This window comes from Chiloscyllium punctatum, chromosome 50 (assembly GCF_047496795.1).
Source record: "Chiloscyllium punctatum isolate Juve2018m chromosome 50, sChiPun1.3, whole genome shotgun sequence".
NCBI classification, from domain to species: Eukaryota; Metazoa; Chordata; class Chondrichthyes; order Orectolobiformes; family Hemiscylliidae; genus Chiloscyllium; species Chiloscyllium punctatum.
In genome coordinates this window covers 160,378-230,331 of record NC_092788.1, presented here as the reverse complement: position 1 = coordinate 230,331, position 69,954 = coordinate 160,378, and the positions used below count along the sequence as shown (strand labels likewise).

The 69,954-nt window shown below is 49.8% G+C and overlaps 2 non-coding genes across 2 annotated transcripts; one reads left to right on the top strand and one right to left on the bottom strand.

The window, feature by feature from the left end:
- The first annotated feature begins 37,387 nt into the window (after positions 1-37,387).
- On the top strand, positions 37,388-37,459 carry trnag-ucc (transfer RNA glycine (anticodon UCC)). Its single transcript has one exon. It is a non-coding gene; the product is annotated as a tRNA-Gly (tRNA).
- Positions 37,460-46,450: 8,991 nt separating this feature from the next.
- Positions 46,451-46,532, bottom strand: trnal-uaa (transfer RNA leucine (anticodon UAA)). Its single transcript has one exon. It is a non-coding gene; the product is annotated as a tRNA-Leu (tRNA).
- Positions 46,533-69,954: the final 23,422 nt, after the last annotated feature.

Here is a 69,954-nt window from a genome sequence, read left to right as displayed (position 1 = left end):
GGATTGGGATTTGGTTCCTGTATACCTGCTGAGCCCTGTGGCTATGTGGTTGGCACTGCTGCCTCATGGTGCTAGGGTCCTGGGTTTAATGCCAGCCTTGGATGGCTGTCTGTATGGAGTCGGCACATTCTCCCCGTGTCTGCGTGGGTTTTCTCCGGGTGCTCCGGTTTCTTCCCACAGTCCAAAGATGTGCATGTCAGGTGAATTGGCCATGCTAACCTGCCCGTAGTGTTTGGTGCATTAGTCAGGGGGATATGGGTCTAGGTGGTTTATTCCTCATAGGATCGGTGTGGACTTGTTGGGCCTGTTTCCACACTGTAGGGAATTGAATTGTCACCTGCTTGTCCCCAGCCTTAATTTAAAGTATCCACTTGTTGAAACTTTTCCTTCTTTTGAAAACCAAGCACCTAGTCTTAATAATCAATATCATGGGGATGAGTGACTTGTACCATCCTAAACTGGGTCCCATCTCAGGGACTACAGTAATGTTAATGAAGGAGCATGGGGCTGGAAAGGAGGGCGGGGCGGAAAGGAGAAGGGGGGTGGAGAGGAGGGGTTTGGAAAGGAGAGGGCTGGAGAGGACGGGGTGGTGGAGAGGAGAAGGGTGTGGAGAGGAGAAGGGGGTGGAGAGGAGAAGGGGGGTGGAGAGGAGAAGGGGGTGGAGAGGAGAAGGGGTGGAGAGGAGAAGGGGTGGAGAGGAGAAGGGGGTGGAGAGGAGAAGGGCGGTGGAGAGGAGAAGGGGGGTGGAGAGGAGAAGGGGGTGGAGAGGAGAAGGGGGGTGGAGAGGAGAAGGGTGGAGAGGAGAAGGGGGTGGAGAGGAGAAGGGGGTGGAGAGGAGAAGGGGGGTGGAGAGGAGAAGGGGGTGTGGAGAGGAGAAGGGGGTGGAGAGGAGAAGGGGGTGGAGAGGAGGGGGGGTGGAGAGGAGAAGGGGGTGGAGAGGAGAAGGGGGTGGAGAGGAGAAGGGGGGTGGAGAGGAGAAGGGGGGTGGAGAGGAGAAGGGGGGTGGAGAGGAGAAGGGAATGGAAAGGAGAAGGGGGTGGAGAGGAGAAGGGGGAGAGGAGAAGGGGGTGGAGAGGAGAAGGGAATGGAAAGGAGAAGGGGGGTGGAGAGGAGAAGGGGGTGGAGAGGAGAAGGGGGTGGAGAGGAGAAGGGGGGTGGAGAGGAGAAGGGGGGTGGAGGGGGGGGGTGGAGAGGAGAAGGGGGTGGAGAGGAGAAGGGGGTGGAGAGGAGAAGGGGGTGGAGAGGAGAAGGGGGTGGAGAGGAGAAGGGGGGGTGGAAAGGAGAAGGGGGTGGAGAGGAGAAGGGGGGTGGAGAGGAGAAGGGGGGTGGAGAGGAGAAGGGGGGTGGAGAGGAGAAGGGGGTGGAGAGGAGAAGGGGGGTGGAGAGGAGAAGGGGGTGGAGAGGAGAAGGGGGTGGAGAGGAGAAGGGGGTGGAGAGGAGAAGGGGGTGGAGAGGAGGGGGGTGGAGAGGAGAAGGGGGTGGAGAGGAGAAGGGGGTGGAGAGGTGAAGGGGGTGGAGAGGACAAGGGGGTGGAGAGGAGAAGGGGGTGGAGAGGAGAAGGGGGTGGAGAGGAGAAGGGGGGTGGAGAGGAGAAGGGGGTGGAGAGGAGGGGGTGGAGGGAGGAGGGGGTGGGAGAGGAGAAGGGGGTGGAGAGGAGAAGGGGGTGGAGAGGAGAGGGGGTGGAGAGGAGGGGGGGATGGAGGAGGGGGTGAGAGGAGAGGGGGTGGAGAGGAGAAGGGGGGTGGAGAGGAGAAGGGGGTGGAGAGGAGAAGGGGGGTGGAGAGGAGAAGGGGGAGGGGTGGAGAGGAGGGGGGTGGAGAGGAGAAGGGGGTGGGAGGAGAAGGGGGTGGAGAGGAGAGGGGGGTGGAGAGGAGAAGGGGGTGGAGAGGAGAAGGGGGTGGAGAGGAGAAGGGGGTGGAGAGGAGAAGGGGGTGGAGAGGAGAAGGGGGTGGAGAGGAGAAGGGGGTGGAGAGGAGAAGGGGGGGGAGAGGAGAAGGGGGTGGAGAGGAGAGGGGGTGGAGAGGAGAAGGGGGTGGAGAGGAGAAGGGGGTGGAGGGAGGGGGGGAGGAGGAGAAGGGGGGTGGAGAGGAGAAGGGGGTGGAGAGGAGAAGGGGGTGGAGAGAGGAGGGGGGTGGAGAGGAGAAGGGGGTGGAGAGGAGAAGGGGGTGGAGGGGGGGGGAAGGAAAGGAGAAGGGGGGGTGGAGAGGAGGGGGATGGAAGGAGGGGGGGATGGAAAGGAGGGGGGAAGGAGCGGGTTGTGTAAAGGAGAATGGGGCAGGAAAGGGGAATGGGGGGTGGAAAGGAGGAGGGGCAGGAAAGGAGGGTGCGTGAAAAGGAGGGTGCGTGGTAAGGAGGAGGGGTGGAAGGGGGAGTGGAAAGGAGGGGGAAGGGGGAAGGAGAGAGTGGGGAAGAATAGAGGGAAAAGGAGGGAGTGGAGACGGAGAGGAGGGAAGGAGGGGAAGGAGAGAGGGAGAAGGAGGGAGGCGGAAGGAGAGGTGAAATGACAGAGGGGAGAAGGAGAGAGGAGAAGAAGAAGAAGAGAGGGGAGGAGAGAGAGGGAAGTTGGGAGGGGACAAGGAGAATGGGGAAGAGATGGGGAAGTAAAGAGAGGGGAAGGAGAGGGGGAAGGAATGGGGAAGGAGAGAGTGTGGAAGGAGGTGGGAACGAGTGAGGAGGGAAGGGGGAAGGAGTGAGTGGAGAAGGAGAGATGGGGAGAGAAGAGAGGGTGAAGGAGAGAGTGGGGAAGGAAGGGGGAAGGAGTGGGGGGAAGGAGAGAGTGGGGAAGGATAGAGGGGGAAGGAGGGAGGTGAGACGGAGAAGGGGAAGGAGGGGGGAAGGAGAGAGGGAGAAGGAGGAAAGGGAAGAAGAGGAGAAATGACAGAGGGAGAAGGAGAGAAGGGAGAAGAGAGGGGAGGAGAGAAAGGGAAGTAGGGAGGGGAGGAGGAGAAAGGGGAAGAAATGGGGAAGGAAAGAGAGGGGAAGGAGAGGGGGAAGGAAGGGGGTAGGAGAGAGGGGAGAAGGAGAGAGGGGGGAAGGAGGGGGATGGAGAGAGGAGAAGGAGAGAGGGGAAGGAAGGGTGAAGGAGAGCAGAGAACGAAGGGGGAAGGGGAGGGGGGAGAAAGAGAGGGGAAGGAAGGGGGTAGGGGAGAGGGAAGGGGCAAGGAGAGAGGGGAGAAGGAGAGAGGGGAGAATGAGAGGGGCAAAGGAGCAGGGGAAGGAGAGATGGGAGAAGAAGAGGGTGGAAGGAGGGGAGAAGGAGAGAGGGACAAGGAGGGAGGGGGAAGGAGAGGAGAAAGGAGAGTGTGGAGAAGGGAGGGAAGGAGGTGGTGACAGAAGGGGAAGGAGAGAGGGGTGAAGGAGAGAGGGGAAAAGGAGAGAGGGGAAGGAGGAGGGAAGGAAGGGGGAGGAGGGAGGGGAGAAGGAGAGAGGGGAAGGAGGGAGGGGAGAAGGATGAAGGGGAGAAGGAGGGAGGGGAGAAGGACGGACGGGAGAAGGAGGGAGGGGAGAAGGAAGGGGGAAAGAGGGAGGGGAAGGAAGAGAGAAGGGGAGAGGGGAGAAAGAGAGCGGGGAAGGTAGTGGGAAGGAGAGAGGGGAGAAGGAGAGAAGGGGAAGGAGTGGGGGAAGGAGAGAGAGGAGGACGAGAGGTAGAAGGAAGGGGGAAGGAGAGGGGGGATGGAGAGAGGGGAGAAACAGAGCGGGGAAGGAAGGGGTAGGAGAGAGGGGAGAAGGAAAGGGGAAGGAGAGGGGGATGAGGGAGGGGAGAAAAAGGGAGGGGAAGGAGAGAGGGGAAAAGGAGAGAGGGGAGAAAGATAGGGGATAAAGAGAGGAGGGAAGGATAGGGGGACGGATAGAGGGGGAAGGAGGGTGGAAGGATAGAGGGGGAAGGAGAGAGTGGGGGAAGGAGAGGGGGGAAGGAGAGAGGGTGGACGGAGAGGGGGGAAGGAGGGGAGAAGGAGAGAGGGAGAAGGAGGGAGGGGAAGAGGTGAAATGACAGAGGGGAGGAGAGAGGGGAGAAGAGTGGGGGGGAGAGAGAGGGAAGTAGGGAGGGGAGAAAGAGAAAGGGGAAGAAACGGGGAAGGAAAGAGAGGGGAAGGAGAGGGGAAGGAGAGGGAGAAGGAAGGGAGTAGGAGAGAGGGGAGAAGGAGAGGGCAAAAGGAGAGGGGGGAAGGAAGGCGGAAGGAGAGAGGGGAGAAGGAGTGAGGGTGGAAGGAGGGGCGAAGGAGAGAGGGGAAAGAGCGAGGGGAAGGAAGGGTGAAGGAGAGAGCAGGGAACGAAGGGGGAAGGGGAGAGGGGGAGAAAGAGAGGGGAAGGAAGGGGGTAGGATAGAGGGAAGGGGCAAGGAGAGATGGGAGAAGGAGAGGGGGATGGAGAGGGGAGGAGGAGAGAGAGGGGAAGGAGGAGGGAAGGAAGGGGGAGGGGGAGAGGAGAAGGAGAGAGGGGAAGGAGAGAGGGGAGAAGGCGCGAGGAGAGAAGGAGGTACGGGAGAAGGAGGGAGGGGAGAAGGAGGGGGGTAGGAGAGAGGGGAAGGAAGGGGGAAGGAGAGAGGGTCAAGAAAGGGGGAAGGAGAGAGGGGAGAAACAGAGCAGGGAAGGTAGGGGGAATGAGAGAGGAGAGAAAGACAGAAGAAGGGGAGGAGGAGTGGGGGAAGGAGAGAGGGGAGGAGGAGGGGTAGGAGGAAGGGGGAAGGAGAGGGGGGAGAAGGAGAGAGGGGAAATGAGAGCAGGGATAAGGAGAAAGTGGAAGGAAGGGGGAAGGAGAGAGTGGAAGGAAGGGGGAAGGAGAGGGGGGAAGGAGAGAGGGGAGAAGGAGAGCGGGGGGAAGAAATGGGGACGGAGAAAGGGGAGAAGGAGAGGGGGGAGGAAGGGGGAAGGAGAGAGGGGGAAGTAGGGAGGGGAGAAGGAGAAAGGGGAAGAAACAGGGAACGAAAGGGGGGAAAGGGGGAAGGAAGGGGGAAGGAGAGAGGGGAGAAGGAGAGAGGGGAAGGAAGGGGGAAGGAGAGAGGGGGACAAGGAGAAAAGGGGGAAGGAAAGGGGGTGAGGAGAGGGCAAGGAATGGGGAAGGAGAGTGGGGTGAAGGAGAGAGGGAAAGGAAGGGGGAAGGAGAGAGATGGGAGAAGGAGAGAGGGGGGAAGGAAGGGGGAAGGAGAGAAGGGAGGAGAGCGGGGGAAGGAGAGGGGGAGAAGGAGAGAGGGGAATGAAGGGGGGTAGGAGAGACTGGGGGGGAACAAGAGAGGGGGAAGGAGGAAGGAGTGAGTGGAGAAGGAGAGATGGGGAAAGGAGAGAGGGGGATGGAGGTGGGAAGGAGAGAGGGACAAGGGGGGGGAGAGTGGGGAAGGAGAGAGTGGAGAAGGATAGAGGGGGAAGGAGGGCGGGGAGACTGTGAGTGGGGAAGGATAGAGGGGGAAGGAGGGAGGGGAGACAGAGTGGGGGAAGGAGGGGGGAAGGAGAGAGGGGGAAGGAGGGAGGGGGAAGAAGAGGCGAAATGACAGAGGGGAGAATAAGAGAGGGGAGAAGAGTGGGGAGGAGAGAAAGGGAAGTTAGGAGGGGAGAAGGAGAAAGGGGAAGAAACAGGGAAGGAAAGAGAGGGGAAGGAGAGGGGGAAGAAGAAGAGAGAGGGGAAGGAGAGAAGGGTGAAGGAGAGAGGGTAAGGAATGTGGAAGAAGAGAGGGGAGAAGGAGACAGGTGGGGAAGGAAAGAGGGGAAGGAAGGGGGAGGAGAAAGGGGAGAAGGAGAGGAGGGAGAAAGAGAGGGGCGGAAGGAGTGAGGCGAAGGAAGCGGGAAGGAAGGGGGAAGGAGAGAGGGGGAAGGAGAGAGGGGAAGGAAGTGGGAAGAAGAGAGGGGAGAAGGAGAGAGGGGATGGAAGGATGAAGGAGAGAGTGGAGAAGGAGAGAGGGTTGAACGAGGGGGGAAGGAGAGGGGGGAAGGAAGGGGGGAAGGAGAGAAGGAAGAAGGAGAGATGGGAAGGAGAGAGGGGACAAGGAGAGGGTGGAAGGAGAGAGGGGAATGAAGGGGGAAGGAGAGAGGGAGAAGGAGAGGGGGAAGGAAGGGGCACGAAGAGAGGGGAGAAGGAGAGAGAGGGGAAGGAAAGGGGAAGGAGAGAGGGGAGGAGAGCTGGGGAAGGAGAGAGGGGAGAAGGAGAAAGTGGAAGGAAGGGGGAAGGAGAGAAGGGAGAAGGAGAGAGGGGAAGGTAGGGGGAAGGAGGGGGGAAGGAGAGAGGGGAGAAGGAGGGAGGGGATGGAAGGATGAAGGAGAGAGTGGAGAAGGAGACGGGTGGGGAAGAAGAGAGGGGAAGGAAGGGGGAAGGAGAGAAGGGAGAAGGAGAGGGGGAAGGAGAGAGGGGGAATGGAGGGAAGGAGTGAGGGGAGAAGGACAGATTGGGAAAGGAGAGGGGGGAAGGAGAGAGTGGGGAAGGAAAGAGGGGGAAGGAGAGAGGGGGGAAGGAGAGAGGGTAAACGGAGAGGGGGGAAGGAGGGGGGATGGAAAGACGGAGAAGGAGGGAGGGGGAAGGAGAGCAGAAAGGAGAGAGGGGAAGGAAGGGGGAAAGAGAGAGGGGTGAAGGAGAGAGGGGAGAAGGAGAGAGGGGATGGAAGGATGAAGGAGAGCGGGGAGAAGGAGACGGGTGGGGAAGAAGAGAGGGGAAGGAAGGGGGAAGGAGAGAGGGGAGAAGGAGAGGGGGAACGAGAGAGGGGGGAAGGAAGGGGGAACGAGAGAGTGGAGAAGGAGAGAGGGGGGAAGGAGAGAGGGGAAGGAAGGGGGAAGGAGATGGGGAGAAGGAGAGAGGGGAAGGAAGGGGAAGGAGAAAGTGTAGAAACAGCAGGGAAGGAACGGTGAAGGAGAGAGGGGAAGGAAGGGGGAAGGAGCGGGGGGAGGAGAGAGAGGGGAGAAGGAGAGAGGGGAGAAGGAGACGGGTGGGGAAGAAGAGAGCGGAAGGAAGGGGGAAGGAGAGAGGGAGAAGGAGAGAGGGGAGAAGGAGAAGGGGAAGGAGAGAGGGGGGAAGGAAGGGGGAACGAGAGAGTGGAGAAGGAGAGGGGGGAAGGGGAGAGGGGAAGGAAGGGGGAAGGAGAGAGGGGAGAAGGAAGGGGGAAGATGAGAGGCGAGAAGGAGATGGGGGAGAAGGAGAGGGGCGAAGGAGTGGGGGAAGGAGAGAGGGGAGAAGGAGAAAGGGGGAGGGGAGAGAGGACAAGGAGAATGGGGAGAAAGAGAGTGGGAAAGGAGACGGGTATGTATAGAGGGGGAAAGGAGAGAGGGGGAAGGAGGGTGGAAGGATAGGGGTGGAAGGAGGGACTGGGGGGGAACAAGAGAGGGGGAAGGAGGAAGGAATGAGGGGAGAAGGAGAGATGGGGAAAGGAGAGAGGGGGATGGAGGTGGGAAGGAGAGAGGACAAGGAGGGAAGGAGAGGGGAAGGAGAGAGTGGAGAAGGAGAGAGGGGAGGAAACAGGGAAGAAAAGAGGGGGTAGGGGGAAGAAAGGGGAGGAGAGAGGGGGAAGGAGAGAGTGGGGAAGGATAGAGGGGGAAGGAGGGAGGGGAGACAGAGTGGGGGAAGGAGAGAGGGAGAAGGACGGAGGGGGAAGAAGAGGCGAAATGACAGAGGGGAGAATGAGAGAGGGGAGAAGAGTGGGGAGGAGAGAAAGGGAAGTTAGGAGGGGAGAAGGAGAAAGGGGAAGAAACTGGGAAGGAAAGAGAGGTGAAGGAGAGGGGGAAGGAAGGGGGTAGGAGAGAGGGGACAAGGAGGGGGGAAGGAGAGAGGTGAGAAGGAAGGGGGAAGGAGAGAGGGGAGAAGGAGAGAGGGGGGAATGAGGGTGGAAGGAGAGAGGGGAAGGAGAGAGCAGGGAACGAAGGGGGAAGGGGAGAGAGGGAGAAAGAGAGGGGAAGGAAGGGATTAGGAGCGAGGGAAGGGGCAAGGAGAGAGGGGAGAAGGAGAGAGGGGAGAAGGAGAAAGTGGAAGGAAGGGGAAGGAGAGAAGGGAGGGGGGTAGGAGTGGGGGAAGGAGAAGGGGAGGAGGAGGGGTTGAAGGAAGGGGGAAGGAGAGAGGGGAGAAGGAGAGGGGGGGAGGTGAGAGGGGGTAGGGGGGAAGAGGAGGGGGGAGAATGAGAGAGAGGAAGGAGAGAGGGAAGAAGGAGGGGGAAGGAGAGAGTGGAAGGAAGACGGAAGGAGAGAGGGGAAAGAAAGGGGGAAGGGTAGAGGGGAGAAGGAGAGAAGGGAGGGGGTTAGGAGTGGGGGAAAGAGAGAGGGGAGGAGGAGGGGTATAAGGAAGGGGAAGGAGAGGGGGAGAAGGAGAGAGGGGAGAAGGAGAGCGGGGATAAGAAGAAAGTGGAAGGAAGGGGGAAGGGGAGAGTGGAAGGAAGGGGGAAGGGGAGAGAGGACAAGAAAGGGGGAAGGGAGAGGGGGAGAATGAGAGAGGGGAAGGAAGGGGGTAGGAGAGGGGGAGAAGGAGGGGGAAGGAACGGGGAAGGAGAGAGGGTGAAGAATAGGGGAGAAGGAGAGAGGGGAAGGAGAGAGCAGGAACGAAGCGGGAAGGGGAGAGGGGAAGAAAGAGAGGGGAAGGAAGGGGTTAGGAGCGAGGGAAGGGGCAAGGAGAGAGGGGAGAAGGAGTGAGGGAGAAGGAGAAAGTGGAAGGAAGGGGAAGGAGAGAAGGGAGGGGGGTAGGAGTGGGGGAAGGAGAGGGGGAGGAGGAGGGGTAGAAGGAAGGGGGAAGGAGAGGGGGGGAAGGAGAGGCGGGGATAAGCAGAAAGTGGAAGGAAGGGGGAAGGAGAGTGAGGAGGGGGGAAAGGAGAGAGGGGAAAAGGAGAGTGGGGGGGAAGGAATGGGGACAGAGAGAGGGGAGAAAGAGAGAGGGGGAGGAAGGAGGATGGAGAGAGGGGGAGGTAGGGAGGGGAGAAGGAGAAAGGGGAAGAAACAGGGAAGGAAAGGGGGAAGGGGGGAAGGAAGGTGGAAGGAGAGAGGGGAGAAGGAGAGAGGGGAAGGAACGGGGGGAAGGAGAGGGGAAGAAGGAGAGGGGGGGAATGAGAGAGGGGAGAAGGAGAGGGGGGAGGAAGGGTGAATGAGAGAGGGGAGAAGGAGGCGAGTGGGGAAGAAGAGCGTGTAAGGAAGGGGGAAGGAGAGAGCAGAGAAGGAGAGGGGGGGGAAGGTGAGAGGGGTAGGGGGGAAGAGGAGGGGGGAGAATGAGAGAGGGGAAGGACGGGGGTAGGAGAGAGGGGAGAAGGAGAGAGGGGAAGGAGAGAGGGAACAAGGAGTGGGGAAGGAGAGAGTGGAAGGAAGGGGGAAGGAGAGAGGGGAAAGAAAGCGGGAAGGGTAGAGGGGGAGAAGGAGAGAAGGGAGGGGATTAGGAGTGGGGGAAAGAGAGGGGAGGAGGAAGAGGGGTAGAAGGAATGGGGGAAAGAGAGGGGGGAGAAGGAGAGAGGGGAGAAGGAGAGAGGGGAGAAGGAGAGCGGGAATAAGAAGAAAATGGAAGGAAGGGGGAAGGGGAGAGTGGAAGGAAGGGGGAAGGAGAGAGGGGACAAAAAAGTGGGAAGGGGAGAGGGGGAGAATGAGAGAGGGGAAGGAAGGGGGTAGGAGAGGGAAGGGGGAAGGAACGGGGAAGGAGAGAGGGAGAAGGATAGGGGAGAAGGAGAGAGGGGAAGGAGAGAGGGAGAAGGAGAGATGGGAAGGAAGAGGGAAGGAGAAAGGGGAGAAACAGAGCGGGGAAGGAGAGAGGGGAGAAGGAGAGAGGGGAGAAGGAGAGAGGGGAGAAGGAGGGGTAGAAGGAAGGGGGAAGGAAAGGGGAGAAGGAGAGAGGGGGAAGGAGAGAAAGGGTGAAGGAGAGAGGGTAAGGAATGTGGAAGAAGAGAGGGGAGAAGGTGAGGGGGAGAAGGAGACAGGTGGGGAAGAAGAAGAGAAGGGAAGGAAGGGGGATGAGAAAGGAGAGAAGGAGAGGGGAAAAGAGAGGGTTGGAAGGAGTGAGGGGAAGGAAGCGGGAACGAGAGTGGAGAAGGAGAGAGGGGTGAACGAGGGGGGAAGGAAGGGGCAAGGAGAGAGTGGGAAGTAGGGTGGGGAGAAGGAGAAAGGGGAAGAAACAGGGAAGGAAAGAGGAGGAATGGGGAAGGAATGGGGAAGGAGAGAGGGGAGAAGGAGAGAGGGGAAGAAAGGAGTAAGGAGAGAGGGGAGAAGAGAGGGGAAGGAAGGGGAAGGAAGAGGGGGAAGGAGAGAGGGGAGAAGGAGAGAGAGGAAGGAAGGGGGTAGGAGAGAGGGGAGAAGGAGAGGGGGAAGGAGAGAGGATGAAAGGAGGGGAGGAGTGAGGGGAAAAGGAGATATTGGGAAAGGAGAGAGGGGGAAGGAGAGAGTGGGGAAGGATCGAGGGGGAAGGAGAGAGGGGAGAAGGGAGAGGGTAGACAAAGACGGGGGAAGGACGGGGGTAAGGAGAGAGGGAGAAGGAGGGAGGGGGAAGGAGAGGGGAAAGGAAAGAGGGGAGAAGGAGAGGGGGAAGGAGAGAGTGAGAAGTAGGGAGGGGAGAGGGAGAAAAGGGACGAAACAGGGAAGGAAAGAGGGGGAAGGGGAAGGAAGGGAGAAGGAGAGAGGGGAGAAGGAGAGAGGGGAATGAGGGGGTAGGAGAGAAGGGGAAGGAGAGGAGGGAAGGAAGGGGAGAGAGAGAATGGAGAAGCAGAGTGGAGGGAAGGAAGGGGGAAGGAGAGAGGGGAGAAGGAGAGAGGGGACACAGAGAGGGAGAAGGAGGGGGGAAGGAAAGAATGAGAAGGAGGGAGGGGGAAGGATAGCGGAAAGGAGAGGGGCAGAAGGAGAGAGAGGAGAAAGACAGCGGGGAAGGTAGGGAGAAGGAGAGAATGAGAGAATGATGGGGGGGTAGGAGTAGGGGAAGAAGGGAGGGGAGGAGGAGGGGTAGAAGGAAGGGGAAAGGAGAGGGGGAGAAGGAGAGCAGGGATAAGGAGAAAGTGGAAGGAACGGGGAAGGAGAGAGAGGGGGGAAGGGGGAAGGACAGGGAGGAGAGGGGGGAAGGAGAGAGGGGAGAAGGAGAGTGGGGGGAAGGAATGGGGACAGAGAGAGGGGAGAAGGAGAGGGGGGTGGAAGCGGGAAGGAGAGAGGGGGATGTCGGGAGGAGAGAAGGAGAAAGGGGATGAAACAGGGGGAAGGGGGGAAGGAAGGGGGAAGGATAGAGGGGAGAAGGAGAGAGGGGAAGGAAGGGGGAAGGAGAGTGGGGGGCAAGGAGAGAGGGGAGAAGGAAAGGAGTGAGGAGGGGGTAAGGAATGGGAGAAGGAAGAGGGGAGAAGGAGAGAGGGGAAGGAAGGGGGAAAGAGAGAGGGGAGAAGGAGAGAGGTGGGAAGGAAGGGGGAAGGAGACAGGGGAGGAGAGCGGGTGGAAGGAGAGAGGGGAGAAGGAGAGAGGGGAATGAAGGGGGGCGGAGAGAGGGGTGAAGGAGAGCGGGGGGAAGGAATGGGGACAGAGAGGGGGAGAAAGAGAGAGGGGGGAGGAATGGGGAAAGATAGAGGGGGAAGTAGGGAGGGGAGAAGGAGAAAGGGGAAGAAACAGGGAAGGAAAGGGGGAAAGGGGGAAGGAGAGAGGTGAGAAGGAGAGAGGGGAAGTAAGGGGGAAGGAAAGGGGGAAAGGGGGAAGGAGAGAGGTGAGATGGAGAGAGGGGAAGTAAGGGGGAAGGAGAGAGGGGGGCAAGGAAAGAGGGGGAAGGAAAGGGTGTGAGGAGAGGGTAAGGAATGGGGAAGGAGAGAGGGGAGAAGGAGAGAGGGGAAGGAAGGGGGAAGGAGAGAGGGAGACTGAGAGAGGGAAAGGAAGGGGCAAGGAGAGGGGGGAAGGAGAGAGGGGGAAGTAGCGACGGGAGAAAGATAGAGGGGAAGGAGGAGGGAAGGAAGGGGGGAGGAGGGAGGGGAGAAAGAGAGATGGGAAGGAGTGAGGGGAGATGGAGAGAGGGGAATGAAGGGGGAAGGAGAGAGGGAGAAGGAGAGAGGGGAAGGAAAGACGGAGAAGGAGGGAGGGGGAAGGAGAGGGGAAAGGTGAGGGGGAGAAGGTGAGGGGGAAGGAGAGGGGGAGAAGGTGAGGGGGAAGGAGAGGGGGAGAAGGAGAGTGAGGATGGAGAGGGGGGAGAAGGAGAGAGGGGAAGGAACGAGGGAAGGAGAGGGGAGAAGGAGAGAGGGGAGAAGGAGAGAGAGGACACAGAGAGGGAGAAGGAGGGGGGAAGGAAAGACAGAGAAGGAGGGAGGGGGAAGGAGAGCGGAAAGGAGAGGGGCAGAAGGAGAGAGGGGAGAAAGAGAGCGGGAAAGGTAGGGAGTAGGACAGAATGAGAGAAGGAAGGGGGGTAGGAGTAGGGGAAGGAGAGAGGGGAGGAGAAGGGGTAGAAGTAAGGGGGAAGGAGAGGAGGGAGAAGGAGAGAGAGGAGAAGGAGAGCGGGGATAAGGAGAAAGTGGAAGGAAGGGGCAAGGAGAGAGTGGGAGGAAGGGGGAAGGATAGGGAGGAGAGGGGGGAAGGAGAGAGGGGAGAAGGAGAGTGGGGGGAAGGAATGGGGACAGAGAGAGGGGAGGAGAGAGGGGGGTGGAAGGGGGAAGGAGAGAGTGGGATGTAGGGAGGGGAGAAGCAGAAAGGGGAAGAAACAAGGGGGAAGGGGGGAAGGAAAGGGGAAGGAGAGAGGGGAGAAGGAGAGAGGCGAAGGAAGGGGAAAGGAGAGAGGGGGGCAAGGAGAGAGGGGAGAAGGAAAGGGGTTGAGGAGAGGGTAAGGAATGGGAGAAGGAGAGAGGGGAGAAGGAGAGAGGGTAAGGAAGGGGGAAAGAGAGAAGGGAGAAGGAGAGAGGGGGCAAGGAAGGGGTAAGGAGAGAGGGGAGGAGAGAGGGGAGGAGAGCGGGGGAAGGAGAGAGGGGAGAAGGAGAAAGTGGAAGGAAGGGGGAAGGAGAGAAGGGGGGTAGGAGTGGGCGAAGGAGGGGGGTGAGGAGGGGTAGAAGGATGGGGGAAGGAGAGGGGGGAGAGTTTGAGAGGGGAAAAGGAGAGCGGGGATAAGGAGAAAGTGGAAGGAAGGGGGAAGGAGAGATTGGAAGGAAGGGGGAAGGAGAGGGAGGAGTGGGGAGAAGGTGAGAGGGGAGAAGGAGAGCGGGGGGAAGGAATGGGGACAGAGAGAGGGGAGAAAGAGAGCGGGGGAGGAATAGGGAAGGATAGAGGGGGAAGTAGGGAGGGGAGAAGGAGAGAGGGGAGAAGGAGAGCGGGGGGAAGGAATGGGGACAGAGAGAGGGGAGAAAGAGAGAGGGGGAGGAATGGGGAAGGATAGAGGGGGAAGTAGGCAGCGGAGAAGGAGAAAGGGGAAGAAACAGGCGGAAGGGGGGAAGGAAGGGGGAAGGAGAGAGGGGGCAAGGAGAGAGGGGAGAAGGAAAGGGGGTGAGGAGAGGTAAGGAATGGGAAAAGGAGAGAGGGGAGAAGGAGAGAGGGGAAGGAAGGGGGAACGAGAGAGGGAGACTGAGAGAGGGAAAGGAAGGGGCAAGGAGAGGGGGGAAGGAGAGAGGGGGGAAGTAGCGACGGGAGAAAGATAGAGGGGAAGGAGGAGGGAAGGAAGAGGGGAGGAGGGAGGGTAGAAGGAGAGTGGGGAAGGAGTGAGTGGAGAAGGAGAGAGGGGAATGAAGGGGGAAGGAGAGAGGAGAAGGAAGGGGCATGGAGAGAGGGGAGAAGGAGAGAGGGGATTCGGAGAGGGGGAAGGAAAGACGGAGAAGGAGGGAGGGGGAAGGAGAGGGGAAAGGAGAGGGGGAGAAGGTGAGGGGGAAGGAGAGGGGGAGAAGGAGACTGAGGATGGAGAGGGGGGAGAAGGAGAGGGGGGAAGGAACGAGGGAAGGAGAGGGGAGAAGGAGAGGAGGGATGGAGAGAGGGGAGAAGGAGAGAGGGGAGAAGGAGAGAGAGGACACAGAGAGGGAGAAGGAGGGGGAAGGAAAGACAGAGAAGGAGGGAGGGGGAAGGAGAGGGGAAAGGTGAGGGGGAGAAGGTGAGGGGGAAGGAGAGGGGGAGAAGGAGAGGGAGGATGGAGAGAGGGGAGAAGGAGAGAGGGGAAGGAGAGAGGGGAGAAGGAGAGAGGGGAAGGAACGGGGGAAGGAGTGGGGAGAAGGAGAGGAGGGAAGGAGAGAGGGGAGAAGGAGAGAGGGGAAGGAACAGGGGAAGTAGAGGGGGAGAAGGTGAGGGGGAAGGAGAGGGGGAGAAGGAGAGGGAGGATGGAGAGAGGGGAGAAGGAGAGAGGGGAAGGAGAGAGGGGAGAAGGAAAGAGGGGAAGGAACGGGGGAAGGAGTGGGGAGAAGGAGAGGAGGGAAGGAGAGAGGGGAGAAGGAGAGAGGGGAAGGAACAGGGGAAGTAGAGGGGGAGAAGGAGAGAGGGGAAGGAAGGGTGAAGGAGAGAGGGGAAAAGGAGACGAGTGGGGAAGAAGAGAGTGGAAGGAAGGGGGAAGGAGAGAGCAGAGAAGGAGAGAGGGGGAACGTGAGAGGGGGTGGGGTGAAGAGATGGGGGAGAATGAGAAAGGGGAAGGAAGGGGGTAGGAGAGAGGGGAGAAGGAGGGGGGAAGGAACGGGGATGGAGAGAGGGGAGAAGGAGGGAGGGGAAGGAGAGAGGGGAGAAGGAGGGAGGAAGGAGAGAGTGGAAGGAAGGGGGAAGGAGAGAGGGGAAAGAAAGCGGGAAGGGTAGAGGGGAGAAGGAGAGATGGGAGGGGGTTAGGAGTGGGGGAAAGGGAGAGCGGAGGAGGAGGGGTAGAAGGAAGGGGGCAAGGAGAGGGGGAGAAGGAGAGAGGGGAGAAGGAGAGCGGGAATAAGAAGAAAATGGAAGGAAGGGGGAAGGAGAGAGGGGACAAGAAAGTGGGAAGGGGAGAGGGGGAGAATGAGAGAGGGGAAGGAAGGGGGTAGGAGAGGGGGAGAAGGATAGGGGAGAAGGAAGGGGGTAGGAGAGGGGGAGAAGGATAGGGGAGAAGGAGAGATGGGAAGGAAGAGGGAAGGAGAGAGGGAAGAAACAGAAAGGGGAAGGAGAGAGGGGAGAAGGAGAGAGGGGAGAAGGAGAGAAGGGGGGGGTGGAGTGGGAGGAGGAGAGGGGGAGAAGGAGAGAGGATAGAAAGAGTGGGGGAAGGAAGGGGAAGAGGAGAGGGGAGAAGGAGAGATGGGAGAAGGAGGGGTAGAAGGAAGGGGGAAGGAGAGGGGGAGAAGGAGAGAGGGGGAAGGAGTGAAGGGTGAAGGAGAGAGGGTAAGGAATGTGGAAGAAGAGAAGGGAGAAGGTGAGGGGGAGAAGGAGACAGGTGGGGAAGAAGAGCAGGGATGGAAGGGGAGGAGAAAGGGGAGAAGGAGAGGGGGGAAAAGAGACGGTGGGAATGAGTGAGGGGAAGGAAGCAGGAAGAAGAGTGGATAAGGAGAGAGGGGGGAACGAGGGGGGAAGGAAGGGGGAAGAAGCGTGGGAGAAGGAGAGAGGGGGTAAGGAGAGAGGGGGAAGGAGAGGGGGCAAGGAGAGAGTGGGAAGTAGGGTGGGGAGAAGGAGAAAGGGGAAGAAACAGGGAAGGAAAGAGGAGGAATGGGGGAAGGAATGGGGAAGGAGAGAGGGGAGAAGGAGAGAGGGGAAGGGAGGATGAAGGAGAGAGGGGAGAAGGAGACGGGTGGGGAAGAAGAGAGGGGAAGGAAGGGAGTAAGAGAGAGGGGAGAAGGAGAGGGGAAAGGAGAGAGGGGGAAAGGAGGGAAGGAGTGAGGGGAAAAGGAGATATTGGGAAAGGAGAGAGGGGGAAGGAGAGAGTGGGGAAGGATCGAGGGGGAAGGAGAGAGGGGAGAAGGGGAGAGGGTAGACAAAGAGGGGGAAGGAGGGGGTAAGGAGAGAGGGAGAAGGAGGGAGGGGGAAGGAGAGGGGAAAGGAGTGAGGGGAGAAGTAGAGAGGGAAGGAGAAAGGGGGAATTGGGGAGTGGAGAGTGAGAAAAGGGACGAAACAGGGAAGGAAAGAGGGGGAAGGGGGAAGGAAAGGGGAAGGATAGAGGGGAGAAGGAGAGAGGGGAATACAGGTGGTTGGAGAGAGGGGAGAAGGAGAGAGAGGGAAGGAGAGGAGGAAAGGATGGGGAGAGAGAGAATGGAGAAGGAGAGTGGAGGGAAGGAAGGGGGAAGAAGGGAGGGGAGAAGGAGAGAGGGGACACAGAGAGGGAGAAGGAGGCGGGAAGCAAAGACAGAGAAGGAGGGAGGGGGAAGGAGAGCGGAAAGGAGAGGGGCAGAAGGAGAGAGGGGAGAAGGAGAGGGGGAACGAGAGAGGGGAGAAGGAGTGGGGGAAGGAGACAGGAGAGAAGGAGAGAGGGGAAGGAAGGGGGAAGGAGATAGGGGAGAAGGAGAGAGGGGAGAAGGAGAGAGGGGGAAGGAGAGAGTGGAAGGAAGGGGGAAGGAGAGGGGGAAGGACAGAGTGGAGAAGGAGAGAGGGCATGGAAGGATGAAGGAGAGAGGGGAGAAGGAGACGGGTGGGGAAGAAGAGAGGGGAAGGAAGGGGGAAGGAGAGAGGGGAGAAGGAGAGAGGGGGGAAGGAGAGGAGGGAAGGAAGGGGAGAGAGAGAATGGAGAAGGAGAGTGGAGGGAAGGAAGGGGGAAGGAGAGAGGGGAGAAGGAGAGAGGGGGCACAGAGAAGGAGAAGGGGGAAGGAAAGACGGAGAAGGAGGGAGGGGGAAGGAGAGTGGAAAGGAGAGGGGCAGAAGGAGAGAGGGGAGGAGAGGGGGAACGTGAGAGGGGAGAAGGAGCGGGTGAAGGAGAGAGGAGAGAAGGACAGAGAGGAAGGATGGGCGAAGGAGATAGGGGAAAAGGAGAGAGGGGAAGGAAGGGGGAAGGAGAGGGGGAAGAAGAGAGGGGAGAAGGAAAGAGGGGAAGGGAGGATGAAGGAGAGAGGGGAGAAGGAGACAGGTGGGGAAGAAGAGAGGGGAAGGAAGGGTGAAGGAGAGAGGGGAGAAGGACAGGGGGAAGGAGAGAGGGGGGAAGGAGAGAAGGGATGGAAGGATGAAGGAGAGAGGGGAGAAGGAGATGGGTGGGGAAGAAGAGAGGGGAAGGAAGGGGGAAGGAGAGAGGGGAGAAGGAGAGGGGAAAAGGAGATATTGGGAAAGGAGGGGGGGGAAGGAAAGAGTGGGGAAGGATCGAGGGGAAGGAGAGAGGGGGTAGGAGAGGGGGAAGGAGAGAGGGGGAAGTAGGGAGGGGAGCGGGAGAAAAGGGACGAAACAGGGAAGGAAAGAGGGGGAAGGGGGAAGGAAGGGAGAAGGAGAGAGGGGTGAAGGAGAGAGGGGGAAGGAGAGGAGGGAAGGAAGGGGAGAGAGAGAGAGAATGGAGAAGCAGAGTGGAGGGAAGGAAGGGAGAAGGAGAGAGGGGAGAAGGAGAGAGCGGACACAGAGAGGGAGAAGGAGGGGGGAAGGAAAGACAGAGAAGGAGGGAGGGGGAAGGAGAGCGGAAAGGAGAGGGGCAGAAGGAGAGAGGGGAGAAGGAGAGGGGGAACGAGAGAGGGGAGAAGGAGTGGGGGATGGAAGGATGAAGGTGAGAGGGGAGAAGGAGACTGGTGGGGAAAAGGAGAGGGGAAGGAATGGGGAAGGAGAGAGGGGAGAAGGAGAGAGGGGGAAGGAGAGAGTGGAAGGAAGGGGGAAGGAGAGGGGGAAGGACAGAAGGGAGAAGTAGAGAGGGGATGGAAGGATGAAGGAGAGAGAGGAGAAGGAGACGGGTTGGGGAAGGAGAGAGGGGAGAAGGAGAGAGGGGGAAGGAGAGGAGAGAAGGAAGGGGAGAGAGAGAATGGAGAAGGAGAGTGGAGGGAAGGAAAGGGGAAGGAGAGAGGGGAGAAGGAGACGGGTGGGGAAGAAGAGAGGGGAAGGAAGGGGGAAGGAGAGAGGGGAGAAGGAGAGGGTGAAGGAGAGAGGAGAGAAGGACAGAGAGGAAGGAAGGGGGAAGGAGATATGGGAAAAGGAGAGAGGGGAAGGAAGGGGGAAGGAGAGAGGGGGAAGGAGAGAGTGGAAGAAAGGGGGAAGGAGAGGGGGAAGGTGAGAGGGGAGTAGGAGAGAGGGGAAGGGAGGATGGAGGCGAGAGGGGAGAAGGAGACGGGTAGGGAAGAAGAGAGGGGAAGGAAGGGTAAGGGAGAGAGGGGAGAAGGAGAGGGGGAAGGAGAGAGGGGAAAAGGAGGGAAGGGGAGAGGGGAAAAGGAGAGATTGGGAAAGGAGAGAGGGGGGAAGGAACGAGTGGGGAAATGATCGAGGGGGAAGGAGAAGTTGGGAAGGAGAGAGGGTAGACAAAGAGGGGGGAAGGAGGTAGTAAAGAGAGAGGGAGAAGGAGGGAGGAGGAAGGAGAGGGGAAAGGAGAGAGGGGAGAAGGAAGAGGGGGAAGGAGAGGAGGGAAGGAAGGGGAGAGCGAGAGAATGGAGAAGGAGAGTGGAGGGAAGGAAGGGGAAGGAGAGAAGGGAGAAGGAGAGAGGGGACACAGAGAGGAAGAAGGTGGGGGGAAGGAAAGACGGAGAAGGAGGGAGGGGGAAGGATAGCGGAAAGGAGAGGGGCAGAAGGAGAGAGGGGAGAAGGAGAGGGGGAACGTGAGAGGGGAGAAGGAGTGGGGAAAGGAGAGAGGAGAGAAGGACAGAGAGGAAGGAAGGGGGAAGGAGATAGGGGAGAAGGAGAGAGGGGGAAGGAGTGAGGGGGAAGGAGAGAGTTGAAGGAAGGGGGAAGGAGAGGGGGAAGGACAGAGGGGAGAAGGAGAGAGGGGATGGAAAGATAAAGGAGAGAGGGGAGAAGGAGACGGTTGGGGAAGAAGAGAGGGGAAGGAAGGGGGAAGGAGAGAGGGGAGAAGGAGAGAGAGGGGGAAGGAGAGGAGGGAAGGAAGGGGAGAGAGAGAATGGAGAAGGGAAGTGGAGGTGAGGAAGGGGGAAGGAGAGAGGGGAGAAGGAGAGAAGGAGGGGGGAGGAGTGGGGGAAGGAAGGGGAAGAGGAGTGGGAAGAAGGAGATAGGGGAGAAGGAGGTGTAGAAGGAAGGGGGAAGGAGGGGGGAGAAGGAGAGAGGGGGAAGGAGAGAAGGGTGAAGGAGAGAGGGTAAGGAATGTGGAAGAAGAGAGGGGAGAAGGTGAGGGGGAGAAGGAGACAGGTGGGGATAAAGAGAATAGAATGAAGGGGGAGGAGAAAGGGGAGAAGGAGGGGGGGAACGAGAGGGTGGGAAGGAGTGAGGGGAAGGAAGCGGGAACGAGAGTGGAGAAGGAGAGATGGGGGAACGAGGGGGGAAAGAAGGGAGAAGGAGAGTGGGAGAAGGAGAGATGGGAAGAAGAGGGGGAGAAGGAGAGAGTGGGAAGTAGGGTGGGGAGTAGGAGAAAGGGGAAGAAACAGGGAAGGAAAGAGGGGGAATGGGGAAGGAGAGGGGAAAGGTGAGAGGGGAGAAGGAGAGAGGGGAAGAAAGGAGTAAGGAGAGAGGGGAAAAGGAGAGAGGGGAAGGAAGGGGGAAGGAGAGGGGGAAGGAGAGAGGGGGGAAGGAGAGAGGGAAGACAAAGAGGGGGGAAGGAGGGGGTAAGGAGAGAAGGAGAAGGAGGGAGGGGGAAGGAAAGGGGAAAGGAGAGAGGGGAGAAGGAGAGGGGGAAGGAGAGAGGGGGAAGTATGGAGAGGAGAGGGAGAAAAGGGACGAAACAGGGAAGGAAAGAGGGGGAGGTGGGAAGGAAGGGGGAAGGAGAGAGCGGAGAAGGAGAGAGGGGAAGGAAGGGGCCAGGAGAGAGGGGAGAAGGAGAGAGGGGGAAGGAGAGAGGGGGAAAGGAGGGAAGGGGAGAGGGGAAAAGGAGAGATTGGGAAAGGAGAGAGGGGGAAGGAGTGAGTGGGGAATGATCGAGACGGAAGGAGAGAGGGGGAGGAGAGTGGGTAGACAAAAAGGGGGGATGGAGGTGGTAAGGAGAGAGGGAGAAGTAGAGAGGGGGAAGGAGAGGGGAAAGGAGAGAGGGGAGAAGGACAGGGGGAAGGAGAGGGGGAGAAGTAGGGTGGGGAGAGGGAGAAAAGGGACGAAACAGGGCAGGAAAGAGGGGGAAGGGGGAAGGAAGGGGGAAGGAGAGGAGGGAAGGAAGGGGAGAGAGAGAGAATGGAGAAGTAGAGTGGAGGGTAGGAAGTGGGCAGGAGAGAGGGGACACAGAGAGGGAGAAGGAGGGGGGAAGGAAAGACAGAGAAGGAGGGAGGGGGAAGGAGAACGGAAAGCAGAGGGGCAGAAGGAGAGAGGGGAGAAGGAGAGTGGGAACGAGAGAGGGGAGAAGGAGTGGGGGAAGGACAGAGGAGAGAAGGACAGAGGGGAAGGAAGGGGGAAGGAGATAGGGGAGAAGGAGAGAGGGGATGGAAGGGGGAAGGAGAGAGGGGAGAAGGAGACGGGTGGGGAAGAAGTGAGCGGAAGGAAGGGGGAAGGAGAGAGGGGAGAAGGAGAGAGGGGGAAGGAGAGGAGGGAAGGAAGGGGAGAGAGAGAATGGAGAAGGAGAGTGGAGGGAAGGAAGGGGGATGGAGAGAGGGGAGAAGGAGACGGGTGGGGAAGAAGAGAGGGGAAGGAAGGGGGAAGGAGAGAGGGGAGAAGGAGAGGGGGGAAGGAGAGGAGGGAAGGACGGGGAGAGAGAGAATGAAGAAGGAGAGTGGAGGGAAGGAAGGGGGAAGGAGAGAGGGGAGAAGGAGAGAGGGGACACAGAGAGGAAGAAGGAGGGGGGAAAGAAAGTCGGAGAAGGAGTGAGGGGGAAGGAGAGCGGAAAGGAGAGGGGCAGAAGGAGAGAGGGGAGAAGGAGAGGGGGAACGTGAGAGGGGAGAAGGAGGGGGAAAGGAGATAGGGGAGAAGGAGAGCGAGGAAGGAAGAGGGAAGGAGAGAGTGGAGAAGGAGAGAGGTGGAAGGAGAGAGTGGAAGGAAGGGGGAAGGAGAGGGGGAAGGATAGAGGGGTGAAGGAGAGAGGGAATGGAAGGATGAAGGAAAGAGGGGAGTACGAGACGGGTGGGGAAGAAGAGAGGGGAAGGAGAGGGGGAAGGAGAGAGGGGGGAAGGAAGGGGGAACGAGAGAGTGGAGAAGGAGAGAGAGGGGAAGGAGAGAGGGGAAGGATGGGGGAAGGAGAGAGGGGAGAAGGAGAGAGGGCAAGGAACGGGGAAGGAGAGAGGGGAGAAGGAAGGGGAAAGAAGAGAGCCGAGAAGGACAGAGAGGAGAAGTTGAGGGACGAAGGAGCGGGGGAAGGAGCGAGGGAAGAAGGAGAAAGGGGAGGTCAGAGAGAGGACAAAGAGAGTGGGGAAGGAGAGAGATAAAAAGAGGGCGAAAGGAGTGAGTGGGAATAAGGGTGGAAGGAGAGAGGGGGGTAGGAGAGAGTGGGGGGAACAAGAGAGGGGGAAGGGAGAAGGAGTGAGGGGAGAAGGAGAGGGGAATGGGGAGTGGGAATTACAGAGGGGAAGAGGAGAGAGAGGAGAAGGAGAGATTGGAGAAGGAGAGGGGGGAAGGAGAGAGGGGGAAGGAGAGACGGGAGAAGGATAGAGGGGAATGAGGAGGGAAGGAAGGGGGGAGGAGGGAGGGGAGAAGGAGAGAGGGGAAGGAGGGCGGGGAGAAGGAAGGAGGCGAGAAGGAGGGACGGGAGAAGGAGGGAGGGGAGAAGGAGTTTGAAGGAGAGAGGGGGCAAGAAAGGGGAGAGGGGGAGAATGTGAGAGGGGAAGGAAGGGGAAAGGAGAGAGGGGAGAAAGAGAGCGGGGAAGGTAGGGGGAAGGAGAGAAGGAGAGAAGGGTGGGGGAGTAGGAGTGGGGGTAGGAGTGAGGGAAGGAGGATGGGTAGAAGGAAGGGGAAGGAGAGGGGGAGAAGGAGAGAGGGGAGAAGGAGAGCGGGGATAAGGAGAAAGTGGAATGAAGGGGGAAGGAGAGAGTGGAAGGAAGGGGGAAGGGGAGAGAGGAGAGGGAGGAAGGAGAGAGGGAGAAGGAGAGCGGGGGGAAGGAATGGGGAAGGAGAGAGGGGAGAAAGAGAGAGGGGAAGGAAGGGTGTAGGAGAGGGGGAGACGGAGAGCGGGGGGAAGGAGAGAGGGGGCATGGAGAGGGGGACGGAGGGGGTGGAAGGAAAGACAGAGAAGGAGAGAGGGGGAAGGAGAGGGGAAAGGAGAGAGTGCGAGGGAGGGTGGAAGGAGAGTGGGGGGAAGGAGAGAGTGGGGAAGGAGGGAAGGAGTGAGGGGAGTAGGAGAGATGGTGAAAGGAGACGTGGAGGAGAGAGGTGGAAGGAGAGAGTGGGGATGGATAGAGGGGGAAGGAGAGAGGGGGGAAGGGGAGAGGGGGTAAGTAGAGAGGAAAGGAAGGGGGAAGGAGAGGGTGGAAGGAAGGGAGAAGGAGAGAGGGGAGAAGGAGAGCGGGGAAAGGAAGGGGGGAGGGGAGAAACAGCGGGGAAGGAAGGGGTAGGAGAGAGGGGAGAACGAAGGGGGAAGGAGAGAGGGGGGAAAGAGAGGGGATAAAGAGAGGGGGGAAGGAAAGGGGGACGGATAGGGGGGAAGGAGAGAGTGGGAAGGTGGGTGGAAGGATAGAGGGGAAAGAGAGAGTGGAGAAGGAGGGGGAAAACAAGAGAGGGGGAAGGAGGGAAGGAGTGAGGGGAGGAGAGATGGGGAATGGAGAGAGGGTAGAAGGAGAGGGAGGAAGGAGGGGGGAAGGAGAGAGGGAGAAGGAGGGAGGGGGAAGGAGAGGGGAAAGGAGAGAGTGGAGAAGGAGAGGGGGAAAGAGAGAGGGGGAAGTAGGGAGGGGAAAAGGAGAATGGGGAAGAAACAGGGAAGGAAAGAGGGAGAAGGGGAAGGAAAGGGGAAGGAGAGAGGGGAGAAGGAGAGAAGGGAAGGAAGGGGGAAGGAGAGAGGGTAGAAGGAGAGAGGGGAAGGAAGGGGGAAGGAGAGAGGGGAGAAGCAGCTGGGAAGGAACGGGGAAGGAGAGCACGGAGAAGGAAGGGGGAAGAAGAGAGGCGAGAAGGAGAGAGGGGAGAAGGAGAGAGGGGAGAAGGAGAGAGGGGAAGGAAGGGGGAAGTAGAGAGGGGGAAGGAAGGGGGAAAGAGAGAGGGGAGAAGGAGAGAGGGGAAGGAAATGGGGAGGAGCGAGGGGAGAAGGAGAGAGGGGAAGGAAGGGGGAAGGAGAGAGGGGAGAAGGAGAGAGGGTAAGGAATGGGGAAGGAGAGAGGGGTGAAGGAGAGAGTGAAAGGAAGGGGGAAGGAGAGAGGGGACACAGAGACGGGGGAAGGAGAGATGGGGGAAGGAGCGAGGGGAAGGAAGGGAGAACGAGAGAGTGGAGAAGGAGAGAGGGGGAAGGAAGGGGGAAGGAGAGAAGGGGAAGGAGAGAAGGGGGAAGGAGAGAGGGGAGAAGGAGAGATGGGAAGGAAGGGGGAAGTAGAGAGGGGGATGGAAGGGGGAAGGAGAGAGGGGAGAAGGAGAGAGGGGGAGGAGACGGGTTGAAGGAGAGATGGTAAGGAATGGGGAAGGAGAGAGGGGAGAAGGAGAGAGTGGAAGGAAGGGGGAAGGAGAGGGGGAGAAGGAGAGGGGGGAAGGAAGGGGGAAGGAGAGAGGGGAGAAGGAGAGAGGGGGAAGAAGAGAGGGGAGAAGAATAGAGGACCTGAATTTTCTCTAAGTGGTTACTGATTTACACTAACCCAGCATTTTCTCAGAGTCAAGGTTGTACCGACCTGAAAATTTTCCAACTGTCAGTGGTTACTGATTTGTGCTCACATGACATTTTTCCAACTGTCAGTGGTTAGTGATTTATACTGACCCCAAATTATTCCAAGTGTCGGTGGTTACTGATTTGCACTGCCCTGAGGTTTGTCAATGTGTCAGTATTCCCTGATTTGCACCGACCAGAATTATTTTTCCATGTATCAGTGGTTACTGATTTGTACTGATCACAAATTAGTTTCAGTTTTGGTGGTCGCGGACTTCTACTGACCTGGACCTTTTCTAAGTGTGGATGGTGACTGATTTGCACTGACCCAAATTCTTTTAAAATGTCAGTGCTCACTGATTTGTACTGGCCCGTAATTTCTCTAAATGTTGGTGGTTACTGATTTGTACTCACCCAATATTTTTCGAAGTGTCAGTGCTCACTGATTTGAACTGACCCTAAATTTTTTCCAACTGTCTGTGGTTACTGATTTGTAACTGACCCTCAGTTTTTCGAAGTGTGGATGGTGACTGATTTGTACTGACCCGATTTTTTTAAAATCTCAGAGCTTATCGATTTGTACTGACCCACAATTTTTTCAACCGTCTGTGGTTACTGATTCGTACTGATCCTAAATTTTTCCAACTGTCAGTGGTTATTGATTTCTACTGACCTGAAATTATTCTAAGTGTCAGTGATTACTGATTTGCACTGCCCTGAAGTTTGTCGAAGTGTCAGTGTTTCCTAATTTGCACCGACCAGAATTTTTTCCGTATCAGTAGTTACTGATTTGTACTGACCCCAATTTAGTCTCAGTTTTGGTGGTTATTGATTTCTACTGACCCGAACCTTTTCTAAATGTGGATGGTTACTGATTTGCACTGACCCAAATTCTTTTGAAATGTCAGTGCTCACCACTTTTGGGTGATTACTGAATTGTACTCACCCAATATTTTTCGAAGTGTCAGTGTTTACTGATTTGAACTGACCCAAAATTTTTTGAAGTGTTAGTGCTTACTGATTTGTAACTGACCTCAGTTTTTCAAATTGTGGATGGTGACTGATTTGTACTGAACTGATTTTTTTTTTAAACCTCAGCGCTTACCGATTTGTACTGACCTGCAATCTTTCCAACTGTCTGTGGTTACTGATTTTCACTGACCCTAAATTTTAGCAACTGTCAGTGGTTATTGATTTCTAATGACTAGAAATTATTCTCTGTGTCGGTGATTACTGATTTGCACTGCCCTGAGGTTTGTCAAAGTGTCAGTGTTTCCTGATTTGCACTGACCAGAATTTTCTTTCCATGTATCAGTGTTTACTGATTTGCACTGACCCCAAATTATTCTGTTTTGGTGGTTACTGATTTGTACTGACCCAAACTTTTTCTAAATGTGGATGGTTACTGATTTGTACTGACCCATAATTTCTCTAAATGTTGGTGGTTACTGATTTGTACTCACCTAATATTTTTTGAAGTGTCAGTGCTTACTGATTTGAACTGACCATAAATTTTTCCACCTGTCGGTGGTCACTGATTTTCACTGACTAGAAATGTTTTGAAGTGTTAGTGCTTACTGATTTGAACTGAACCAAATTTTGCCAACTGTCGATGGTTATTGATTTCTACTGACCTGAAATTATTTGAAGTGTCAGTGGTTACTGACTTGCACTGCCCTGAAGTTTGTCGAAGTGTCAGTGTTTACGGATTTGCACCGACCAGAATTTTCTTCCACGTATCAGTGTTTACTGATTTGTACTGACCCCAAATTATTGTCAGTTTTGGTGGTTACTGATTTCTACTGACCCCAACCTTTTCTAAGTGTGGATGGTTACTAATTTGCACTGACCCAAAGTCTTTTGAAATGTCAGTGCTCACCACTTTTTGGTGGTTACTGATTTGTACTCACCCAATATTTTTCGAAGTGTTAGTGCTTACTGATTTGAACTGACCCTAAATTTTTCCAAATGTCAGTGGTTACTGATTTCTACTGACAAGAAATTATTCCAAGTGTCGGTGGTTACTGAGTTGAACTGCCCTGAAGTGTGTCGAAGTGTCATTGTTTCCTGATTTGCACCGACCAGAATGTTTTCCACGTATCAGTGTTTACTGATTTGTACTGACCCCAAATTATTCTCAGTTTTGGTGTGGATGGTGATTGATTTGCACTGACCCAAATTCCTTTTAAGTGTCAGTGCTCATCAATTTGTACTGACCCGAAATTATTCTAAGTGTCGGTGGTTACTGATTTGCACTGTCCTAAAGTGTGTCGAAGTGTCAGAGTTTCCTGATTTGCACCGAGCAGAATTTTATTTTCATGTATCAGTAGTTACTGATTTGTACTGACTTGAAATATTTCAAACTGTCAGTGGTTACTGATTTGCATGGCCCCAAAGTTTGTCAAAGTGTCGGTGTTTCCTGATTTGTATCAACCAGAATTTTTTTTCCATGTATCGGTGCTTACTGATTTGAATAGGCCATAAACTTTTCAAACTGTCAGTAGTTACTGATTTTCACTGACTAGAAATTTTTGGAAGTGTTCGTGCTTGTTGATTTGAAATGACCCTACATTTTTCTAACTGTCAGTGGGTACTGATTTGTAACTTACCCTCAGTTTTTCTAAGTGTGGATAGTGACTGATTTTTATTGACCAGAATTTTTTTGAAATCTCAGTGCTTTCCGATTTGTACTAACCCACAATTTTTCCAACCGTCTGTGATTACTGAGTTGCACTGACCCAAATTCTTTTGAAGTGCCAGTGCTCACCGATTTGTACTGACCAAAATGTTTCTTACTGTCACTGGTTCCTGATTCGTACTGACTTGAAATTTTTCAAATAGTCGGTGATTACTGATTTGCACTGCCCTGAAGTTTGTCGAATTGTCAGTGTTTCCAGATTTGCAGCGACCAGAATTTTTTTCCATGTACCAGTGGTTACTGATTTGTACTGACCCCAAATTATTCTCTGTGTCGGTGGTTACTGATTTTCACTGACCCTAAATTTTTCCAACTGTCAGTCGTTACTGATTTTCACTGACCAGAAATTGTTTGAACTGTTGGTCATTACTGATTTTCACTGACCAGAAATTGTTTGAACTGTTGGTCATTACTGATTTTCACTGACCAGAAATTGTTTGAACTGTTGGTCATTACTGATTTTCACTGACCAGAAATTGTTTGAACTGTTGGTCATTACTGATTTTCACTGACCAACTAGAATTTTTTTCCATGTATCATTACTTACTAATTTGAACTGAGCCTAAATTTTTCCAACGGTCAGTGTTTGCTGATTTGCACCGACCAGAATTTTTATTCTATGTATCAGTGGTTACTGATTTGCACTGTCCTAAAGTGTGTCGAAGTGTCAGAGTTTCCTGATTTGCACCGACCAGGATTTTTATTCCATGCATCAGTGGTTACTGATTTGTACTGACCACAAATTAATCTCTGTGTCAGTGGTTATTGATTTCTACTGATCCGAACATTTTCTAAGTGTAGATGGTGACTGATTTGCATTGTCCCAAATTCTTTTAAAATGTCAGTGCTCACCGATTTGTACTGACCCCTAAATTCTCTAAATGTTGGTGATTACTGATTTGTACACACCCAAAATTTTTCAAACTGCCAGTGCTTACTGATTTGAACTGACCCTAAATTATTCCAACTGTCGGTGGTTACTGATCTGTAACTGACCCTCAGTTTTTCTAAGTATGGATAGTGACTGATTTGTACTGACCTGAATTATTTTGAAATCTCAGTGCTTATCGATTTGTACTGACTCACAATTTTTCCAACCATCTGTGGTTACTGATTTGCACTGACCTAAATTTTTCCAACTGTCGGTGATTATTGATTTCTACTGACCTGAAATTATTCTCTGTGTCAGTGATTACTGATTTGCACTGCCCTGAAGTGTGTCGAAGTGTCATTGTTTCTTGATTTACACCGACCAGAATGTTTTCCACGTATCAGTGTTTACTGATTTGTACTGACCCCAAATTATTCTCAGTTTTGGTGGTTACTGATTTCTACTGACCCAAACCTTTTTCTAAGTGTGGATGGTTACTGATTTGCACTGACCCAATGCTCACTGATTTGTACTGACCTGAAATGTTTCTTACTGTCACTGGTCCCTGATTCGTACTGACTTGAAATTTTTCAAACTGTCAGTGGTTACTGATTTGTACTGCCCCAAAGTTTGTCTAAGTGTCAGTGTTTCCTGATTTGCACCAACCAGAATTTTTTTCCATGTATCAGTGCTTACTGATTTGAGCTGACCCTAAATTTTTCCAACTGTCAGTGGTTACTGATTTGCACCGACCAGAATTTTTATTCCACATATCACTGGTTACTGATTTGTACTGACCCCAAATTATTCTCAGTTTTGGTGGTTATTGATTTCTACTGACCCGAACCTTTTCTAAGTGTGGATGGTGACTGATCTGCACTGCCCCAAATTCTTTTGAAATGTCAGTGCTCACTGATTTGTACTGACTGTAATTTCTCTAACTGTTGGTGATTACTGATTTGTGCTTACCCAATATTTTTCAAAGTGTCAGTGCTTACTGATTTGAACTGACCCTAAGTCTTTCTACCTTCAGTGGTTACTGATTTTTACTGACTTGAAATTTGTCTAACTGTCAATGGTTATTGATTTGAAATGAACCAAATTTTTCCAACTGTCGGTGGTTATTGATTTCTACTGACCTGAAATTATTCCATGTGTCGGTGGTTACTGATTTGCACTGCCCTGAAGTTTGTCGAAGTGTCAGTGTTTACGGATTTGCACCGACCAGAATTTGCTTTCCATGTATCAGTGGTTACTGATTTCTACTGACCCGAAACATTTTTTGAGTGTGGATGGTCACTGATTTGCACTGTCCCAAGTTCTTTTGAAATGTCAGTGCTCACCAATTTGAACTGACCCATAATTATTCCAAATGTCAGTGGTTACTGATTTGTAATGACCCAAAATGTTTCTTACTTTCACTGGTTCCTGGTTTGTACTGACTTGAAATTTTTCAAACTGCCAGTGGTTACTGATTTGCACTGCCCCAAAGTTTGTCGAAGGGTCAGTGTTTCGACCAGAATGTTTTTCCATGTACCAGTGTTTACTGCTTTGCACTGACCTGAACATTTTCTCAGTGTCGGTAGTGACTGATTTTTCCTGAGCACAAATGTTCCTAAGCGTGGATGGTGACTGATTTGCACTGTCACAAAGATTTTCCAAGAGTCAATGTTTTGACCAGAATTTTTTTCCATGAATCACTAGTTACTGATTTTTACTGACCACAAATTTTTCTAATGGTTACTAATTTAAACTGTCCCAAAATGTTTTGAAATGTCAGTGCTCACCGATTTGTACAGACTCGAAATTCATCCAAATGTCGGTGGTTACTGATTTAGAGTCGTAGAGTCATATAGGTGTACAGGATGGAAACAGACCCTTCGGTCCAACCCGTCCATGCTGACCAGATATCCCAACCCAATCTAGTCCCACCTGCCAGTACCTGGCCCATATCCCCCCAAACCCTTCCTATTCATATACCCATCCAATTGCCTCTTAAATGTTGCAATTGTACCAGCCTCCACCACATCCTCTGGCAGCTCATTCCATACACTACCAAGTGTGTGAAAACTTTGTCCCTTAGGTCTCTTTTATATCTTTCCCCTCTCAACCTAAACCTTTGCCCTCTAGTTCTGGACTCCCCGACCGCAGGGAAAATACTTTGTCTATTTATCCTATCCATGCCCCTCATAATTTTGTAAACCTCTATAAGGTCACCCCTCAGCCTCTGACACTCCAGGGAAAACAGCCCCAGCCTGTTCAGCCTCTCCCTATAGCTCAAAACTTCTAAGCCTGGCAACATCCTTGTGAATCTTTTCTGAACCCTATCAAATTTCACAACATCGTTGCGATAGGAAGGAGACCAGAAATGCACGCAATATTCCAACAGTGGCCTAACCAATGTCCTGTACAGCCAAAACATGACCTCCCAACTCTGTACCCAATACTCTGACCAATAAAGGAAAGCAGACCAAACGCCTTCTTCACTATCCTATCTACCTGCGGCTCTACTTTCAAGGAGGTATGAACCTGCACTCCAAGGTCTCTTTGTTCAGCAACACTCCCCAGGACCTTACCATTAGGTGGATAGGTCCTGCTAAGATTTGCTTTCCCAAAATTCAGCACCTCGCATTTATCTGAGTTAAACGCCATCTGCCACTTCTCAGCCCATTGGCCCTTCTGGTCCAGATCCTGTTGTAATCTGAGGTAACCCGCTACACCTCCAATTTTGGTGTCATCCGAAAACGTACTAACTGTACCTGTTATGCTCGCATCCAAATCATTTATGTAAATTTAAAAAAGTAGAGGACCCAACTCTGATCCTTGTGGCACTCCACCGGTCACAGGCCTCCAGTCTGAAAAACAACCCTCCACCACCTCCCTCTGTCTTCTATCTTTGAGCCAGTTCTGTATCCAAATGGCTAGTTCTCCCTGTATTCCATGAGATCTAACCTTACTCACCAGTATCCCATGGGGAACCTTGTCGAAGGCCTTACTGAAGTTGATTTAGATCACATTTACTACTCTGCCCTCATCAATCCTCTTTTTTACTTCTTCAAAAAACTCAATCAAGTTTGTGAGACATGATTTCCCACGCACAAAGCCATGTTCACTATCCCGCATCAGTCCTTGCCTTTCCAAATACATGTACATCCTGTCCCTCAGGATTCCCTCCAACAACTTGCCCACCACCGAGGTCAGGCTCACCGCTCTATAGTTCATTGGCTTGTCCTTCCCACCCTTCTTAAACAGTGGCACCACGTTTGCCAACCTCCAGTCTTCCAGCACCTCACCTGTGACTATCGATGATACAAATATCTCAGCAAAATGCCCAGCAATCACTTCTCTAGCAGAGTTCTCAGGTACACCTGATCAGGTCCTGGGGATTTATCCACCTTTATGCGTTTCAAGACATCCAGCACTTCCTCCTCTGTAATATGGACATTTTTCAAGATGTCACCATCTATTTCCCTACAGTCTATATCTTCCATATCCTTTTCCACAGTAAATACTGATGCAAAATACACGTGTAGTATCTCCCCCATTTTCTGTGGCTCCACAAAAAGGCCGCCTTGCTGATGTTAGAGGGGCCCTATTATCTCCCTAGTTACCCTTTGTCCTTAATGTATTTGTAAAAACCTTTTGGATTCTCCTTAATTCTATTTGCCAAAGCTGTCTCATGTCCCCTTTTTGCCCTCCTGATTTCCCCCTTAAGTTATACTCCTACTGCCTTTATAGTCTTCTAAGGATTCACTTGATCTATCCTTTTGATACCTGACATATGCTTCCTCCTTTTTCTTAACCAAACCTTCAATCTCTTTAGTCATCCAGCATTCCCTACATCTACCAGCCTTCCCTTTCACTCTGACAGGAATATACTTTCTCTGGATTCTTATTATCTCATTTCTGAAGGCTTCCCATTTTCCACCCATCCCTTTACCTGCGAACATCTGCCTCCAATCAGCTTTCGAAAGTTCCTGCCTAATACCGTCAAAATTGGCCTTTTTCCAATTTAGAACTTCAACTTTTAGATCTGCTCTACTCTTTTCCATCACTATTTTAAATCTAATAGAATTATGGTCGCAGGCCCCAAAGTGCTCCCCCACTGACACCTCAGTCACCTGCCCTGCCTATTTCCCAAGAGTAGGTCAAGTTTTGCACATTCTCTGGGAAGTACATCCACATACTGAATCAGAAAATTTTCTTGTACACACTTAAATTCCTCTCCATCTAAACTCTTAACACTATAGCAGTCCCAGTCGATGTTTGGAAAGTTAAAATCCCTGACCATAACCACCCTATTATTCTTACAGATAACTGAGATCCCCTAATAAATTTGTTTCTCAATTTCCCTCTGACTATTAGGGGGTCTATAATATAATCCCAATCAGGTGATCATCCCTTTCTTATTTCTCAATCCCACCCAACTAATGTCCCTGGATGTATTTCCAGGAATATCCTCCCTCAGCACAGCTGTAATGCTATCCCTTATCAGAAACATCACTCCCCCTCCTCTATTGCCTCCCTTTGTATCCTTCCTGTAGCACTTGTATCCTGGAACATTCAGCTGCCAGTCCTGCCCATCTCTGAGCCATGTTTCCATAATTTCTATGATATCTCACAAATGTGAGGTGATGCATTTAGGCAAGACTAATTCAAGAGCAAATTATACAATGAACAGAGGACCCTTGGGAACAGTTGATGGGCAATGAGATCTGGGAGTGCAGGTCCATTGTACCCTGAAGGTTGCTGCACAGGTGGATAGAGTGGTCAAGAAGGCATATAGTCTGCTTGGCTTCATTGGACGGGGTATTGAGTGTAAGAGCTGGCAGGTCATGCTAAAATTGTACAAGACATTGGTTCGGCCGTATTTAGAATACTGTTACAGTTCTGGTCGCCACATTACTAAAAGGATGTGGATGCTTGGAGAGGGTGCAGAGAAGGTTTATGAGGATGTTGCCTGGTATGGAAGATGGTAGTTATGAAGAGAGGTTGAGTAGTTTAGGTTTATTTTCATTAGAAAAAGGGAGATTGAGGGGGGCCGTGATTGAGGTTTATAAAATCATGAAGGGTGTAGACAGGGTGGATAGAGATAAGCTTTTTCCCAGGGTGAAGGATTCAATAACGAGAGGTCACGCTTTGAAGGTGAGAGGTGGAAAGTTTAAGGGGGATACACACGGCAAGTACATCACACAGAGTGTGGTGGGTGTTTGGAACGTGTTGCCAGCAGAGGTGGGAGGGGCAGGCACGGTAGGGACATTTAAGATGTGTCTGGACAGATGCATGAGCAGGTGGGGAACAGAGGGATACAGATACTCAGGAATTGGGCGACAGGTTTAGACAGACATTTGGATCAGCTCAGGCTTGGAGGGCAGAAGGACCTGTTCTTTAACTGTACATTGTCGTTCTTTAACGCAGTCCCATGTTCCTAACAGTGCCCTGAGGTCATCTGCCTTCCATGTTAGGTCCCTTGCATTGAAATAAATGTAGTTTTATTTATTAGTCCTACCTTGTCCCTGCCTGCCCTGACTGTTTGACTCACTTCTGTACGTAACATTCCCAGTCTCAGAATGATATCTTTCCTCACTATCTCCCTGGGTCCCACCCCCCCACCTTACGAGTTTAAATCCTCCCGAGCGGCTCGAGCAAATCTCCCCGCCAGTACATTAGACCCCTTCCAATTTAGGTGCAATCCATCCTTCTTGTACAGGTCACTTCTACCCCGAAACAGATCCCAATGATCCAAAACAGTGAATACTTCTCCCATACACCAGTCCCACAACAGGAGAGGGGAGGAAAGGAGGGTGAGGAGAAGGGGGGGGGGGAAGGAGGGGACAGGAGGGAGATGTGGAAGGGAAGGGAGGGGAGGGAGAGGAGTGGAAGGAGAAGGTGTAGGAGGGGGGAAGGAGGGGTGGAGGAGTGGGGGAAGGAGACATGGGGGAGGGAAGGGCGAAGGAGAAGGCAGAGGGGGGAGGGAGGGGGGAAGGAGAGGGGGTGGAGTAGGGTGAATGAGCGGGGGAATGAGGGGGAGATGAGGAGGAGGAGAGGAAAGGGGAGAGGAAAGGGAGGAAAGGAGAGGGGGAAAAGAGAGGGGGGAAAGAGAGGGGGGAAAGAGAGGGGGGAAAGAGAGGGGGAAGAGAGGGGGGAAAGAGAGGGGGGAAAGAGAGGGGGGAAAGAGAGGGGGGAAAGAGAGGGGGAAAGAGAGGGGGGAAAGAGAGGGGGGAAAGAGACGGGGGAAAGAGACGGGGGAAAGAGAGGGGGGAAAGAGAGGGGGGAAAGAGAGGGGGGAAAGAGACGGGGGAAAGAGACGGGGGAAAGAGAGGGGGGAAAGAGAGGGGGGAAAGAGAGGGGGGAAAGAGAGGGGGGAAAGAGAGGGGGGGAAAGAGTCGGGGGAAAGAGAGGGGGGAAAGAGAGGGGGGAAAGAGAGGGGGGAAAGAGAGGGGGGAAAGAGAGGGGGGAAAGAGAGGGGAAAGAGAGGGGGGAAAGAGAGGGGGGAAAGAGAGGGGGGAAAGAGAGGGGGGAAAGAGAGGGGGAAAGAGAGGGGGGAAAGAGAGGGGGAAAGAGAGGGGGGAAAGAGAGGGGGGAAAGAGAGGGGGGAAAGAGAGGGGGGAAAGAGAGGGGGAAAGAGAGGGGGGAAAGAGAGGGGGGAAAGAGAGGGGGGAAAGAGAGGGGGAAAGAGAGGGGGAAAGAGAGGGGGGAAGGTGAGGTGGGGAAGGGGAGGAACGGGAAGGAGATGTGGGAAGGTAGGGGAGGGGAAGGAGAGGAGTGGAAAGAGAAGGTGGTAGAAGGGGGGAAGGAGGGAGGAGTAGGGGTGGAGGAGAGGGGGAAATGAGGGAGTGGAGGAAGGAGAGGAGGAGGGTATGCGGGGGGGAAGGAGAGTTGGGGGAAGGAGAGAGGAAAGGAGAGGGGGAATGTTGAGGGGAAAGGAGAGGGGCAATGTAGAGGGGGAAAGGGAAGAAGAGGGTGAAGGGGAAGGCGAAGTGGGGGAGAGAGAGTTGGGGAGGAAAGGATGGGTGGAAGGAGACGTGTAAAGGGGAAATGTTGAGGGGAAAGGAGAGGGGCAATGCAGAGGGGGAAAGGGAAGAAGAGGGTGAAGGGGAAGGCGAAGTGGGGGAAAGAGAGTTGGGGAGGAAAGGATGGGTGGAAGGAGACGTGCAAAGGGGGAATGAGAGGGGGAGGGGGAAGGGGAAGGGGTGAAGGAGAGGTGGGTAAGGAGAGGGGACAAGGAGCGGGGAGGAGAGTGGTGGCAAGAGGGTAATAGGGTTGGAAAGAGAGTGGGGGGGGAAGGAAGGGAGAAGGAGAAGGGGTTGAAGGAAAGGGGGTGGAGAGAGGGAGGAAGGAGAGGGGGTGAAGGGAGGATGGGGAGGAGGGGAAGCAGTGCGGGAAGAGGGGGGAAGAATTGGGGTGGAAGGAGAAAGGGGGTGAAGAAGAGGGGGTTTGAGAGGGTGGGAGGAGAGGGTGAGAGGAGAGGGCAGAGTTGGGGGGGAAAGCGATTGGCAGGGAAGGAGAGGGGGAAAGTAAGGGGGATGGAGGGGAGAAGAAGAGAGAGAGAGAAGAGTGGGGGATGGAGGGTGGGGAGGAGAGGAGAGGGATGTAAGGGGGTGACAGAGGGTCCCATCAGCTGATTCCCAGCTTTTACAGATGGAATGTCCAGGAGAAAGTGTCACAGTCACGGGATGGCCCTCAGACCATTGTCAGGGAAGAGGGGAATCTGGTTACAATCTCATGGTCATTTGGACAATTAACAGATCCGTGTAATCACTGGGTGTCCGTCTGGGAAATGGATTGATGATGATGGAGAGGAGTTGTGTTCTCCAGAATTAGGTGGAATAAACTTGCAGTGCAGCTTGTTCAGCACCACAGCTACAAACATCCCCTGTCTCCACCACCGACACTCAGTAACAGCACTGTGTACCATAGACAAGATGGACTGGAGAAATTCCCCAAGGTTCCTTCCAGAGCAGCTTCCAGACCCACGGCACTATCATGTGGAATGCTGAACGCAGCAGATACACGGGAACACCACCAGGTGACAATTCCACATCAAGACACTCCCCACCCTGGCTTGGAAAAACATCTCAGTCCCACAAGTGCCATTGGTTGGAAATCCTGGAACTCCCTCCCTTACATCATTGTGGGTTTATCTGCCCCAAATAAATGGCAGCAGTTCAAGGCAATAACTCACCGTCACCTTCACCAGAGCAATTATATCTGAGCAATCCGTGGGGACCCAGCGGCAATGACCCAAACACATTAATGAATCACAAAATAAAGCTCAGTATTTGGGACCCGTGTGCTCCAGGGCTGAGCTTCTGAATAAATTGGGTCGATATTGTCGAAAATTGAAAGGCGATTTCATTTGAATATCTCAGATTGTGAAGATGCTTGAGAGGGGAGATGCTGAGAAATTATTCCTGTGGGTCTGGGAATCTGAAACACAATAACACAGTCTCAGGAGTTGCTGGAAAAGCTCAGCAGGTCAAGCAGCATCTGTGCAGAGAAATCAGCGTTAATGTTACAGCATCCGCAGTTCATTCGGGTTTGATTACCACCCTCTCAGGGTAAGGGGCCGGTTATTTGGGACTGAGATGAGGAGACAGCGCTTCACTCTAAGGCCTCTGAGTCTTTAACATTCTCTCTCCCTGAGGAATGTGGATGGTCCCTCACTGAGTACATTTCAGATTGGAATAGACAGATTGCCGGGGTCTCAGGGTGGCGCGGGATATGGGGAGTGGATAGGAAACCGGATTTGAAATCTCAAACCAGCTCTGATTGGATTGACTGCCAGAACAGACTGAACAGTTTAAACAGGCTGTATAGTCTCCTCCTGCTCACATTTCCTGAGCTCTTAGATGTTTACTGAACCAACCCCCAATCCCTTTGGATTTGGTTCCATGAAACCGTTTATCATTAAATCTCTTCAGCCCCCACCCTATTACAAACCATCTCATTCTTTCTTCAGCGTTACCCCCCATTCCAATTCCTCAGAAATCATTACTTTTCTAACTTCCTTCTGCTCTGCTGAATCCCCCCACCCTCATAACACACGGGGTAACCATTCCCTTCTCCCATTAGATGCTGCCTGACCTTATCAGATTTCTCAGCATGGCCTGTGTTCATTTCAGAGGGAATGACATCTCCCTGATCCTGTTTCTGTGAGAGGATATATTCTCCAATGCGACTCCTTGATAATCCGTGTGTTCACAGAGAAAAGAGGGATCGCTCTGTCCAAATTTATAACATGCACAAAAGGGCATCGAGATATTGTGATGATATTAAAAATAAAACATCTTAAACCAAATGAAATCCATGAGGAAATGGCATGTTGGAATGGGATCTGTAAGGAGCAGGAATTCAATCCGCCTTCCCCCCCTGTTGTTATTGGGTATGATGCTCCTGACCCACCGATACACAGATCTGACTAAATGCACAAACAACCTCTCTCCATCCATTTCATTCAGAATAAGGTCAATAACAGGACGGATTAAAGCAAAATACAAACTGTGATGAATGCTGCATGTAGGGAGGCATGTTTCTGTAGAGTTTATACAGCACTGAGATCAGGCTGTTCGGCCCATCATTCACATTCCAGTCTAACCGTCTGGACTCCCTCTCTAAAACTCTCCAATTACCCAGATCCCTGTCTGAATGAAGACTGTCTGTGTGGGGTTTGCACATTTTCCCAGGGTCTGCGTGGGATCCTTCTGGGTGCGTGGGTTTCCTCCCACAGTCCAATGATGTGCAGGTTATAGTGGGTTGGCCATGCTAAATTGTCCAGAGTATCCAGGGATGTGTAGGTGTGGTGGATTACCCATGGAAAATGCAGGGTTACAAGGATAGGGTAGCGGGGGTGAGTCTTGGTGGGTTACATGATGGTCCGAATGGCCGGTTTCCACACTGGAGGGATTCTATGATTCTATGCTCCTTCCCATCTGCCTCTATGGATGAGGGAGACTATCACCTGACCCAATATCCCCTTCGGTGGCTCAACGTTTGCTTTGTTTCCAACGAAGGACTGCAGATGCTGCAGATCTGAGAGACAGCACAGAAATTGCTGGAGAAACTCAGCAGGTCTGGCAGCATCTGTGGGGAGGGAACCTTTCGGATCCAGGGATTATTCTTCAGAACTGAAGGCATCTGATTCTGGTGTTGTCAGACCTGCTGAGCTTCTCCAGCAATTTCTTGTTTGGATTTCAGCCCCAATCCAGTTGGTGATGATCACGGCCTTGTTAAGTGTGTTTGGGAATGGGGAGGGAGCTGCTTGTAGGGTGATGGTGGTGTAGTGGGGAGCACAGCTGCCTTCCAAGCAGTTGACCTGGGTTTGATTCCCGGCCATCGCAGTGCTGCGGTCTGTAAGTAGCTTTTAAAAGTAAACGCGCTAGAATGAACCGAGAAAATCGAATTTTTCCTGCTGTGGTAAACCGGATCTGTCAGAGTGCTCCTGCTTTTCCTGGCGATGGTTCCTGTGAATTGCAGTGTGGAACCGGGCAGCATTGCTCGGCATCTCGGAAGCTTTCCCCTCTGCTCCTTCCCATTTCTTATTGAAATATTGGGTACAGCACAAGAATGGGTTTGTTTTGTTTGAAAAGTGAGAGACTGCTCCCGTCAGGAACCTGAAATAATTACAGAAGCCGCTGGAAACACTGAACAGTTCCAACAGCTTCTGTAGTGGTGGGGAGGGAGGATTAATGTGTCAAATCTACACAAAGATAAAATAAACTCCAGCCACAAAACAGAGTTCCTAAGTTTTACAAACATCCGCATAACATATTTCTGAGCCATCAATTCCCCTTAAACCCTTCCAATGCAGAATAGCATCTTTCTGATTCTCACTTTGAGAGATGTCCCTCAGTGAGCTCCTCCATCATTCTTTCCATTTCACTGGGGACCCACTATCCACAGTCTCCAATCAAATGACCTGAACTCAGACACACAGAGATCTTAAAGAGTGACACAATGCAGATAGGAAGTTGATTTCATTTCTGTTTCTGAGTCCAATCTTCACTCAGTGAGACAGAGTCAGGTATTCAAGGCTCCAACAAGAGCTGGATTCTGCTTCTGGTGATTGTCTTCATTCAGTGAGAAGGAGGGCCGTGGGCCTGAAGGAGCTCATCATTGTGCTTCGGGTTGTCTGCTCAGTCTGCAGCATTGCAGGCCGTGGGAGCAGGGCAGTGGGAAAGGTACCTCGTGTGGACTGCAATAGGACTTTCAACACATTGTTCCAGACCAGTAACAGAGCTCCAGGAATTCTGAATGAGGATCGGAAAAATGTATTGATTGAAGGAGGAGGATCAGGAAAACAGGATAAAGCTGATGAGATCAGCAGGATATCTCAGTCTAACTCTGTGCCATACTTTATTTTCTGCTTCATAAATCTACAATCCGGAGTTCAACCCACTCAGAGCAATATAAGCTCAGAAACAAATCATTCAGTCCAACACATCCATGCTGAACTGGTATCCGATGTAAATCTCATCCTATTTGTCAGAATTTGGCCCAAGTTCCTCTGAACCCTTTTTAATTCCTGCACCCACCCAGATACCTTTTAAATGTTGTAATTGTACCAGCCTCCACTACTTCCTCTGGCAGCTCATGCACACAGTTCCCTCTGCGTGAAAAATGTTCCCCTTAGGTCCCTTTTATGTTTCCCCTCTCAACTTTAACATATGCCATCTGCTTCTGGACTCCCCCACCACAGGGAAATCACTTTGCCTTTTTACCCTATTGAGGCCCTTCATGATTTTGTGAACCTCTATAAGGTTACTCCACAGCCACTGACGCTCTCGGGATAATAACATCACCCTATACAGTCTTAACCTCCAGCACAAACCCTCCAACCTTGGCAACATCCTTGTAAATCTTTTCTGAACCCTTTAAAGTTTCACAACACCCTTCTTATCGGAGGGAGTCCAGAATTGCACTATATACCAAAAGTGGCCGAACCAATACTGCAACATGACCTCCCAACTCATTAACACAATTAACTGAGCAATAAAGACAAAAATGACAAACGCTTTCTTCACTATCCTATCGAAATGTTAGACCACTTTCAACGATCTATGAAGCTGTACTCCAGGTCTATTTGTTTACCAACATCCCTAGTACCTTGTCCATTCAGTGTAAATGTCCTGCTCTCTTTTGCCTTAACAAAATGCAGCACCTCACATTTATCTAAATTAATCTCAATCTGCCATCCCTCGGTCCATTGGCCCATCTGATCAAGATCCCGTTGTCCTCTGAGGTAACCATCTTCACTGTCCTCCACACCTCCAATTTTACTGTCACCTGCAAACTTACTAACCATTCGTCCTATGGTCACATCCAAATCATTTATATAAATGACAAAACAACAGTGGACCCAGCACCGATCCTTGGGGCACACCGCTGGTCACAGGCCTCCAGTATGAAAAGCAAGCCTCCCCCACCACCCTCTGTCTTCTACCTTCGAGCCAGTTCTCTACCCAAATTGTAATTCTACTGCCCCAACATACAAGTTTGACAATATGACACCAGTCTCAAAAGTACAACAAGATTCTATTCCTGATGACAGGCGGGTCTGTTCACCCCGGTGCTGTTTACACTTGGAATATACCTGGAGCAGAGCAACACAAACCCAACTGGAGAGGGTGTCTCTGTATAAGGAGAGTCAGTGTGAAGTTAACATTCAACAAATGTGATGAAATAAAATCAAAGATGAATGAAGGTAAGGCCCTCCAATCTGTTTCACAATTTATTACAGAAGAGGGCTGGATAAAAACTGAAGCTATTGTAATAAATGGCTCAAGCTCACCATGGAGAATTAATGTGCTCAGACTGAAAAATGCAGAGTCATCATAAATTACTGCAACTTGCAAACAGCAAAATTAAAATCCAATTTGCTTTTTCACTGCAAGGATGAATATTTTAATCATATTGTTCTCTATATATGAACGATACAGACGGTCATTTATTATCGAGAAATAAAAGACAATCAATATTTTCTTTGACATCGAACTTGGATTTGGAGAAGATACTGTGGATGATACCAGCCAACAGGATTGTTTGTACAGATAGGCGCATAATAATGTCACCAGGAAATAGCAGAAGGTTTTGGAGGGAAATGAACAGACTGAAGCCCGCGTGATTGGAGTTTGGTATAAAAGGCTAAAGAGAGACAAACCCGACCAAACTACAGAGTGTGAAATGTGAACATGGATAGAGTTACCTTGGTGTTCATGTGCACAGGTCTTTTACTGTGACAAGATCTGCTGAAGGGGGAAATAGAAAACATGTGGGATCTTAAGCATCACAAATGACCCATTGAGTAAGGAGAAAGAAAATACATCAAGGGAAATCCCTGCTGTTCCTGGGGATCTGAAATCTAACCTCAGCAGGTCAGGCAGCATCTGTGAGAAGGGAACCAGAACCCATTTCTCCCACAGCAGTCTGCAAGGCACCAAGGGAGCTCCCTGATCTGATTGGCTCTGTGCTAATTAACACTGCACACAGATATTAATCCAGTGGGTCAGCTTCTTAGTTAAACAGTGAGTTCCTGAGAGTGACGAGGCAGACCCTTGTATGTTGTTCACACCGACATGGTCAGTGAAATGGTATCCTGTCCGTCCCATTGCAAACCCAGCTTCAGCTCTGACCATATTTCCTGAAACCCAGCATGGGGAGGAAACACTGCCTCCTGGTCTTAGGTTCTTCGCTGTAGGAAAAGGGGTCACTTCCTGTGATCTCCCTCTGACAACTCCATTGCTTTTAGTTTCTCTCACTTGATTAGCTTTCTATTCCTTCTGGTTTCGTGGTCTAGTCACACTTACCAAAGCTGAGGCTCCTGCTAAATGGTAGAATCGGGCTAGGGCATCAGTCAGTGGAAGAATTAGTACAGGGGTATGAGTAAATGGGGGAATTAGTACAGGGGTATGAGTAAATGGGAGAATTAGTACAGGGGTATGAGGAAATGGGAGAATTAGTACAGGGGTATGAGTAAATGGGAGAATTAGTACAGGGGTATGAGGAAATGGGAGAATTAGTACAGGGGTATGAGTAAATGGGAGATTTAGTACAGGGGTATGAGTAACTGGGAGATTTGGTGGGAATCAATAAATGGGAGATTCAGTGCAGAGCGCCATTACATTGGAAAACTGCTGTGAGTGTCAATATATGAGAGAATTGAAGCAGAGCATGTCTAAATTGGGGAATGTGGCAGAAAACCAATAAGAAGAATTGTTGTTGCAAGCATCAGTTAACTGGACATTCAGTTCAGTGCACCATCAAATGAAAAAAATGCAGGTTGCCAATAATTGGAGAATTCATTCAGGTGCCATTAAATCCGAAGTGGGAGAACGGGGGCCGGATAACACTCAATGGGAGATTTGGTGCACTTCCAGGATTTGTGCAGGATAGGGAAACGGGGGAAATAGCCATAAATAGAGTCATACAATCATAGAGATTTACAACACAGAAAAAGATCTTTCGGTCTAACTTGTCCATGCCACAATTTAAGAATTCTGGCAGCACTCCACTATGTTGAACCATTGCAAGGAACAACGTAACGGGAGAATTGGGCAAGGTCTTATCAAAATGTAATTGTACCAGCCTCCACTACTTCCTCTGGCAGCTAATGCACACAGTGCCCTCTGCATGAAAAATGTTCCTCTTAGGTCCCTTTTATGTTTCCCCTCTCAACGTTAACATGTACCATCTGCTTCAGGACTCCCCCACCACAGGGAAATCACCTTGCCTTTTTACCCTATTGAGGACCTTCATGGAAGAATTGGTGCAGTGTAACACTAAATGGGAGAATTCGGGCAGGACAATACTTGATGGGAGATTTAGAGTAGGGCACCCAAAAAGCATTCGACGTTCTCAGTCAATATAATGATTGTGCAAGGCAGCACTGTGAGGAGAACTGGTTCAGGACTTCAGTAATTGGGGAAAGTGGTGCTCAGCAACAAGGAATTGGAGAATTGGTGTGGGGTATCAGTAAATGAGAGACCTGGTGCAGGGTGCTGATAACTTCGAGAATTGGAGCAAATGGGAGACCACGGGCAGTGAATCAGTAAATAGGACAAATGTTGCAAAGGATTAATGGTCTAGAATCAATGCAGTGCACCACGAAATGGGGGAGTTGGTGCTGTTCACCACTAAAGGGAAGATATGTGTAGGATCAGTAATTAGGAGATTTGATGCAGGGATCGCCAAGATTAGAGAATTCTGGCAGCTGGTTACTAAATGAGAGAATTGTTGCAGAGAAATACTGAATGGGAGACTTGGTGCACAGTGGAGCTAAATTAGAGAGTGGGTGCATGGCACCAGTAAATGGGAGAATTAGAGTTGCGCACCCTTAAATGGTAGAATCGGGCTCGGGCATCAGTAAAAGGAAGAATTAGTACAGGGATATGAGTAAATGGGAGATTTGGGGGAAACAATAAATGGGAGATTGGTGCACAGTGCCATTACATTGGAAAAGTGGTGTGAATGTCAATATATTAGAAAATTCAAGCAAAGCATTTTGAAATTGCAGAATAGGGTCCAGGGAATCAATAAAAAGAACAAATGTTGCAAGCATCGGTAAATTGGAGATTCAGTTCAGTGCATCACGAAATGATAAAAAAAAATCAGCAGGTCACCCGTACGTGGAAGGTGTGTATCAGGGAACAGGTAAATGGAAGGAATTGATGTAGGACAACAATAACTGGAGAATTCATGCAGGTGCCATTAAATTCTAAGTGGGAGGACTGGGGCAGGATAACCTCAATGGGTGAATTGGTGTAATTCCCGAATTAGTACAGGATTGGTAAATGGGAGAATTGGTGCAGGGAAGCGGAGCAGTAATTACAGCCTCAGAGATGTACAGCACGGAAACAGACCCTTCGATCCAACTTGTCCACACCTAATTCTAAGAATCCTGGCAGCTCTCCACGAAATTGGAGAATCATTGGAAGGAACTACAAATGGAAACAATTGGGAAAGTACTTATCGAAATGTGAGAATTTGCAACGGGGCATCAGACACTGGGTGAATTAGTGCAGTTCAGCACTAAATGGGTGCGTTATGCTGTGTTGCACTAAATGGGAGAATTGGGGCAGGAAAATATCTTTTGGGAGACTTAGTGTACGGAACCCCTAAATTGGGCGAGGGCATCAGTCAGTATGGGGATTGGAGTGAGGCAACACTGAGTGGGCTTCAGTAATTGAGGGGAATGGTGCTAACCAACACTGAATTGGAGAATTGGTGCGGGCCATCTGTAAATGAGAGACCTGGAGCACAGTGGAGCTAAATTAGAGAATTGGTGCATGGCAACAGTAAATGGGAGAATTAGAGTAGCGCACCCTTAAATGGTAGAATCGGGCTCGGGCATCAGTTGCTGTGGTGAAACGGTGGGCAATCACGGTGTGAAACGTTGTTCTAGCTCTCTGGTTTCCTTCATTCCTGTCCTGGTCAGGGAGGCTGGGGATTGGTCCTCTCCATCAGATGGAGGGACCAGCGCATTGTTGACCCAATTTAATCAAGAATGGAATTGGTCATCTTCACTTCTCATGGTTCATTTTTGTTCTGTTTTGTTGTATGTTACTTGAGCACTTTCTGGGACTTGACAATGCATTAAAGCTCCAGTATGTTTAGAAGCACGGTTTGGAATTGTCTTGCTGCAGTACATGACAGAGACGAATCACACTCCCTCAAAGTCAGCATGTCAGTGTGTCTGGCAATGGTTCCACCTTTTCTGTTTTGCTTCTGTTCCACGCTAAGAGCTGTCAGTTTTTGGATTCGCTGGAGTGCTGAGGGGGTAACACAATTTGTGTGATATTTTTCTTCAGGCCAAACTCCACCCGCCAGGAAAAATAGCCAAACGCTCTAATTGAGTAACAAACAGCACGCGTTTTTAGCAAATGGTCTGTTCAAGCTGGTGTCAGCTTCTGGAGCATCTCAGAGTTGCCAAGCACGGAAACAGACCCTGCTATCTAACTTCCCACTGCTAAACAGATAACCGAAATTAATCTAACCAATATTTGCCAAAATTTGTCCCTTATCTCTCCGAACCCTTTCAGATGCCTTTGAAATGTTGTGAGCGCATCAGTCTCTGACACTAAATATGGCAATTCATTCTGGACACACGGAAATGTCTGTGTTCAAAACAAGTGTCCCTCACATCCCCTTTAAATATTACTGTTCTCACAATAAACCAATGTTATCTCGCTTTGAACTCATGTGCCTTGTGAAAAATTACTCCCTGACTCTTTTCTCTGTCCGTCTGCCTCATGTCTTTATAAAATTTTGTAAGGCCATTCCTCAGCCCTGAAGCTCCAGGGAAAACTGCCGAAGCCAATTCAGCTTCGTGCTATTGTCCAAACAGTGCAAACCTTGCAAACCCTTTCAAATATTTTCGAAATTGCACCACGTTCGTTCCTGAACGCGCGATCTGTTCGTGCCTGAAGTGAAGCGACGTTGAAACACGAGTAATGAGAATTTTGATAATCACGTCCTGTAAGACAGCGTGGCCGTGTGATCTACGGCTTTGGATTTGCGTTTCAATCTCTATCGAGTCGCGGGTTCGAATCCCACCCCTACCAGGGTCACCGCTGTTCTGTTGTAGGCACATGAACGTTGAAGGCCCTGTACCTTTTAGTTGTTGTGTTTGCAGCTGCCCAGGCCTCTGATCCAGACTGACTCTGAAAACAGTGTGAATCCTTGCAGTCGGACCCTCCTCAACTCCTCTGCTTTCGGATATCTGCATGGCCAGTTTCTGTGTCTCAAATAGTCAGTACATTTGTCTGAAAGTTCGGTGGTTCGAGCCCTCCCTTCGCACTGAGCCTCAATTATTTCAGTTCAAGCATTGAGACCAACCATGTCCCGAGACTGCAACCACGAGAACCCACCCGAGTCTGCAGCTGGATGTGGCCCCAATCTCTCCAAGGCCCCGCTGCCAACAGAAAGCGGCTACTGCAGCTTCAATCAGCGGCTTCCTGCTCAGCCCTGGGACACAGCACATGGAAAATCCTTCCCCAGGAACGGCTCTTCCCGTGTGAAAGGGACAACCATTCCACTTTAAATTGGACACGGCTTCAGAGGATTGTTCCTGTTCTTGGAACGTTTCATAAACAAAACTCCTGTCTCGCAAATAAGAAGTGGGAAAAGTTGTTGGCAGGAAGAATAGAGAGAGTGTTGACTGTGAGGACTCTGTCTCGTCAGCAGATGGGATTCCATCTTATGGGCAAGTGGAGACAGCTTTCACTCAGGAACAGAGGTGTGATCAAACACAGTCGGATCGACGTGTCCAAACCAACCCCTACACTGGGTTGCAATACTGCAAGTGGGGCAGAGAGATGGATTTCTTTAAAGGAGGGAAAGGGCCCATCGTGAGGCTTGAACCTACGGCCCTGAGATTAAGCATCTCATGATCTACCGACTAAAGTAGCTGGGCCTGGCTCACGATTGATGAGTGTGTCATTTCATACTGAGCATATTTCACCCGGCATTGCAATTTACAAGGATCCAGTTCATTCCTCCCAATCACAAATGTCATCATTCACACTTTCCATTTCTCAGCTATTATTCCTTCAGAACATTATTATCTATTTAGCACTTGTCTCTGGATTTAAGACTCAATATAAAGATTTTCATATTTTTATCCTCATCTCTATGTCGCTTGGGAAATCAATCAATTGGTTTCCCAATCAATATCCCAATCAATTGGGAAATTACCTAAGGAAACCCAATCATTCCTGTTTCGAGTGTAAGGAATCCCATCTGCTGACGAGACAGAGTCCTCACAGTCAACACTTTCTCTATTCTTCCTGCCAACAACTTTTCCCACTTCTTATTTGCGAGACAGGAGTTTTGTTTATGAAACGTTCCAAGAACAGGAACAATCCTCTGAAGCCGTGTCTAATTTAAAGTGGAATGGTTGTCCCTTTCACACGGGAAGAGCCGTTCCTGGGGAAGGATTTTCCATGTGCTGTGTCCCAGGGCTGAGCAGGAAGCCGCTGATTGAAGCTGCAGTAGCCGCTTTCTGTTGGCAGCGGGGCCTTGGAGAGATTGGGGCCACATCCAGCTGCAGACTCGGGTGGGTTCTCGTGGTTGCAGTCTCGGGACATGGTTGGTCTCAATGCTTGAACTGAAATAATTGAGGTTCATTGCTAAGGGCTTGCTTGAACCACCAAGCTTCCAGCCAAATGCAGTGACTATTTGAGACACAGAAACAGGCCATAAGAGGGCCCGACAGCAGGGCTCACACTGTTTTCAGACTCAGACGGAATGAGTTCACCTGAGCAGCGACAAATACAACAACGAAAACGCAGAGTTACGGTTCTGTTCAACTGGCTGCAGCAGAACAACCGACATTTTGGTAGCGGTGGGATTCGAACCCACGACTCGATAGAGACTGGAGCTTAAATCCAGCGCCTTAGACCACTCGGCCACGCTACCACAGCGGAGGGCAGCGCCAAAATTTCATTACTAGCGTTTCAGCATCGCTTCACTTCAGGCACTGACAGATCGCGCATTCAGTAACGAACGTGGAACAATTTCGAATTTATTTGAAAGGGTTTGCAAGGTTTGCACTGTTTGGACAATAGCACGAAGCTGAATTGGCTTCGACAGTTTTCCCTGGAGCTTCAGGGCTGAGGAATGGCCTTACAGAATTTTATAAAGTCATGAGGTAGACGGACAGAGAAAAGAGTCAGGGAGTAATTTTTCACAAGGCACATGAGTTCAAAGCGAGGTAACATTGGTTTAATGTGAGAACAGTAACATTTAAAGGGGATGTGAGGGACACTTGTTTTGCACACAGAGATTTCCGTGTGTACAGAATGAATTGCCATATTTAGGGGCAGAGACTGGTGCGCTCACAACATTTCAAAGGCAGCTGAAAGGGTTCGGAGAGATAAGGGACAAATTTTGGCAAATATTGGTTAGATTAATTTCGGTTATCTGTTTAGCAGTGGGAAGTTAGATAGCAGGGTCTGTTTCCGTGTTTGGCAACTCTGAGACGCTCCAGAAACTGACACCAGCTTGAATAGGCCATTTGATAAAAAAAACGAATGCTGTTTGTTATTCAGTGCATTTGGCGATTTTTCCTGGAGGGTGGAGTTTGGCCTGAAGAAAAATACCACACAAATTGTGTTACCCCCTCAGCACTCGAGCGAATCCAAAAACTGACAGCTCTTCGCGTGGAACAGAAAAGGCGGAACCATTGCCAGACACACTGGCATGCTGACTTTGAGGGAGTGCGATTCGTCTATGTCATGTACTGCTCACACAAATGCTAGCGAGACAATTCCAAACCGTGCTTCCAAACATACTGGAGCTTTAATGCATTGTCAAGTCCCAGAAAGTGCTCAAGTAACATACAACAAAGCAGAACAACAATGAACCATGAGAAGTGAAGATGACCAATTCCATTCTTGATTAAATTGGGTCAACAATGCGCTGGTCCCTCCATCTGATGGAGAGGACCAATCCCCAGCCTCCCTGACCAGGACAGTAATGAAGGAAACCAGAGAGCTAGAACAACGTTTCACACCGTGATTGCCCACCGTTTCACCACAGCAACAAAAACCGGCGAGCAGATTCAGTGTAGGATCTGGTTTCACATCAGCAATGAAATATCAATCCCCACTCACTTTCAGGGAAAACGGTGCCCACCGTAAATTGTCTGGAATATGAACCCCCAGCGCAGTCTGTTTGGTCCCCGGGTTATACTGCTGTACAGACTTTCATATGGACAAAGTCCTTTTCAAAGGGAGTGTTTGTGGCTGTCCATACGACAATGGCAGCTGTTGCCCTCGCTCTCACTGCCGTTCCTGGCCGTGTACGGGTTGCCATCCTCACCTTGTTCCCGGGGGGTTCAGGTTACAATACTCTGCTGCAGAAAACCGGAGCGTTTTGGAGCAGAAAGATGTGGAGCCCGTGTGCCTCCTGGAATTGTCGTGCCCCAGTGATTAAGGAGATGGGTTAGTAATCCATTAATGTGTCCCCATGCAGGGTCGAAACCTGCCGACTACATCTTGAACGACCCCCTGCAGGGCACATTCTCGCTCAAACTTCTGCAAGACAGGCCAATCATTTGATTAGACGTTGGCTGCTCGAGTTCTCAAACAGAAATATACCAAACTTCAACCGTTATTTCTGTTTCTCTTTTCACAGATACTGCTCGACCCATCGAGCTCCTGCAGTATTCTGTGAATGTACTGCGCAGAAGTGCTGCTTTTTATTCGATTCCTTTAATCCCAGTCCCTCTGTTCACTGCCTCTGGTCAGGGGTAACACTTGGTCCTGCCCGTCAAAGTGCCCAGGCCCACGGTTCCCACTCCCATCATTATAAACAGCCGCAGGAAATTGCCGGTTAACCATCTTTACTCCAAAGAGAAACTCACCAGCCTCGGGAATCTCTCCACAAAACGGAACTTCTCATCCCTGGACACGGTGTAAGACAGAGGATTGTGAAGAGATTTTGGGAAAATATTGTCAGTTGGCAGGTGCACAAATGTTAAAGGGGCAACCCGTATAACACAGTTTCCAGCTTTGTGAATCTTCGGGAACTCTTTGGGAAATGGAATCAGAGGAGAATGAAGAAGGGTGAACTGTCGGGCTGAGCAGAAACAGTCAAGAGACCTTCCCCTTCTTTAAGAGGACGCCACATGAACTGATCGGAGACATTGAGAGAATTCTCGTTCCTGTACATGAGGAATACAAATCTCATCTGGACTCTAGATCAATGAAATAACTCGGGACCACACAAGACACTGGGAGGCTCAAAGGGAGATGGTCCCGGTTGGAGGAGAGCTGGTTCCCAGTGACATGGGTGTGTCTGTAGTGGGTGGGATCAGACTGTTCCCATGTCACCATAATGAATGTCTCAGTCTATATTCTGGCAAAGTAAAACTGATAGAGGACAGTTGGCGTTCTGGGAAGGACAGACTGAAGTGGGAAGTCAGTCACAGCCTGCTTTAGAGGATCGTGCAAGGTGTGAGGTTAGAAGTTTCAGCGCATTCGACTGTTCAATGAAAGGTTCCTGGTTCAAGAGCCCCCAGGTCGACAGCGATGGTTGTTCTTGCTGCATCTGTTTTGGATGCTGCACAGTTTCGTGTGTCGAGTGGGGTCAGGAAAATGTTCTCCAAACGGAACCCTTTCGTGTGAGGATCCACAAAGAAGTTTCTGCATTGCTTTAATGGTTCATGTAAAGAACTGTGGATTCTTGGAATCTGAAACAAAAACAGAAGCTGCTGTCGAATCTAACGGGTTTGGCAGGACCTGTGGGAGATTACCGAGTTCTGATGAAGTTTGAAATGTTGTCTCTGGTTTTCTCTGAATAGATGCTGTAAGATCTGCTGAGTTTCTCTTGCAATTCCTGTTCTTGGTTATAAATGAATGTCCGTTCCATCTATCAGGATGATACAATCAGACCCACCATGCACCAAAATGTAACGCTTTTACAAACTGTGAAGTGATTGGATTCAAACCAACCCGATAATGATTCACTCTTCCTCAGCTCCACAATGAGAGACACCTGGAAAATGAAGAGGACAGTGTGGTTCTGGAATCGTCGATGCGTGTTTAAGGCAATGGACTTGAAATTCATTTGGCTTTACCCTCACAGCCTGGAATCCTACCGGTTACGATTCAGTAATGTCAAGAAATAAAAAGGGAGATTACCCCCTGTCTTCATTTTTCACAAACAAAACACAGGAGAAGGGAAAAAAGACATTTCAGACAGGTTGGGAATGGTGGCAATGTGTAACCCTCTGCCTTTCAGGGTACAACACACAGAAATCCCCAGAGGAAGTTGAGACACAATGAGTTGAACAATTCCATCCCAACTTTGTTGGAGCTCCGAGCCCACCGTTGGAAAACGAGATGAAAACAGTCAGGGGTCAGTCTTCGACTGGTGCAGACTTGATGGGCCGAAGGACATTTTCTGTGCTGCAGACCTCGTTGACCAGCTGCGGTGAGCTGGTCGGAGAAACAGGCGGATGTGATGCATTTGGGCGGCACGGTGGCACAGTGGTTAGCACTGCTGCCTTACAGTGCTGTAGACCCTGCTTCAATTCCCGCCTCAGGCGACAGACTGTGTGGAGTTTGCACGTTCTCCCCGTGTCTGCGTGGGTTTCCTCCGGGTGCTCCGGTTTCCTCCCACAATCCAAAGATGTGCAGGTCAGGTGAATTGGCCATGCGAAATTCCCCGTAGTGTAAGGTAAGAGGTAAATGTAGGGGTATGGGTGGGTTGCGCTTCTGTGGGTCGGTGTGGACTTGTTGGGCCGAAGGGCCTGTTTCCGCACTGTAATGTAACCTAATCTAATATGGAACGGGACTAATCCTGAGCCCTCTGTTTGTTTCCATCTGTGGGTAAATATGAGGTTGAGTTCCTTGGCGGTGTTACAACATAATGTGACCATGTCCAACTTCAGTCCCATTGTTGGGTCATTTAAGAACACAGGGAGAATCCCATTTAGATTCACCCTGGTAACATCAGAAACGCAGGTTTATGGGAACTGGGACTAGAACAGATGGAAGTCCAATGACCCGGACTGCAGATGGGCCGAAAGGTCTTTTTCACGCTGTAAAATCGGAAGAAAGGGAGAAACTAATCTGCAGCTAAAATGATCACAGATGGAAAGACAAAAGCGGTTTCACGATGAAAACACACAGTGCCTTTTCTTTTTGCTTTCCCTGTTCGCCTCCTGGTGAGGATTCAGTTTTCTCACTGTTGCAGCAAGTGGAGTTTTCCTCGTCCCATTAATCGTGGGGACAGCCTTCCCGAAGTAGGGAATGAAGTATGGAGCTGACAATTGATCAAGTGTTATCCCATACTTAATGCAGAGGACCTTCAAACAAAGCACTGCGAATGCTGGAAACCTGAATCAGAAACGGAAATTGACAGAGAAACTCGGCAGACTTGGCAGCATCTGTGGAGAGAAACAGGTTTAATGTTTCAGATCGACAGAACCAGACCAGTTATGCATTTTATTGTTTTAATGTCAGAGTAATTGTCAGTTTTATTTAGCAAATCAACATATTAATCAGAATATTATATTAGCCGAGAAATGTCAACTTTCTGAATGTCAACCGACCTTTCCGGGTGTAATGCTGATTCTGTTGCCTTGAGCTGGTGAAACGCTGTCCTTCAATTGTTCTTTTTTATTCCACTTTCTGTCAGTGAGCACCCATTTTAAATGGAGAGTTTCTATTTTCAGGATCTCCCTCAATATGCTTCTCTACTCGTCTATCATTTCCTCTGTGTATCCGCCTCACTCTCTTCCACATTCTCCCACTCTCTGCCTATCCATATCCCTTATTTTCCTTTTCTGCTCTTTGAAAAGTCTGACATTCGGAGATAGTTTGAGAGTAGACCTTCTAAGCACAATTGCCGAAAGTGTTTGGTGCATTAGGCAGAAGCAAATGGGTCTGTGTGGGTTACTCTATGGAGGGACAGCATTGGGCCGAAGGGCCTGTTTCCACACGACAGTGAATATAACCACCATGTTCAAAACTCATTCGTGGCCTAGGACGCCACTCACTGGGATAGGAATCACTGTCCATCCCTATTTACTCCAGAGATTGAGATGTTGAGTTACTTTACAGAACCCTGGAAGAACTCAAGGTACAGCCATGATACTGTTAGGGAGGGAATTCCAGGATCCAGACCCAAAAGCACTGTAGGAGCAGCGAGATATTTCCAACTCAGAAAGGCGAGGTCCGAGATGGGTGATTTGTGGTTACAGTTCTCTCGTGTATCTGTTGCTCTTGTCCTTCTAGACAGATGCAAACAATCACTGGGTTGGTCTGGGTCTGTGTTCTGTGAGGAAGCTGGAGTTAGCTTTCAATAAGATAACTCACAAGAAGAGAAATAAATCTTCATTTCCTGAGTGGGAATTGTATCCCGGTCTGGGTATTACAAACTCAGACTCCGAACCAGTGACCCTACTGAAGCTGACAGTAACACTTGTGACCTGATCTGTCCAGACTCTGTGCATGATCTTCACGTTATCATCATCTTCAGCAGCAATGTTTCTCTCTCTAAGTTTCCAAACAATTCATATTGCCGCCTTGGTTTCAATGTCAAGAAAGCGGAGCTGTGCTAACCTGATTTACTGCAGGAAGGTACAGAACAGTTTGATACTAACAGCGGCTCGTTTTGAGGCGTTGATCTGCGGTGATGGGGCGGCCCCAATAAAGCCTTCGTTCAAATCGTCTGATTCCAAATTCCATTTTGGAAATGACCAGAGGTTTCTCGCTGAATTTGTTCAGGGTCTTGACTGGAAGTGACACTAAATCCAAGTATGAAGTACATTTCATTGTCGTGCATCATAAGATAGCGCAGTGACTGTGAATAAAATGCTGGAGACGTCCAGCAGAAGAACAGGCGACACAGAAGCAGGTACCTGAGGACAAATGTATTTGCTTTGCCATTGAAAGGCCCTGTTACACAAAGTGGATTATCTTTGCTGGTTGATCACCTTATGAATGTTGTTTCCCAGATGTCCATGTTTACATCACATATGGAAAGGTGTCCAGTGTGTGTGTGTGCATCCGGCTAGTGAAGCAATAGATAAAACATCTGACTTTGAATGAGACGATTGTAGGTTTACATCCTACATGTCTCGAGTGTAATGTGTTAGTTCAGCCAATTTCATGTTGTCAGTTGCTATTTCCTTCGGTTCTTTCGAGCTGCAGGGATAGGATCAGTGTGTATTCAAATGGAATGTTGCTTTTGGGTCCATTACAGCTCAATGTCAGACAGGTGTATGGCTGGTCCTGTTTTGTCAGGTTCTGAGGATCTGAATGGTTTGGATCAGTGTGTTGTCGAATTTAAAACTTGCATTTCGGTCTATTGTCCATTTTAAATTCCAGCTCTGCTCCACATCTCTCATTGCCTGTCAAACTGGCGAGTGTTCAACCTAAAGCTGCCTTTGTCAGAGAAGCTGTTGTGTGGAGCAGAGAGAGGAAGTGAAGCACAAGGAGCTGGTATGATCCTGAGACATCTGTTCCTCCCGGGATATGTTTCTGTGTGTCTCCCTCTGTGGGTGAAAATGAGGTTCAGTTCCTCAAGGTGGTTACAACACAGTGTGACCATGTCAAACCTCAGTCCCATTGTCGTGTCGTTTAAATTCACAGTGAGAATCGCGTTGATATTTGCTCTTGAAACATCAGGACACATAACATTTTGATCCAAAACTAGAAACTGGGACTGGAATACATGGATACCTGATGAGCTACAATGCACGATGGGCCGAACGGTCTCTTCCCACTCTGTGAAAGCTCGAAGGCAAGGAGGACCTAATCTGCAGCAAGACTGATCAGAAATGAAAAGGCAAAAGTGTTTTCATTCAGAATAAATACAAGGGCGCCTTCTGCCTTCCCTTGGAGTCTAGTAGCCAGCATTTGGCGCTCTCACCGCCGTGACACTGGTTCTATTCCCGGTCAAGGAATGCGTGCTTTGTTCTGCACACACATCGTGGGAAGAATATTTCTGACCACTTTTCCAAAGCTGGCAGGACATCGGTTTTGTGCCAACCGTTTTAAAGTTGAACAGAAAACCAAGAGATGTAGATGTTGGAAATCTGAACCAAAAACAAGAATTGACGTGTAAACTGAATAGTCCTGACAACATCTGTGGGGAGAAACAGAGACAATGATTCACAACGACAGAACCAGATTAGTTCTTCATTTCTCGACCACAATGCCGGGATAATGGTCAGTTTTATCGCTCGAATGAGGATAGATATCAAAATCTATGTGTTTTTAGCCAGTTAGCAACCATGTCGACCCGAGATCTGATTCCTTCAGGGTCTCCCTCAAGATGAGTCACTAATTTTCTGTCTTTATCTCTATGTATCTCCCTCACCCTTTATCATATTCTTAGACCCTTTATTTGCCAATATCCCTCATTTCCCATTCCTACTCTATGAAAAGGCTGACTTTCAGGGATAGTTTGAGAATGGAGCTGCTGAGAGGTTTTCTGGAACCTGGCAGGAGACTGGAAAACTTGGCTCACATTATACAGATAATACGTCTGCCACTTGGATGTGATACAAGGGACCATTTCTTCCACAAATTATTGTAATTAAACTTGCATTCCTTATCCAATGGAAAAAAAACTGCAACAAAGGAGAATATGGAAACATTACTGATGCTGTAAAATGAATGAATGGTGACAGCAGAGAATGAGGGTGATCCACTCGTGGTTTCTGCGCCATGACCACAACATCCCACGGCCTTTCTGCAGTGTCTCCTGCCTCACCTCGTTATTCCCACCAAACTTGGAATGAAGGAGAGAGAATAAAAGTGGAGGAGAAGAAGGAGTGCTTTTGGAACAGCGACAAGAAACTCCAGGATGGTGTATGGGTTAGGAAGAACGACATGCACTGCTGGAACTAAACCAGGAAAAAGGAGTGGGTTTGCCAAACTATAACAGGCTCGAACACAAACAGGATGCTGAGTCCCTTCATCAGTAACACGACCCTTAATAAAAGGTGAACCTACGGGCCTTCAATACAACAAGCGGGCGCAGCTGGGATTGGACCATATGGTCAAATGCTTACCAAGGAGGGGTTTGAAATAACTAAGGGACGGCCATATGTGCAGTTCCTTAACCACATGACCACAGTAACTCGGAAATACATTTCTGTATCAATATTACTCAGTGTGATTTGCAATCAAAACACGCTTTTGCAAAACCAGACATTTCACGATTGAACATTCTTCAATGCAAAGGCACATAAAAGGGCAATCTTCTCTTACATTGGCTTCAAACAGATATTTGTATCTGTTTAAACTGACAGGACAAAGGGGACATTTTTCATCCTCTTGGGGCGTATTGACGGCTTTAATACACACAGTGGTAATCTCACACAAAGAGGAACAGTGTCATTGCCATGAATTGCCCAGGAATGGTGTGTGAGCCAATGTAAACAGTTTGCAGTAAAGGTTGACCCATGAGCAGCGACTCCCTTCCTGCCTCATGCCTCCCAGTCCTCATTGTCATTCACGTCAATTTCACTTCCCAGCTCCACTTCTCAACTTACTACCGATCTCCTGCAGGTGTCCAATTGGAACCTACCACTGTTAGAAACGTATTCCTGGGATAATGATATCACTCAATGGAATAGGACTCGCTGTCCATCCCTAAATCCCCCAGAGATGGAGGAGATGAGTTACTTTTGTGAACCATTGAACTCCTTCACACGGAGGTACAGCCATTATGCTGCAAGCGCGGGATTTCCTGGATTTACACCCAGAGACACTGAAGGAACACCAACATATTCCCAACTCAGGAAGGTGAGATGATTGGAGGGAGATTTGAAGGGGTCACTATCGTATCTGTCCGCTGCCATTGTCCTTCTACATGGTTCAAGCAATCACTGGGCTGATTGAAAGACATTGCTTCACGGAGTGGGACATCCGATGTGAAACAGTGACGATAATTATTTTTACTGATTGTTCACCTTGTGAATACTGTTTCCCCCGATGTCCATGTTTCCATTTCATATCGACTCCCTGTCGGACCTCCAGCTGCAGTTGGGCCACTGACATTATGGATAATGGCTCTGAGTTTTGGTGGTTCGAATCCTTCCTGATTTGTGTGCAATGTACTGCAGGGATTGGATCAGTGGGTCCCGAATTTGGGAGTATTGCACCTCAATGTGCGACAGATTTTGAGGAGCTGCAGACTTCGGATCAATGTGTTTTCAAATTTGAAAGTTGCATGTGATGCAATTGTCCATTTTAAATTCCAGCTCATCGCAACGTCTCTCATTGTCTGTAAAACTGGCTTTAGTTGCACCTAAAGCTGCCTTTTGTTGGAGAAACGTGTGGGTGTGTGTTGGGTGGGGGACTGGTGGGGGTGGTCATAAATTGGTGGAGAGCGGTACAGAAGCGCAAGTAGTTGGTATAATCCCAAAACCTCTGCTCTCCCACCCACCACCCCCCCCTCCCCCCAACCTCTGGGCATGTGTATCTGTGACTCACTCTATGCGTGAAAATGTGAATGGGTTGCTCGAGGGGATTTCACTTCAGTCTGACGGTGTATAACTCACTCCCCATTGTTGGCTCGTTTCAGGTCACAGGGATAATCTTTACTGAATTTTGCGTTGAAAACATCAGAACACACAAGGTATCGTGCCAAAGCTGGACACTGGATCGAAAATAGGTGATTACCTTATGAGCCACACTGTACGATGGGCCGAATGGTATTTTCCTATTGTGTTAAAAGAAACCTCGACTACAACGAGAAACTAATGTGCAGCGAAAATGAACCAAAATGCTGTCGCCTTCCCTTTTAATCTCACGGTTAGGAGTTGGTGCACTCTCTGAGGAGGAAAGGGTGATTCCTGGTCAGGGAATGGGCGATGTGTTCTGCAAAGATATCTTGCTAACAGTATTTCTGACCGATTTTCTGAAGCTGTCAGGTCATTGGTTTTGTCCCAAACGTTGTTAAGAATAACATGAAACAAAGAACTGCAGATGTTTGAAATCTGAACCAAAACCAAGATTTGATAGAAAAACTCAGTAGGACAGTGGTGAGAAACAGAGTTAATGGTTCATATCGGCAGAGCGAGGTCACTTCGACATTTCTGTATTATATTTTTGGTAAAATGATCAGTTTTCCCTGTCAGGATATTTACCAAAATCTTTCATTAGCTTACAACCGTCAATGTTGAAAATTCAAAATGACTTTGTGGGCTGTAAGAATCCTTCCGTTACCCGGAGCTGGTGAAAGGCTGTGCTGCATAGTTACCTTTTTATTCCTATTTGTTTCTGTCAGTCAGCAGCCATGTCGATTGGAGAATTGGTTCTTTCAGTATCTCCCTCAATATGCGTCTCCATATTTCTTTCTTTCTCTGTGAATGTACCTGACCCTCTTTCACATTCTCGGACTCTCGGTCTGCCTATATTCCTCATTTCCCATTTCTGCTCTTTGAAAAGCCTGACATTCGGAGACAAATTGAGAGTGGACCGGCTAACAGGCTTTCTGTCCCCTCGGTTGCATGTGTGGGATTGGGCTCACCTTCTCCGAATAATGTGTCTGGCACTTATGCCTGAGGTGAGGAGTCATTCCTTCCTCCAAATATTATGATCCTTTCGAGTTCGAAATAAACTTCATAATCCACAAGAAAAGAAACCGCAATCACAGCGCAAACCACAACGACAGGAGTGTAATGAAGTATTTCCTGTTGGTGTGGAATGAATGAATGTTGACAGCAGAGAATTAGGGTGAACAGCTCTTGGTGTCTGCGCCATTACTGCAACATTCACCGGCGAGTCTGCCATGTCTCCTGACTCACCTCGTTATTCCCAACAAACTGGAAATGAAAGGGATGTAATAAAGGAGGAGTAGAAGCAGAAGTTCTTGTCAAACACAGGAAGGAAACTCCAGATTGAATTAATAGTTCAGAAGAAACAATATCCACTGGAGGGACTAAACCAGGGAGCAGATCAGGATCACCAAGACAGGCTGACACTCAAACAGGACACATGGTTGACTGATGAGCAACACTGACTTGGGAGATGTTGAAACAACCATGCATTTGGTAAAATACACAGGCACCACTACGATGTGAAATCTTGGTGGGCTGTTTATGATGTGGGCAAGTTCACAAACTGAGCCACGGCACCACACCACAAGTAGTTTTCTCATCCCAGTTCCTTCACCAATTGATAACAGAAACTCGGAATTGTGTTTTCTGTATTAATGTTGCTCAGTGAGAATTGCATTCAACCTCCACTTTTGCAAAGACAGTTTATGGCTGAACGTTCTGCACTGAAATTGTACAGAAAAAGACAATCTCCTCTTCCATTGGCTTCAAACTGATATGTTCAACTGTTTAAACTGACAGGATAAAGAGAATGTATTCATCGTCTCGGGGCCCATTAACTCTGTTAATACACACAGGGAACCTCACAAAAAGAGGAACAGGGTCATTGTGCTAGACTGACCTGGACTGCGTGTGAGTTAGTATAAACAATATGGAGTAAAGATTTGGAGGTGCCGGTGTTGGACTGGGGTGGACAAAATTAAATAATCACACAACATCAGGTTATAGTCCAACAGGTTTATTTGATAGTACTAGCTTTTGGAGGGTGGTGCCACTGAAATGACATACTTAAAAATAAAAGTGCACTGTCTGTTCAGTCTGTATACTTTTAGAAATACCATTTTGTTCTTTCATATGTCAACCGTATGCAAAAATATCTAAATTCTCAGGTAAATCTTTGCCAAGAGGTACTACCTCAGCTCAGATTTAACCTTGAAGGTGTGAGGTTGAAATCTGCCTGTGTCCCAATGTTCTGCCGTGGCAGAAGCTGAGGGTACCCGGCCTCATGACTTTAAAAATGCATTTGACATCGGCAGTGAGGTTCACACATCGGGTCCCATTGCCTAATATGATGGGACATCTTGGTGTGTTGGCTTTGTGTACCTTCAGAAGGCAGTAGAAGTCACCTGTATGAGAAGTACATGGTATGAGGTTGATGGAACTCTGAAAGAGTGCATTTCAGAGCTTAGATCAGAGTGGTGCTGGAAAAGCACATCAGGTCAGGCAGCATCCGAGGAGCAGGAAAATCGGCGTTTTGGGCAAAAGTCCTTCATCAGGATTTCGGAGGTACCGAACACAGAAACAGACCTTCCATTCCAGCTCGTCCCTGCTGACCAGATAACCGAAATTAATCTAGCTATATTTGCCAAGATTTGTCCCTTCCCCCTCGAAACCCCTCCCTGTCTATATCCCATCCAGATGCCTTTTAAGTACAGTCTTAGAGATGTACAGCATGGAAAAAGACCCATTTATTGTGTCTACAAAATAAAGGAGCTGGAGCAGCGTCACTGCTTCCTCCTGTATTATAGAAAATAAAGGAGCTGGAGCAGCGTCACTGCTTCCTCCTGTACTATAGAAAATAAAGGAGCTGGAGCAGCGTCACTGCTTCCTCCTGTATTATAGAAAATAAAGGAGCTGGAGCAGCGTCACTGCTTCCTCCTGTATTATAGAAAATAAAGGAGCTGGAGCAGCGTCACTGGCTCCTCCTGAATTATAGAAAATAAAGGAGCTGGAGCAGCGTCACTGCTCCCTCCTGTATTATAGAAAATAAAGGAGCTGGAGCAGCGTCACTGCTTCCTCCTGTATTATAGAAAATAAAGGAGCTGGAGCAGCGTCACTGCTTCCTCCTGTATTATAGAAAATAAAGGAGCTGGAGCAGCGTCACTGCTTCCTCCTGTATTATAGAAAATAAAGGAGCTGGAGCAGCGTCACTGCTTCCTCCTGTATTATAGAAAATAAAGGAGCTGGAGCAGCGTCTCGGCTTCCTCCTGTATTATAGAAAATAAAGGAGCTGGAGCAGCGTCACTGCTTCCTCCTGTATTATAGAAAATAAAGGAGCTGGAGCAGCGTCTCTGTTTCCTCCTGTATTATAGAAAATAAAGGAGCTGGAGCAGCGTCACTGCTTCCTCCTGTATTATAGAAAATAAAGGAGCTGGAGCAGCGTCACTGCTTCCTCCTGTATTATAGAAAATAAAGGAGCTGGAGCAGCGTCTCTGCTTCCTCCTGTATTATAGAAAATAAAGGAGCTGGAGCAGCGTCTCTGCTTCCTCCTGTATTATAGAAAATAAAGGAGCTGGAGCAGCGTCACTGCTTCCTCCTGTATTATAGAAAATAAAGGAGCTGGAGCAGCGTCACTGCTTCCTCCTGTATTATAGAAAATAAAGGAGCTGGAGCAGCGTCACTGATTCCTCCTGTATTATAGAAAATAAAGGAGCTGGAGCAGCGTCACTGCTTCCTCCTGTATTATAGAAAATAAAGGAGCTGGAGCAGCGTCACTGCTTCCTCCTGTATTATAGAAAATAAAGGAACTGGAGCAGCGTCACTGCTTCCTCCTGTATTATAGAAAATTAAGGAGCTGGAGCAGCGTCACTGCTTCCTCCTGTATTATAGAAAATAAAGGAGCTGGAGCAGCGTCTCTGCTTCCTCCTGTATTATAGAAAATAAAGGAGCTGGAGCAGCGTCTCTCCTTCCTCCTGTATTATAGAAAATAAAGGAGCTGGAGCAACGTCACTGCTTCCTCCTGTATTATAGAAAATAAAGGAGCTGGAGCAGCGTCACTGCCTCCTCCAGTATTATGGAAAATAAAGGAGCTGGAGCAGCGTCACTGCTTCCTCCTGTATTATAGAAAATAAAGGAGCTGGAGCAGCGTCTCTGGCTCCTCCTGAATTATAGAAAATAAAGGAGCTGGAGCAGCGTCACTGCTTCCTCCTGAAAAATAGAAAATAAAGGAGCTGGAGCAGCGTCACTGCTTCCTCCTGTATTATAAAAAATAAAGGAGCTGGAGCAGCGTCACTGCTTCCTCCTGAATTATAGAAAATAAAGGAGCTGGAGCAGCGTCACTGCTTCCTCCTGTATTATAAAAAATAAAGGAGCTGGAGCAGCGTCACTGCTTCCTCCTGTATTATAGAAAATAAAGGAGCTGGAGCAGCGTCACTGCTTCCTCCTGTATTATAGAAAAATACAGGAGCTGGAGCAGCGTCTCTGCTTCCTCCTGTATAATAGAAAATAAAGGAACTGTAGCAGCGTCACTGCTTCCTCCTGTATTATAGAAAATAAAGGAGCTGGAGCAGCGTCACTGCTTCCTCCTGTATTATAGAAAATAAAGGAGCTGGAGCAGCGTCACTGCTTCCTCCTGTATTATAGAAAATAATGGAGCTGGAGCAGCGTTACTGCTTCCTCCTGTATTATAGAAAATAAAGGAACTGGAGCAGCGTCACTGATTCCTCCTGTATTATAGAAAATAAAGGAGCTGGAGCAGCGTCACTGCTTGCTCCTGTATTATAGAAAAATACAGGAGCTGGAGCAGCGTCTCTGCTTCCTCCTGTATAATAGAAAATAAAGGAACTGTAGCAGCGTCACTGCTTCCTCCTGTATTATAGAAAATTAAGGAGCTGGAGCAGCGTCACTGCTTCCTCCTGTATTATAGAAAATAAAGGAGCTGGAGCAGCGTCACTGCTTCCTCCTGCATTATAGAAAATAAAGGAGCTGGAGCAGCGTCACTGCTTCCTCCTGTATTATAGAAAATAAAGGAACTGGAGCAGCGTCACTGATTCCTCCTGTATTATAGAAAATAAAGGAGCTGGAGCAGGGTCACTGCTTCCTCCTGTATTATAGAAAATAAAGGAGCTGGAGCAGCGTCACTGCTTCCTCCTGTATTATAGAAAATAAAGGAGCTGGAGCAGCGTCTCTCCTTCCTCCTGTATTATAGAAAATAAAGGAGCTTGTGCAGCGTCACTGCTTCCTCCTGTATTATAGAAAATAAAGGAGCTGGAGCAGCGTCACTGCCTCCACCTGTATTATAGAAAATAAAGGAGCTGGAGCAGCGTCTCTGTTTCCTCCTGAATTATAGAAAATAAAGGAGCTGGAGCAGCGTCACTGCTTCCTCCTGTATTATAGAAAATAAAGGAGCTGGAGCAGAGTCACTGCGTCCTCCTGTATTATAGAAAATAAAGGAGCTGGAGCAGCGTCTCTGTTTCCTCCTGTATTATAGAAAATAAAGGAGCTGGAGCAGCGTCACTGCTTCCTCCTGTATTATAGAAAATAAGGGAGCTGGAGCAGAGTCACTGCTTCCTCCTGTATTATAGAACATAAAGGAGCTGGAGCAGCGTCACTGCTTCCTCCTGTATTATAGAAAATAAAGGAGCTGGAGCAGCGTCTCTGCTTCCTCCTGTATTATAGAAAATAAAGGAGCTGGAGCAGCGTCTCGGCTTCCTCCTGTATTATAGAAAATAAAGGAGCTGGAGCAGCGTCACTGCCTCCACCTGTATTATAGAAAATAAAGGAGCTGGAGCAGCGTCTCTCCTTCCTCCTGTATTATAGAAAATAAAGGAGCTGGAGCAGCGTCTCGGCTTCCTCCTGTATTATAGAAAATAAAGGAGCTGGAGCAGCGTCACTGCTTCCTCCTGTATTATAGAAAATAAAGGAGCTGGAGCAGCGTCTCTGTTTCCTCCTGTATTATAGAAAATAAAGGAGCTGGAGCAGCGTCACTGCTTCCTCCTGTATTATAGAAAATAAGGGAGCTGGAGCAGCGTCACTGCTTCCTCCTGTATTATAGAAAAATACAGGAGCTGGAGCAGCGTCTCTGCTTCCTCCTGTATAATAGAAAATAAAGGAACTGGAGCAGCGTCACTGCTTACTCCTGTATTATAGAAAATAAAGGAGCTGGAGCAGCGTCACTGCTTCCTCCTGTATTATAGAAAATAAGGGAGCTGGAGCAGAGTCACTGCTTCCTCCTGTATTATAGAAAATAAAGGAGCTGGAGCAGCGTCACTGCTTCCTCCTGTATTATAGAAAATAAAGGAGCTGGAGCAGAGTCTCTGCTTCCTCCTGTATTATAGAAAATAAAGGAGCTGGAGCAGCGTCTCTGTTTCCTCCTGTATTATAGAAAATAAAGGAGCTGGAGCAGCGTCACTGCTTCCTCCTGTATTATAGAAAATAAGGGAGCTGGAGCAGAGTCACTGCTTCCTCCTGTATTATAGAAAATAAAGGAGCTGGAGCAGTGTCACTGCTTCCTCCTGTATTATAGAAAATAAAGGAGCTGGAGCAGCGTCTCTGCTTCCTCCTGTATTATAGAAAATAAAGGAGCTGGAGCAGCGTCTCGGCTTCCTCCTGTATTATAGAAAATAAAGGAGCTGGAGCAGCGTCACTGCTTCCTCCTGTATTATAGAAAATAAGGGAGCTGGAGCAGAGTCACTGCTTCCTCCTGTATTATAAAAAATAAAGGAGCTGGAGCAGCGTCACTGCTTCCTCCTGTATTATAGAAAAATACAGGAGCTGGAGCAGCGTCTCTGCTTCCTCCTGTATAATAGAAAATAAAGGAGCTGGAGCAGCGTCTCTGTTTCCTCCTGTATTATAGAAAATAAGGGAGCTGGAGCAGAGTCACTGCTTCCTCCTGTATTATAGAAAATAAAGGAGCTGGAGCAGCGTCACTGCTTCCTCCTGTATTATAGAAAATAAAGGAGCTGGAGCAGAATCACTGCTTCCTCCTGTATTATAGAAAATAAAGGAGCTGGAGCAGCGTCTCTGTTTCCTCCTGTATTATAGAAAATAAAGGAGCTGGAGCAGCGTCACTGCTTCCTCCTGTATTATAGAAAATAAAGGAGCTGGAGCAGAGTCACTGCTTCCTCCTGTATTATAGAAAATAAAGGAGCTGGAGCAGCGTCTCTGTTTCCTCCTGTATTATAGAAAATAAAGTAGCTGGAGCAGCGTCACTGCTTCCTCCTGTATTATAGAAAATAAGGGAGCTGGAGCAGAGTCACTGCTTCCTCCTGTATTATAGAAAATAAAGGAGCTGGAGCAGCGTCACTGCTTCCTCCTGTATTATAGAAAATAAAGGAGCTGGAGCAGAGTCACTGCTTCCTCCTGTATTATAGAAAATAAAGGAGCTGGAGCAGCGTCTCTGTTTCCTCCTGTATTATAGAAAATAAAGGAGCTGGAGCAGCGTCACTGCTTCCTCCAGTATTATAGAAAATAAGGGAGCTGGAGCAGAGTCACTGCTTCCTCCTGTATTATAGAAAATAAAGGAGCTGGAGCAGCGTCACTGCTTCCTCCTGTATTATAGAAAATAAAGGAGCTGGAGCAGCGTCTCTGCTTCCTCCTGTATTATAGAAAATAAAGGAGCTGGAGCAGCGTCACTGCCTCCACCTGTATTATAGAAAATAAAGGAGCTGGAGCAGAGTCACCGCTTCCTCCTGAATTATAGAAAATAAAGGAGCTGGAGCAGCGTCACTGCCTCCACCTGTATTATAGAAAATAAAGGAGCTGGAGCAGCGTCTCTCCTTCCTCCTGTATTATAGAAAATAAAGGAGCTGGAGCAGCGTCTCGGCTTCCTCCTGTATTATAGAAAATAAAGAAGCTGGAGCAGCGTCACTGCTTCCTCCTGTATTATAGAAAATAAAGGAGCTGGAGCAGCGTCTCTGTTTCCTCCTGTATTATAGAAAATAAAGGAGCTGGAGCAGCGTCACTGCTTCCTCCTGTATTATAGAAAATAAGGGAGCTGGAGCAGAGTCACTGCTTCCTCCTGTATTATAAAAAATAAAGGAGCTGGAGCAGCGTCACTGCTTCCACCTGTATTATAGAAAAATACAGGAGCTGGAGCAGCGTCTCTGCTTCCTCCTGTATAATACAAAATAAAGGAACTGGAGCAGCGTCACTGCTTCCTCCTGTATTATAGAAAATTAAGGAGCTGGAGCAGCGTCTCTGCTTCCTCCTGTATTATAGAAAATAAAGGAGCTGGAGCAGCGTCACTGCTTCCTCCTATATTATAGAAAATAAAGGAGCTGGAGCAGCGTCACTGCTTCCTCCTGTATAATAGAAAATAAAGGAACTGGAGCAGCGTCACTGCTTCCTCCTGTATTATAGAAAATTAAGGAGCTGGAGCAGCGTCACTGCTTCCTCCTGTATTATAGAAAATTAAGGAGCTGGAGCAGCGTCACTGCTTCCTCCTGCATTATAGAAAATAAAGGAGCTGGAGCAGCGTCACTGCTTCCTCCTGTATTATAGAAAATAAAGGAACTGGAGCAGCGTCACTGATTCATCCTGTATTATAGAAAATAAAGGAGCTGGAGCAGCGTCACTGCTTCCTCCTGTATTATAGAAAATAAAGGAGCTGGAGCAGCGTCACTGCTTCCTCCTGTATTATAGAAAATAAAGGAACTGGAGCAGCGTCACTGCTTCCTCCTGTATTATAGAAAATTAAGGAGCTGGAGCAGCGTCACTGCTTCCTCCTGTATTATAGAAAATAAAGGAGCTGGAGCAGCGTCACTGCTTCCTCCTGCATTATAGAAAATAAAGGAGCTGGAGCAGCGTCACTGCTTCCTCCTGTATTATAGAAAATAAAGGAACTGGAGCAGCGTCACTGATTCATCCTGTATTATAGAAAATAAAGGAGCTGGAGCAGCGTCACTGCTTCCTCCTGTATTATAGAAAATAAAGGAGCTGGAGCAGCGTCACTGCTTCCTCCTGTATTATAGAAAATAAAGGAGCTGGAGCAGCGTCTCTCCTTCCTCCTGTATTATAGAAAATAAAGGAGCTGGAGCAGCGTCTCTCCTTCCTCCTGTATTATAGAAAATAAAGGAGCTGGAGCAGCGTCTCGGCTTCCTCCTGTATTATAGAAAATAAAGAAGCTGGAGCAGCGTCTCTCCTTCCTCCTGTATTATAGAAAATAAAGGAGCTGGAGCAGCGTCTCTGTTTCCTCCTGTATTATAGAAAATAAAGGAGCTGGAGCAGCGTCACTGCTTCCTCCTGTATTATAGAAAATAAGGGAGCTGGAGCAGAGTCACTGCTTCCTCCTGTATTATAAAAAATAAAGGAGCTGGAGCAGCGTCACTGCTTTCACCTGTATTATAGAAAAATACAGGAGCTGGAGCAGCGTCTCTGCTTCCTCCTGTATAATACAAAATAAAGGAACTGGAGCAGCGTCACTGCTTCCTCCTGTATTATAGAAAATAAAGGAGCTGGAGCAGCGTCTCTGCTTCCTCCTGTATTATAGAAAATAAAGGAGCTGGAGCAGCGTCACTGCTTCCTCCTGTATTATAGAAAATAAAGGAGCTGGAGCAGCGTCACTGCTTCCTCCTGTATTATAGAAAATAAAGGAGCTGGAGCAGCGTCACTGCTTCCTCCTGTATTATAGAAAATAAAGGAGCTGGAGCAGCGTCACTGCTTCCTCCTGTATTATAGAAAATAAAGGAGCTGGAGCAGCGTCACTGCTTCCTCCTGTATTATAGAAAATTAAGGAGCTGGAGCAGCGTCACTGCTTCCTCCTGTATTATAGAAAATAAAGGAGCTGGAGCAGCGTCTCTCCTTCCTCCTGTATTATAGAAAATAAAGGAGCTGGAGCAGCGTCACTGCTTCCTCCTGAATTATAGAAAATAAAGGAGCTGGAGCAGCGTCACTGCCTCCACCTGTATTATAGAAAATAAAGGAGCTGGAGCAGCGTCTCTGTTTCCTCCTGTATTATAGAAAATAAAGGAGCTGGAGCAGCGTCACTGCTTCCTCCTGTATTATAGAAAATAAGGGAGCTGGAGCAGAGTCACTGCTTCCTCCTGTATTATAAAAAATAAAGGAGCTGGAGCAGCGTCACTGCTTTCACCTGTATTATAGAAAAATACAGGAGCTGGAGCAGCGTCTCTGCTTCCTCCTGTATAATACAAAATAAAGGAACTGGAGCAGCGTCACTGCTTCCTCCTGTATTATAGAAAATTAAGGAGCTGGAGCAGCGTCTCTGCTTCCTCCTGTATTATAGAAAATAAAGGAGCTGGAGCAGCGTCACTGCTTCCTCCTGTATTATAGAAAATAAAGGAGCTGGAGCAGCGTCACTGCTTCCTCCTGTATTATAGAAAATAAAGGAGCTGGAGCAGCGTCACTGCTTCCTCCTGTATTATAGAAAATAAAGGAGCTGGAGCAGCGTCACTGCTTCCTCCTGTATTATAGAAAATTAAGGAGCTGGAGCAGCGTCACTGCTTCCTCCTGTATTATAGAAAATAAAGGAGCTGGAGCAGCGTCACTGCTTCCTCCTGCATTATAGAAAATAAAGGAGCTGGAGCAGCGTCACTGCTTCCTCCTGTATTATAGAAAATAAAGGAACTGGAGCAGCGTCACTGATTCCTCCTGTATTATAGAAAATAAAGGAGCTGGAGCAGCGTCACTGCTTCCTCCTGTATTATAGAAAATAAAGGAGCTGGAGCAGCGTCTCTCCTTCCTCCTGTATTATAGAAAATAAAGGAGCTGGAGCAGCGTCACTGCCTCCACCTGTATTATAGAAAATAAAGGAGCTGGAGCAGCGTCTCTGTTTCCTCCTGTATTATAGAAAATAAAGGAGCTGGAGCAGCGTCACTGCTTCCTCCTGTATTATAGAACATAAAGGAGCTGGAGCAGCGTCACTGCTTCCTCCTGTATTATAGAAAATAAAGGAGCTGGAGCAGCGTCACTGCTTCCTCCTGTATTATAGAAAATTAAGGAGCTGGAGCAGCGTCACTGCTTCCTCCTGTATTATAGAAAATAAGGGAGCTGGAGCAGAGTCACTGCTTCCTCCTGTATTATAGAACATAAAGGAGCTGGAGCAGCGTCACTGCTTCCTCCTGTATTATAGAAAATAAAGGAGCTGGAGCAGCGTCTCTGCTTCCTCCTGTATTATAGAAAATAAAGGAGCTGGAGCAGCGTATCGGCTTCCTCCTGTATTATAGAAAATAAAGGAGCTGGAGCAGCGTCACTGCCTCCACCTGTATTATAGAAAATAAAGGAGCTGGAGCAGCGTCTCTCCTTCCTCCTGTATTATAGAAAATAAAGGAGCTGGAGCAGCGTCTCGGCTTCCTCCTGTATTATAGAAAATAAAGGAGCTGGAGCAGCGTCACTGCTTCCTCCTGTATTATAGAAAATAAAGGAGCTGGAGCAGCGTCTCTGTTTCCTCCTGTATTATAGAAAATAAAGGAGCTGGAGCAGCGTCACTGCTTCCTCCTGTATTATAGAAAATAAGGGAGCTGGAGCAGCGTCTCTGCTTCCTCCTGTATAATAGAAAATAAAGGAACTGGAGCAGCGTCACTGCTTACTCCTGTATTATAGAAAATAAAGGAGCTGGAGCAGCGTCACTGCTTCCTCCTGTATTATAGAAAATAAGGGAGCTGGAGCAGAGTCACTGCTTCCTCCTGTATTATAGAAAATAAAGGAGCTGGAGCAGCGTCACTGCTTCCTCCTGTATTATAGAAAATAAAGGAGCTGGAGCAGAGTCACTGCTTCCTCCTGTATTATAGAAAATAAAGGAGCTGGAGCAGCGTCTCTGTTTCCTCCTGTATTATAGAAAATAAAGGAGCTGGAGCAGCGTCACTGCTTCCTCCTGTATTATAGAAAATAAGGGAGCTGGAGCAGAGTCACTGCTTCCTCCTGTATTATAGAAAATAAAGGAGCTGGAGCAGCGTCACTGCTTCATCCTGTATTATAGAAAATAAAGGAGCTGGAGCAGCGTCTCTGCTTCCTCCTGTATTATAGAAAATAAAGGAGCTGGAGCAGCGTCTCGGCTTCCTCCTGTATTATAGAAAATAAAGGAGCTGGAGCAGCGTCTCTGCTTCCTCCTGTATTATAGAAAATAAGGGAGCTGGAGCAGAGTCACTGCTTCCTCCTGTATTATAAAAAATAAAGGAGCTGGAGCAGCGTCACTGCTTCCTCCTGTATTATAGAAAAATACAGGAGCTGGAGCAGCGTCTCTGCTTCCTCCTGTATAATAGAAAATAAAGGAGCTGGAGCAGCGTCTCTGTTTCCTCCTGTATTATAGAAAATAAGGGAGCTGGAGCAGAGTCAATGCTTCCTCCTGTATTATAGAAAATAAAGGAGCTGGAGCAGCGTCACTGCTTCCTCCTGTATTATAGAAAATAAAGGAGCTGGAGCAGAATCACTGCTTCCTCCTGTATTATAGAAAATAAAGGAGCTGGAGCAGCGTCTCTGTTTCCTCCTGTATTATAGAAAATAAAGGAGCTGGAGCAGCGTCACTGCTTCCTCCTGTATTATACAAAAAAAGGAGCTGGAGCAGAGTCACTGCTTCCTCCTGTATTATAGAAAATAAAGGAGCTGGAGCAGCGTCTCTGTTTCCTCCTGTATTATAGAAAATAAAGGAGCTGGAGCAGCGTCACTGCTTCCTCCTGTATTATAGAAAATAAGGGAGCTGGAGCAGAGTCACTGCTTCCTCCTGTATTATAGAAAATAAAGGAGCTGGAGCAGCGTCACTGCTTCCTCCTGTATTATAGAAAATAAAGGAGCTGGAGCAGAGTCACTGCTTCCTCCTGTATTATAGAAAATAAAGGAGCTGGAGCAGCGTCTCTGTTTCCTCCTGTATTATAGAAAATAAAGGAGCTGGAGCAGCGTCACTGCTTCCTCCTGTATTATAGAAAATAAAGGAGCTGGAGCAGCGTCACTGCTTCCTCCTGTATTATAGAAAATAAAGGAGCTGGAGCAGCGTCACTGCTTCCTCCTTTATTATAGAAAATAAAGGAGCTGGAGCAGCGTCACTGCTTCCTCCTGTATAATAGAAAATAAAGGAGCTGGAGCAGCGTCACTGCTTCCTCCTGTATTATAGAAAATAAGGGAGCTGGAGCAGAGTCACTGCTTCCTCCTGTATTATAGAAAATAAAGGAGCTGGAGCAGCGTCACTGCTTCCTCCTGTATTATAGAAAATAAAGGAGCTGGAGCAGCGTCTCTGCTTCCTCCTGTATTAGAGAAAATAAAGGAGCTGGAGCAGCGTCACTGCTTCCTCCTGTATTATAGAAAATAAAGGAGCTGGAGCAGCGTCACTGCTTCCTCCTGTATTATAGAAAATAAAGGAGCTGGAGCAGCGTCACTGCTTCCTCCTGTATTATAGATAATAAAGGAGCTGGAGCAGCGTCTCGGCTTCCTCCTGTATTATAGAAAATAAAGGAGCTGGAGCAGCGTCACTGCCTCCACCTGTATTATAGAAAATAAAGGAGCTGGAGCAGAGTCACCGCTTCCTCCTGAATTATAGAAAATAAAGGAGCTGGAGCAGCGTCACTGCCTCCACCTGTATTATAGAAAATAAAGGAGCTGGAGCAGCGTCTCTCCTTCCTCCTGTATTATAGAAAATAAAGGAGCTGGAGCAGCGTCTCGGCTTCCTCCTGTATTATAGAAAATAAAGAAGCTGGAGCAGCGTCACTGCTTCCTCCTGTATTATAGAAAATAAAGGAGCTGGAGCAGCGTCTCTGTTTCCTCCTGTATTATAGAAAATAAAGGAGCTGGAGCAGCGTCACTGCTTCCTCCTGTATTATAGAAAATAAGGGAGCTGGAGCAGAGTCACTGCTTCCTCCTGTATTATAAAAA